Source organism: Antechinus flavipes, chromosome 3 (genome assembly GCF_016432865.1).
Source record: "Antechinus flavipes isolate AdamAnt ecotype Samford, QLD, Australia chromosome 3, AdamAnt_v2, whole genome shotgun sequence".
NCBI classification, from domain to species: domain Eukaryota; kingdom Metazoa; phylum Chordata; class Mammalia; order Dasyuromorphia; family Dasyuridae; genus Antechinus; species Antechinus flavipes.
Window position 1 is genome coordinate 43,826,710 of NC_067400.1, and position 60,948 is coordinate 43,887,657.

Sequence of the window (60,948 nt, forward strand, 5' to 3'; positions counted from 1 at the left end):
AGCCTCTTTCTTTATTACTAGAAGAAGCATAGAAATTGATAGGATCTTTTATCCATGGAGTATTTGAGGATAGCTTTTGTATTCCTCGCATGTAGCATGGTATTTGACATATAGTAAGCATTTAATGCCTACTGATTTACTGATTTTAACTTCAACTCTTCTAATATTTCATTGAATTACTTATAGACATAATTTCTTAAAATATAATAAAAGTTAATTCTGTTAAAAAATCTATAGCTGTTCATCCATTCTCCAACTGATGGACACTTAATTTGTTTCCAGTTTTACTATTATCAACAGTGTTACTAGGGATATTTTAAACTGATCTCTTCTCTTATCAATGATCTCCTTGGAATATAGGTCAAAATCGTGGGATCAGTAGTTAAAGAATATTGACATTATGGTAACTCATTGTTTATTTTTATATTGCTTTCCAAGGTTGGACTAATTCATAAGAACAGTGTAATAGCATATCTATTTTACCAGTCTCACCAGAATTTCATTTATCATTTTTTTATTATTTTTGTCAATTGTCCAAGGTCAGGTAGAAATTGAGAATTCTTGTAATTTTCATATTTTTAATTTTAGATATTCTGAACATTTTTTCATGTTTCTCTTCATAATTTGTTGTTGGGGTTTTTTTTTTTTTAATAGAGAAATACATACTCATGCCTTTTGATCACTTAGTAACTGGAGAATAATTATTGTATAAGTTGCTTCAGTTACTTATTAAAAAATCTTTAGATGCCATATTTTTAGAAGTAGTCAATGTGATGTTTCCTCTTATCAATTAGGCTTTTTCTTTATTACATTGTTTTTGTTGTATAAAATTTTTGTTTTTATATATACAAATTTATTTATTTTATCTCAGATAATTTCTTAGAAGTAACTTTTTAAGAATTTAAGCCTCTTCACAATTGTGAAAGATAAAATTTTCCCCCTCCTCTTTTTTATGATATTATTTTGACTCTTGAAATTTATCTATTAAGAAGTTATTATTATTATTATAGGGAATGGCCATCAAAGAAAAAGAAATATACTTCCAATATGATATTGAAAGACTACTGCTCATGTAGTGTCATTGAGTGGGCATTCTCACATTTAGGCTAATGATCTCTCAGATAGTCTTCAGTAGAAGAATTCCTGGGTGGTAATAATCATTTTCTGCTGATCTGTCTCTTGAAAAGATAGTGAACTTTGAATCAGTCAGGATTCAAGACCAGACATCACATAAAGCTGAAATCAGTTATGTGCCTAGTTTTTATCAGACTACAGGAAATAGCTCTGTCAGAGGCTGTGGAAAAATCCACTGTTTGGTATTCTAATGAGTTTCACTCAATTCATTTGTTGGTGTTCATTTTGTGTTTGAAGAATAATCTTATTATGAGTCAGTTGAGTGTACACCTAATGGTCATTGGCCAATAAATCAGGAACCAGAAATGGTAGAAATGCCAAAGTGTTATTTCCCCATAGACAAGTTAAATATTTGAAAATTCTTAAGTACCGCAGAATAAAATATATTGGGCAAACACTGAGTATGTTGCACACCCATAGTTTTATCTACTCAATATAATTGACTTTATGGTTTTATCAGTTTTTTCTTCATTCTCAATTTTCTTAATTTCTCTTTGACCTTAGCAATTTTTAAAATTTAATCTTGTTTAAGGTATGCAAATTTATTTTCTAATTCTTAGAACAGCATTCATTAAACTTGTCTTCTTGTATTTAATATGTATTTAAGGAAAAACATTGACCTCTAAGAATTGTTTTAATTGCAGCACACAAGATTTGGTGTTATTGTAATGCCGGAGAAACTGAGGCAGGAAAGAGATTAGAGAGTTTTAATATTTTTATTAATGGGAGAGTAAGATTGACTGGACAGGACTCTCGTCTCAGATTATCCAGTCAGACAGAGATAAGTATACTGGGACCAAGGAATCCATATTGGTCCCAGGGCTGGAGGACCCAAAGAATCCAGCGTCCAGCATCCAGCTGCCAGACGCCATTCTCCAGACATGAATGGAAGAACCCCAACTTCTTAAATACCTTTTTGGAGACAAAGAGAAAGGGAGGGAAAGTTTTTATCAGGGAGGGGAAGCCATAAAACCTTAAAAAATCCGGAGACAAAGAAGTAAAGATATCGTGGGTTATCTTGGAATATTTTAAGGGATATTGTAAATCCATAAAAGAGTCAGGACATCTACTCTTTTATCTTGCTAATTTATAACCCGAGAGAGAATAATCCTTAGTTTTACTGGGTCAGAGACAGAACAGTTAAGGAAACTGAGACAGGGAAACTGAGTCAGGACAGTTAAAGAGAACTGTGGCATAACATTATTTGTTGTAGTTTGGTTGTTTTCAGTCTTGTCCTACTCTTCATGACATCATTTAGAGTTTTCTTAGCAGAGATACAGGAATGCATTTCCTTCTTCAGCTAATTTTACAGATGAGGAGGCTGAAGCACAGGGTTAAATAACTTACCCAGGATCTCACAGCTAATAAGTGTCTGAAGCCATTTTTGAATTCAGGAAGATGAGTGCTCCTGACTCTGGGCCCACCATTTTATTCAACTGCACTACCTAATGGTCCAATGTGTTATATAATTATTGTAATTATCCTTGATATAATTTTCAATGTTTCCTTTAATTTAGACTTTGACTCATTTGACTTTCATTCATTCTAAATCAAATAATTTTTCATCTTCACTAGACCTACCTCTTTTTATCACATCTTTTTATCACACTTTTTATGGATGTTTATTATGCTCATTGATTACTATTTTAATTATGGAATAGTTTATAGAATTTAAATATCATTTAATCATTTAAATTTATAGAAATAAAATTTGTGAGGTTTGTATTTATTTACAGATTTTTTATATCTTGTGTTATGATCAATTAAAAATATTCCAGGAATATTTAAATAAAAAATAAATTATCAATTAAATTCATTCAGTTGTCTCCATATATATATCAGATCTAATTTTTCCAGCATTCTATTCAATTCTTTCTTTACATTTGTTATATATGTCACACATAGGTATGATATACATAAATATATCCTATGTAGAAGATGTATGTAAAACAAATATATCAACTCCTGCTCCATCATTTGATATACAATAATATAACAATCCATCAGAAAATTTACTCACATTTAATAACATTTGTTATGTCTCCATCCAATAATTCCACCATTCATATTCACTAAAACATTCTCAAGGCCTAACCTAATATGGTGCTACAATCTTTGTGTAACCTTTGCATAGACTTTTCTCCTATCATTTAATGATTCAGAGTTTTACCTGGTCAACCCTGTTGATTTGCATAACAAATTTCTGGAGTGGTTTCTCCTGTGAATCACCTGAAGATCTGTCACTCTGATGAATTACATATCAAAGACTCTAGATGCTTTTAATTTTACTAATTAAAAAAAAACAACAACACTTGAAAATGTTGTTAGGAATAATGTAAAGAGCTCAAGATTTGGAGTCAGAAGTCATAGATTTGATATATATGATCTATGACTCAGGGGTCCTCAAACTACGGCCGGGCCAGATGAGGCAGCTGAGGACATTTAACCCCCTCACCCAGGGCTATGAAGTTTCTTTATTTAAAGGCCCACAAAACAAAGTTTTTGTTTTTACTATAGTCCAGCCCTCCAACAGTTTGAGGGACAGTGAACTGGCCCCCTATTTAAAAAGTTTGAGGACCCCTGAAATCTGTGATATGGAGCGAGTCACATCAGCTTTGTAGACCTCCCTTTCCTCATCTATAAAATGAATGAACCAAACTAGATACCTTGTAAGATTCCTTCCAATGCTAAATCTAGTATCCTATCATCTTTATAGAACCTTTTAAGTGCTATGGTTACTGTAACCTACATATACTTCTCAAACCAATACTGATTTATTGGGGTCCATTCTCATTCCAGAATACCCATTCACTAATAATGAAGCAATTATTTGTGTCATTCATCTCCCATGTATCAAATGCCAGGGAACCAGAGTTTGGTACATGCCTTAGTGCCTGGCAAGGGTTCTACCCAGACTTGATTATGACAAATGTATATCTTTGTTTCAGGGAAATCCCAAATGAACCTACAAAATATAATTCTTGAGTCAAAGGTTACCATAACACAAATGACAATTTGTCAGCTCTAAGGTCCATAAACTCTAGCCAGGAAAAGATGGGACAAGTGTATCTGAGTCGATCTAGTGTGCTCATTGAGACCCCCTTTGAAAGCACAAGCATAATTTTTAAAAATTCAGCAAAGGAAAGTCTTACTGAAAGGTGAAAGAAAACAGAATATTGGAAAAGAAAGACAATCTTCAGTGTGCTGTTATCTCCCCAAAATCTTTGTCTTTAAATTTTAAGACACAGAACCCTAGAATCTTAATATTGGAAGGAATCTCAGAGATCATTTAGGCAAGCTCAACTCTGAAGGAGAAAATCCATTATGATCTGAATTCTTAAAATTGTAAAATTATATTTTGATAACTATTTCAAAATAATTGGTTTTCTTTTGCAATTCTTCATATTTTATGTTATGCATTTAAAATATTAAATAGAGGGGCTCAGTGGATAGAGCACCAGCACTGAAGTTGGAGGACCTGAGTTCAAATGTGATCTCAGACACTTAACCACTCCTTGGCTGTGTGACCCAGGGCAAGTCAGTTAGCCTCAATTGCTATATATATTCAATACATCCACTCCCCAACCAAAGAATTAACAAGTTTTTATTAAGTAAATGTGCCAGATACTTTTCTGGGTATTGTGGCCAAAAAAAAAAAAACCAACAACAAAAATTTGACAGTTCCGGTTCCTCCTGATTTCCTGCAGTATTCTACTGGACAATAAAAACCATGATATATTGAAATGGACAAATCTCTCCTTTCCGCCTCGGGCCAGCAGAAGAAAGTTTGCTTAGTTAGATTGGGGATCTCTTTTGTATTTCAAAAAGACCGGGTCAACGATGCCCTTAAGGTTATCTGTTCCAGGTGCTTGGTCTATTTATGCAACAGAATACCTACTCCCACCCTGTAGTAAAATGCTAATCACAGATTCCAATGTAATAATGCTCATCACAGATTCCAATGTAATAATAGCCGAACAAATATAAAAGCTATCCCTAGTGTTGTGAGGGCACGGAATTTTCACCATTCCATCCCCTGCTCGGTACTAAATAAATCCTAAATCTTCCTCATTGCGGCTGTCTTGAATTGTATTGCCTGGGCTATTTCAATATATATGATATATATCAGTGACCAGGAACTGAGTGAGTACAACCTTTTTTGGCTGAAATGGGACAGATCCTAGGTAAAGATTCTCCATCCTCCACCCCAACCCCACAAACCCCAGCCCCACCCAGGAGTGGTGCTATAGAAAGCCTGCTTAAGCTGATAGAAGATCAAGGTCAACTTGTAACTTGGGGACAGGCAGCTAGACTTCTGGCTACATTAAAACGCACCTCCCCTTGGTTCTTAGAGGAAAAGCAAATCTCTCTAAAAAACTGGGCATTGGTTGGTCAACAGATCTCCGCATATAACAATGAAAACGGTCCTCGTTCAGTTTCCATTGAAGTATTCTATTTATACAATACGATACAGATCGCCTTAAAATACCGTATTAGTTCTAGGAGAAAAGGAAAAAACTCTAGGAATAGCCAAAGGGGGAAGCCTGAGATAAAGGAGGAAGACAAAGAACAGATTAATGGCCATATCCCCGCAGGGCAGGGAGACTTAAGTGAAGCTCAAGGGTGGGGTGAATCTGAGGAAGCTTCAGCCCCACCTGAGGAGCAGATATATATCTGAGGCAATTGAGGCTAACTGACTTGCCCAGGGTCACACAGCCAGGGAGTGTTAAGTGTCTGAGATCACATTTGAATATATATATGAAATATATATGAAAAAGAGTCCTTAAGCTTTATCAGACCACAAAGAGATCCATGACACCAAAAAGAATAAGGATGTACAATATATCCCAAAGTGGTCTCTTATTTCACATTACTCTCATTTATGCTGGGCCATCAACAGTCATCTTGACTTTTGTCTTGTCACCCCACTCCAGTGACTATGGAGACCATCTTGCCTAGCTCCTCAATGAAAAATAATTCATCATCTTCATGATGTCCTTAGTTCTCTTTGAGAGCAAAGGAGAAGGATGAGCAACAACTCTCATTTATGTACCTTATGCTACCATAAAACTGTCCTGCTTCCTATTCCCTGAATTCACCATTCAAGTTCCTGTTTGGTCATGGATGAGAAGTCCTTCCTAGTCACTTGGTTCCTAAATGTTAAGGCTTATTCTTGCCTTACCATGTGTGTATGTATCTGCTCATGGTTTTTATTGTCCAGTAGAATACTGCAGGAAATCAGGAGGAGCCGGAACTGTCTAATTTTTGTTGTTGGGTTTTTTTTGGCCACAATACCCAGAAAAGTATCTGGCACATTTACTTAATAAAAACTTGTTAATTCTTTGGTTGGGGGGTGGGTGTATTGAAGTGAGGATGGTGATTTAATTCTAGCCTAAAAGAAGAGGATAATTAAGGTAGCATGACTGTGAAAGCTATAAGATAATATAGTTTTTTTCTGAGTAAATATTTATGACATCTGATTGGACCAGTTTTCTCCTAGGAAAAACTTGGAGAGTGTGGAAAGACAGAAAAGAGGAGGACTCAGTCCTTCAAAATAATTGGCAAAGTTGGCTGCATGCTGGGTCCTAGTGTAGATCTGAGAATTCCAACATTTAAGAAGCAATGAGAAGAGAATAGTTTAAATGTCAAAGGAGCTGTTGTCATGGTTTTGAGTTTCATGAAGTTTCTGCCCTAGAAAAGTGAACAGCGGGAACAATTTGGGAAAATGATACAAATACACCCAAAATTTGAAGAATCAGTACATCAATAAGCATTTTCAAATACTTCCGATGTGCCAAACATTACCTAAATCCTCGGGACGGGAAGAAGGATAAGATATGGTATTTTCTTTCTAAAAGCTTATATTCTAATGGGGAAGGGAGAACAGAAGAGAAGCCTGGATATAAATAACTATGTTTAGATAAGTTATATAAAAAGTAAATAGAGGGTAGTCTCAGAGGGAAGGCCCTAGGTGGGGAGAGAGTAAGGGAAGTCAATTATTATCTCTACAGAATTAATTTACAAATCTATGTATCCAGCACACAATCTCTCCTGAGTTCCAGTCTCACATCCCATTGGCATCTCAAACTCAAGTTATTCAAATTTTAATTTATAGTTTCTCCTCTAACTGATCCAAATTCCCTATTTCTGTTGAGGGTGCCATCATATTAGTTTTAGAGTTTTGAAATCTCTATAGTCTCCTTTCCCTTCTCTTATCTGCTGCCTAGTCTTGTTGCTTCTATTTCCATATCATCTCTTATCTGTCCTTTTTTCACTTAAATGCCACCTTCCTAGTTCATATTTGCAGTAGCTCTCACTGGTTTGTTGTATTAATATCCTAGTTGGTTTTCCCACTTCCAGTGTCTCTCCCTCTAATGTTTTGTATACAACTGCCAAATTTATACTGCTAAAATACACATCTGATTCTGTCACTAGATTTTCCAGATGCTTCAGCAACTTCTTGTTGATTCTAGGATAAAAAACAAATAACACTGTCTGACATTTAAAATCCTTAACACTATGGCTCCAGTCCATGCTTCCAGACTGATTATTCATTTCTTTCTTTCCTGAATTCTTTAGGCTGGCCAGAATAGCCTCCTTTATAACTCTTCATACCTACAATTCATTTCTCATCATGTACATCTACACAGGTTGTCCCCAATTCCTAGAATGTTCCTCACTTCCACCTTTTAGAATCTCTAACTCCCATTAAGGCTCAATTGATATTTCTTGTACAAGCCCTTTTCTCACCCCCTTCCTCCATGAGTTGTTAATGTTACCCCACCTAAATGACTTTATATTTAGTCTGTCTATATTTATAATGTGGTATCCCCTGATAGCATTTAAGCTAAACTCCTTGAGGCAAGGAACTTTCAGTTTTTGACCCCCACATCTACCAAATCCTGCTGAATTGAATTGCAAAAAGCAATTGATGAGGTTAGATTAGTCAGGGAAGCCTTTATGGAGTGAGATAGAGACCATCCAGGACAAAAGTAACTGAATAGGTTGGGGAATGGTATCAGGGGTTATAAGCTAAAGTGTGGCTATGGAAATGAACATGTTATATTCAAGTAAATATCTTTATAGGAGAAATTCTGTCTGAGATCCTATCTAAATTTATAAAATAAGCCAGAAAAATCACAAAAAAACCCTATTCTTTCTCTTAAATTCCTTAGTCTCCTAGGCTTAAAAGTTTGACATTATCAGAAATATAATAACAACATGAATACCTAATTAAATATTTCAACAATATCTCATAGTGAGAAAACATCAGCGTGTCACCTCTGACAATCATCTACAACTCCTCTCAACTCTGAGTTCCACCATAGTTCTCTTAGGATGGCAATCAAAATCTCTAGAAAAATCTCTTCAGTGTATCTTCTCTATGAGACCAGTTCTCTTGTCTCTTCAGGCTCTTTTTGACAATTAATTCATGTGGTCTTTCAGGAAAGACCTTCTCTTAATCCTTTCAGTTTTCAAATACTTTCAAGTCAGGATAATTGATTATCTATTGACAATTAAACTACATTTTCTCCAAGATTCTATTTGCTTTAAAAGGTCTAATAACTAATAAAATTGTATTGGGAAGAGGGGCTACTGAAGCTGAGTTTTATACTGAGTTTGTTAATGAATTTTTTTTAACCTCTTAATCTTCTCAAGATGTTGGGGTATATGATACAATTATTTTTATAGTGGTCTTTTTGTAAGATATCTTTCATGAAGACTACAATATGAGATGACCAAATAACTAATGAAATGATATTTCTTATTGTCATTAAATACACAATAAAATCACATAATTAATTCCTTTGTTCATCTCTTCAAGGAGAATCTATGAGTCATACTAACATTTGGCTGTAATTTTCTTCTGGTTTTGATTATAGTGAAATTATTGAAATTATTTGAGTTTTTATACTACAGAGTTTATTATCCTGCTGTCTAGTTCAGTCCCCAAGTGGTTTGTGGATAGATCTCAGGACATTCTATGAACTAAAATGGATTCCCCCATTAATATACATATTTCAATATAATTGCTTTCCTCCAAAATCCTATATTTTTCATTTTATGCATTTAAAATGTCATACTAAAAAGTGGTCTAAAGCTTCCATCAGACTACTCATGATATTCTCATTATATACTCAACTCATTGGTCATTGACCAAAGATCTCAGAGAATCATATCAAATTTAGAAACATCTACTTAGAAAAGTCCAAGAGGTTTAGGAAATCTGTTATCCAGATTAATAAAGTTGGGTGAAAATTCATAGAATGTATGTATAATTTAGACAGGCATTACAAATGGATAAAGGCCAAAATTAAACAGGAGGAAAAGGGGCTGAATTGACCTCAGGAAATTGAAAAGTTCTATAAATATGTAGAAATCTTACAGGACACCTGCCTCTGTAGATGTTACAGGGCCATCCCACCCTCCCAGTCTAATTCTCCAAGAAGCCACATCTCTTAAAGACCCAAAAAAGAAAGTTTTCACCACTAACACAAGGGGCACTATTTAACATCAGAAATGATATGGTTTTATGAATGGAAATAATACCAATGAAGATGCAAGAGACCATCTGCTATGCTGCTGTGCCCTAAATTCACTGGATTTTTCCATTTTGCCCACAGTTCAACTCTACAGGATATGTTGTCTCCCTCTATTTAATGTGTGCTTCTAGGGAATAAGGACTATATCACTTTTTTATCTATACATCCAGTGCTTTCTATTCATTCATTCAAAATGGCTAGCTTCTCCTGGAAACAAAGACTCTTTTAAAAATATATTCCCAATATTTATTGCATGACTATAAGATATGAAAAAATCCCCAAAGAAAATGAATCTAATACAGAGAACTACAGGAAGATGGATATGATTACATTAAAGAAAAACATTAAGAAGTGGAGTAAAAGATATGAGAGATATATTGTTGAAGAAGAATGGGCTAGTCATCTGATTAGCATAAGGGATAACAAACAGATTCTCTATCTAGAAAAAATGAGAAAGGTTTCTAGTAAATTTGGTGGTCCCTTTGACTTGAATAGATGAGAAAACACAGACAAGAAACTCATAGGATAGACAAGCATGAATAGGTTGTACTTTATATCATGGGAAGGGACAACCACATCCATAGGATCATAGAGCCCTTTGAGTCTTTGGGTACCAATTTTCTATTGGCCATTTTTGTTTTGTGTTTCATAGTTTTGAGGTGATTCTTCTTGTCAGCAAAAAGCAAAGCAAAATAAGAATAGAGTGGCTCTTTGTCATCCTCTTTCTATCCACCCTTCTCAGGGATTCTATACTTTCTATGATACTTGTCCTAAAAAAAGTAATGGTCACTTAAAACTTATTCAAGATCATAAAAGAAATAAGAAGGGTGGGGGGAAAGAACTCACATTTATTAAGCATTTGCTATATGCTGAGCACTTTACAAATATCATGTTTGCTTCTCACAAAAAGCTTGTGAGATAGGTATTGTTTTTATTCCCATTTAACTGGGACCTGCAGAAAAAAAAAAAAAAAAAAAAAAAAAAAACTAAGAAAAAACATAACAACATAGTCCCTTCTCCCAAGGAGTGAAAGCATAGAAATTGAAACGGTCTATACACGATAAACTGGAGATAATCTGTAAAGGGAGAGCACTGATCTCTAGAGAGATGGGAATATTTGACCTGTCATCCCTGCAGAACGTGGGATTTTTAGCTGAAGGCAAAGATGAAGAGGGAGAATATTGTACATGTGGGGGACAGCCAGGGATAATGCCCCAAATTGGGATATGGAGCATCTTATGTGTGGAACACCCAAAGAGGCCAATGACCCTGGATCATAAAGTCTATGCAGGAGAAGAAGGTGTAAAAAGACTTGAAAGGGAAGAATTTAATATTTGCTCCTCGAGCTGATAGTCCCTGGAGTTTATTGAGTAGAAGGTGTGACATGGTCAGAACAGATCAATCAGTTTGAAGGAAGATCAATTTGACAACTTGCAAATGGACTAGAGCAAGAAGAAACTTAAAGTAAATCAACCAAAAGGTTGTTCTAATAATCCTTTGTACTAGTCTATCTTGCCTTTTAAACCATACTTTCAGTAGGCAAAGGTCCATATTGTTTTATATTATAGGAAGGCATGTAGTAAGATCTTTCTTAAAATATCTAGATTCCTATTCATGTGACTAGAGACAGTAATTTTAGTCTCTGATCCCGTTTCCTCATCTATAAAATATGGGGACCACTTTTAGGGTTGTCACAAAGAAAATACTTTGTAAACTAATGCTAGAGAAAAAGCAGCTCTTACTATTTATAAAGTATAGAATGGTAATCCAGAAACACAGATATAAAATACTCACATTGATTGGTAATTATGTTCATTAGTAATTAATTTGTTAATTAGTGGTGATAAAATTATATAAAAAATCTTCATTTTTTCTTTGATTTTTCTGATTTCAGAAAAGAAAGATGGGCTCCAAGTTTCCCTTTAAGGTACATGGAAATAGATATGAAGGTCAAGCATAATGACAGTCAGCTCAGGTAAATATTACTATCTCCTGAAGCTAGATATCAAGGATATATATTCATAAGCAAATAATGTAGGGATGGACTGAAAACTCACTGAAGTCTTATCCTCCAGGAAGCAGGAAGCAAAGTTGCAATACCTTGCAACATCATTGAAAAGTGTTTAAAAAAATGATTTCCAAAAGAAACAGTTGATTTACCTAGACAGCAAGTGAGCTAAACAAAAATGTAGCCAATTGTCAGAAATGGTTTTAAAAAGCATTGAATTCTTTCAAATTTGAGGATTCAAAAGTATCTCACCATACCTGTTACTCTTTAAATGTACAAATGTCTGGCAGCTACAGAGTATTTTTCATTGGTCAAATATCCATCTTGGGCCATATGGCACTAGTAGGATCAAAAGTTCAGGATTTCAATCTAGAAGGGACATTAGAGGCCATCTTGTTTTAGAGATCAGGAAAATAAGACCCAGAAGCCTACACAGTCCCACTGATAATAAATAATAAAAACAAGATTTGAATTCTGGTCTTCTTGAAGTGTATGAGAGTCACAATTCATAGTCAGCTTGAAATAATTCAAGGAGAATTCTTATAGTCACAAAAGACTTTATTATACCAAAATGGTGGGGTAGCCTCTAAAGGAAATCTAGCAACTAGAGAAAATTTAGGAGGGTTTTATCACATGGAAGTTTCAACAAGGGCAGAATTAAGTTGTTTCCTGATAGAGGCTGCCCAAAAAGTCTTAATGCCATCATTACTGAAAACTGAATGAAGACTTCTGGGACAGCCAATGTTTTTCTTCCACCAGTTTTTCAATTTAATTCCTGTTAGGAGAGGCATCTTTAGTCAAATGAGCATTGGATTTGCAGGCAAAAGTCCAGAAATTAAATCCTGACTGTCTTTTTAATCTTTGGAAAGTAGCTTAAATTCTGTCTCAGTTCTGCATACATGCAAAGTATTTTTCTTAGCTTTAAAGTATCATTTTAAAGTCATTTTTTAGTATCCAAATGAGAGGTTTATAAAGAGATTTCCACTGAAATCTCTTTAGGACTCTGAAATTCTGTGATTATTAAACTTACCCTGGAGAAAGCTTTTGGCCTCCAATCTGAATACTGGCAAGTCGTTAAGTATTCTTATAACACTTATAAATGTTCTTATAACACTATATAAATCTTAAGACAATATATAACTTTTGACTATTATTATTATCAATTAGTATTTATTGAGCACTTATTATGTACTTAATCATATATAAATTATACATGTGCAATTATGTAAAACATTTCCACATTAGTCATTTGGTACAAGAAGACTTGAATAAAAAAAAAGAAAAAAGAAAGTGAAAAATAGAATGTTCAATCTATATTTTAATCAATGTAGGTTCTTTCTCTAGAGGTAGATAGTATGCTTCATTATTAATTTTTTGAGATTGTCTTGGATCATTGTATTGCTGAGAATAGCTGAGAATAGTTAAATAATTGACTTTCACTGAACATTGAACAATATTGCTGTTATTGTGTACAACAACACTTCATTATGCATCAGTTCATGTAAGTCTTTCCAGGTTTTTCTGAAATCATTCTGCTTATTTCTTTTAGCATAATAATATCCCATTTCAACCATATACCACAGCTTGTTTAGCCATTGACTAATTGGCAGACATTCCTTTGATGTCCAATTCTTAGTTACCACAAAAAAGCTAATCTTAATTTTTTTTTTTTGTACAAATAACTCTTTTTCTCTTTTTGGAGGATGTCTTTGGGATATAGATCTAACAGTGGCATTGCTGGATCAAAGTAAAGTCAAATCTAAACAATTTAGCCTGATATTTAAGGCCTTCTGCATTCTAACTCCTGTCTTCATTTTTAACAGATGAAAATACAATTAAGTATTTACAATGTGCCAAGCACTGTGCCATATTTTGGGCATAGTTCCAAACAGCTCTCCAGAATGGTTGGTTCGTGAATTGGCAATCTTGAGCGGATAATTGTGCAACATTCTAGTTGGATTATACAGCATTCATTTGGCCAATAAGTATTAAATAAATTTTAATGAGACCTGCATCTGTGTGAATGAAGAGGGGAGGTGATCTTACACAATTTGACTGTATGTAAATGGATCCCAGAAAAGCAAAGAAATTCTGACTTATAAAAGGAAGACAAGCAGGAGTACGTTAATTTTATTTCTTACGGCTCCAGTCTAGGAAATGATGGGACTTTTGCTGTGTACCTTTTTTCTGATTTTTGCCAATTTTCCAAGCTGGGCAAAAGAAAGACATTATCATATTGGCATTAAGGAAGGGACCTGGAACTATGCTCCCACTGGTAAAAACATAGTCAATGGAAAAAAAATTTCAGAAGACAAGTAAGTAGTGTTTAACTTTCCTTGAAAATGTTAGTGTCCATAGAATGGGCTGGTGGGTAATTATTATGGATAATATACTGATAATGACTTTGATTGGATTAACTCTTTAAGAAAAAATTCATTGTCAGGAATGGACATATATAAGTATATATATAGAATGTGTGCATACATATATACTTGTACTTATACATAACAAATTTAACATGCAAGAACATTTCTGCTTCCATTTCTTTAAGAATCTTAGTATAATGAAAAGAGCATTGATGCTGGAATAAAAGAATCTGGGTTCATATCATTCCTCTGACAACTTATGATTACCTCTGTGACTATGGACAAATCATTTTCCCTTACTGGACCTCAGTTTCTCCTTTAAACTAAAAGTTTTAAGTTTTAAAAACTTTTTTTAAAAAAAGTACTATGATTTCCTGGGATACCCCATATATCATTTTGAGAAGAAGTTTATCATCTTCATCAGACATCAAAAAGGTCCATGATACAGAAAAAGTTAAGAAACCCTGCTTTAGTATAATCTCAATTATATCTACTCAGGTGCTTAAGTTGTAAACCCTCTAAACAGACATTGTAATTCTGTGTTTTGATGAATATTGTCAGTGTGCAATTTTTAATCTCTTCCAACCTTGAATTTGTGATTCATAGTAATTAATCAAACGACTAAAGAATACTGAAAGTGCTATACAATTTCATGACATGGAAAGTTTAGGGGAAGGTTTTACAACTAAAATGCTGTATGAATTGATTACATGATACCTCATAGTAAAATAAACTAACTGCGACCCCATCTCCTATTTTTTTCTTTTCCCCCCAACTCATTTCATCTTATTCTTTTTAGGTTTGGCATTTTGCTAGTTAAGCTTCCTTTTCTCATTTAAGTCCCATTTAAGCTATAAATCTCCTGATTTCCAATTCCAACCAATATTTTCTTTCCAATTAATTGGTAGTCAATTTATCTAAATATTTGAGTAACAATGTTACAGAAATGTCTTTTTATTTCTCCAGAGAGCTTCGTTCTTTTATTTATCTACAAAGAAGTGCTCGCAGGATAGGATCAACTTATAAGAAAGCCATGTATATTCAGTATACGGATGGAAGTTATAAAAAAGAAGTGAAAAAACCCTCCTGGCTGGGATTTTTGGGTCCTATTTTGAAAGGAGAAGTTGGGGATGTATTTGTGATTCATATGAAAAATTTTGCCTCGAGACCCTTCAGTATGCATCCCCATGGAGCAACCTATACCAAGGAAAATGAAGGTACAATGCATTTCCTTCCAAGACTGAATATAATTAGAAAAAACTACAACTGTTTCAATATATTAAAAGCTGTAAAAATAGTTCACTTTCTAACCCCAATCTTATTTTAAAGAAAAGAATTGAAGTAGAGCATTTGTTTGGCCATTGAATGAAATATTCTACAATTCTATGATGTGATTTAGCAAAAAAAAATAAATGGAGTAGACATTTATAGACAGCACTAAACTTAATGCTGAGGAAAGGTGATTATAGATTATCCATAATGATAAATCAAGCTTTTCTTTGATGCTTACTCTCTAGATGGAGTCTCCTTTCAATTTCTTATCTTACATGAAAAGACAAATGTGACATTATTGACAAGGAAAACATCATTTTCTTCACTTGTAGAAAGGCACCATGGCCTAAAAGAGAAAGGAGTGATACTCCAAGATCTCAATCAAAAATATTTTAGCCCTATTATGGATAGATTGAGCTTTTCTTCTTTAAAAAAAATTTCCTAAGAGAGTTTATAGATGAATGTAGGAGAAAGCAACATTTTCTTGATTTATTGCTTCTCTAGACTTTTATGATTAGACTTGGTAGACTAGACTAGAATGAAAAAAGCAGAAATCAGAGCAAACAAATAAATTTTTATGGATTTTGGGAGGGAAGTTTAAAAGAAAAAAAGAAAGTAATAGGGAGCCATGGAAACTATTTGAGTAAGCAAGTGGCTGGAACAGATGTATACTGGAGGCATGTAATTTGAGCAACAATATAGAAAATGGGTTTGAGAGTGAATAGATTTGCTGTACTTGAGTTTTAAATAGAATTTTAACCAAAGTTCTCTGCCTTGAAATCCAGGACTTTTGAGTTTTGAAGTAAGATGTTATGATTGGTTTTCCTTATCTACCCTAAAAGACAAGGATAATATGAGAGGTAGTATGAAAAATTGGAATTCTGAGCTAAGAGTCAGGAGACTAAACTCTGTACTTTGTACACCAAAGTTGTGTGGCCTTGGATGCTGACCTTCCCTGAAGCTCAGTTTTCTCATCTGTAAGATGGTTATACTAATATTTGCACTATCCACTACATACGTTTTTGTGAGAATTGAATGAGAATACATAAAAAGAACCAAGCAAATCTTAGATATCAACTTTATTTTTTATTACTCATAATTATGCTAATAATATAAATGTCAGCTCTTATTATGGGGATGTAATTTTAGAAAACATCAGTCATGGGAACTCCCTTCAACAACCCTTGCAGATTAGACTAAGGGATTCTCCAAAAAGTTAAGTGGTCTATCCATAACTAGTAAGTGGTAGAGGTAGAACCACAGGGTAGGCAGCTACTTATATTTTTTTACACTTCCCTACAACTCCCAGATGCAACTACTCTGGCTTATTTGTAGTTCTTCAAACACGAGTCTTCATGTCCCACAAGCATGTCTTTGCACATGTTGTCCTTAATGCCTAGAACACTCTTTCCCCGCGCCTCTGCACTTTAGTTTCCCAACTTCCTTCAAAAATCAGTTCAAATGACATCTTCTGCAAGCTCTTCCTCAATCCCCTTCCCTCTTAATGCCTCCCTTTGTTCAGATTTTGTCCCATATGCTCTCTCTAGATCTTGTATATGCTTGTGTTTTTACAACTTCACATTTCTAATGTCTAGTGAGGTCATTGAAAGTAAGGACTTTTGTTTGTAGTTGTTGTTTTGCTTTCTTTGAATCACTATGAGTACTTCATAAATGATGAATGCTTAATAAATGCTTGCTGGCCAACTGACTTTTATTGACAGATTGAATGTATGTCCAGAATACATTCTAGGTATAAGAGAAAATCTGTAGAATGAGATGTAAATTGGAATGTTATGCATGAAAAAAATGTCCACTAGCTGGAACATAGACTGAATGAATGTGTTATAATTTAGAAAGGCAGGCTGGTGCCCAAGTGAGAAGCAGAGGAGTTTGTGTCTATCCTGGAGGTAAGAGGTAAGAGCTAAGAGGGAGCTTCTTATAGTTATATTTATATATTTCCATACACATAAATATATATCACATATATATATATATTTATGCTTATATTTATATATAAAATATAACAAACTAAAAATCACCTTGAGTAGGTGATTGGCGCAGGGAGAAGCTTAAGGCAGCAGTCCAGTACCAAGTGATGAGGTCCTGCACTAGGGCTTTGTTGCATGGGTGGAGATGGAGCCCAGATGACATGTGAAGGTTGAAACAAGAATTAGTAATGGATTGGGTAGTAAGGGAGAAGGAAGTACCTAGGCAACAGAACCTAGAGTGCTTTAGACAGTAATAGGGAAGTTTTGAATGGGAAAGGTTTGGGAGGAATGGCAGTGAGTTCTTTTTTGGACATGTTGAATGTGAATCGTCCATGGGGCATCCAGTTTGAGGAGTCCAAGGGGAAGTTGGAGATGCAAGCTTGGAGCTCAGGAAAGAGGCTGAGAATCATTTGCATGGTTTTTTGGTTTTTTGGTTTTTTTTTTTTTTGGTTGCTTAGTTCTGTTTGACTTTACATGATTTCATGGGGTTTTCTTGCCAAAGATACTACAATGGCTTGCCATTTCCTGCACCAACATGTCTCCCTTTACAAAGGAAAAACTGAGCAAATAGGATTCACACAGCTATCAAATGTCTGAAGGCAGATTTGAACTTAAATCTTCCTGACTCCAGGATCAATGCTCTACCCACCATCCAGTTGCCTCATTTGCATAGAGATGATAATTAAATATATAGAAGCTGATGAGATCACCAAATGAAATAGTATGGGGGGGGGAAGGGCATCCAGGAGAAAGACTCTGGGGATGCCCACAGTTAATAGTTCTCTATATGGAGAAAGAATCAGCCAGGGAAACTGAGAAGGGGCAGTTAGACTGATAGAAAGAGAACCAAGAGAAAGCAGGATGCAAAAAACTTAAAGCAGAAAGAGTATGCTGAAAAGAAAGATAGTCAACAGTATCAGATGCTACAGAGTGAACAAACAGGAACAGAACTGAGAAAAGGTCATTATAATTGGCAATTAAAATATTGTCGGTAATTTTGAAGATCATTTCAGTTGGATGATGAGGCTGGAAACTATACTGCAGAGGTGTGTGTGTGTGTGTGTGTGTGTGTGTGTGTGTGTGTGTGTGTGTCTGTGTGTGTGTGACAGAGACAGACAGAGACAAAGACAGAGAGAGTGAATTGGGAGGAGAGAGAGACAGAGAAATACAGAGAGAGAGAGAGAAGAGAGAGAGAGAGAGAGAGAAGAGAGAGAGAGAGAGAGAGAGAGAAAGAGAGAGAGAAGAGGAAGAGAAGAGAGAGAGAGAGAGAGAGAGAAAGAGAGAGACAGAGAAATACAGAGAGAGAGAGAGAAAGAGAGAGAGAGAAAGAGAGAGAGAAGAGGAAGAAGAGGAGAGAGACAGAGACAGAGTGAGGAGAAAGAGACAGAAAGACACATACACAGAGAAACAGAGAAAGAGAGAGACAGAGAGAGAGAGAAGAGGAAGAGGAGGAGAGACAGAGCCAGAAGGAGGAGAAAGAGACAGAAAGACACACAGAAAGAAACAGAAAAACAGAGAAAGAGAGAGACAGAGAGAGAGAAGAGGAAGAGAAGAGACAGAGCCAGAGGGATGAGAAAGAGACAAAAACAGAGAGAAAGAAAGAAAAAAAGAAAACGAGAGAGACAGAGAAAGAGAAGAGGAAGAGGAGAGACAGAGAGAGAAGAGAAAGAGGAGAGATAGAGCCAGAGGGAAGAGAAAGAGACAGAAGGACACACAGAGAGAAAGAAACAAGAGAAAGAGAGAGACAGAGAAAGAGAAGAGGAAGAGAAGAGAGAGAAAAAAGAGACAGATGAGGCAGACAGAAACAGAGAGATGTATGGAGCCAAATGAGAGCAGGGGCAATTTGCTGGAGAAGTAGAGAAGAATTTGGACCACGGATCCACATAAAGGGGTTTGCCTTGGCAAGGAGAAGTGTTACCATTTTATCTAAGACCAAATTGAAGGAGGAGAGAGTTCAGGGAAAAATCCTGAACCACATCCTCTTCTCTTCTTGGAATGTCTCCTCAGTTCAAGCACCACCTCCTGCAGGAGGTCATTCCTTTTCTCTAACATCCCATCTAATACCTACCCACAGGAAAATACTGTATTTTGTATTTACTTTGGGTATATTTTTGTGCTTGTATTTTGATTTTCCTCTAAGAGAATAAAGTTTTTTGAGAGTGAAGACTTAATTTTTTCCAGCACCTGACCACATGTTCTATGTAGTAGGAACTTCATAAATGCTTGTTCATCGATTATGTGACTTTTGCCACTTCTATGACATCACCTCTCTGAACTTCATTTTTCTCCTTTCTACAATAATAAAAAAAGCTGAACTAAATGCACTCTAAGGTGGCTTCCAGCTCAGAGCACTTCAGAGCAATCTTGAAAGCAAAATACACCATAAAAGTTATTTTTCCACAATAAATCTAAATTAGTCTCTGTCAAGGTTCAGTAGAGAAAGCTTGATTCTCCTTCAAATGTGAACTTTCAATGAATGCTATTCCTTGGGTGTTTTCCTAGGTGCTCTGTATCCTGACAACACCTCGGGATTACAGAAGAAAGATGATGGAGTGAAACCTGGCCAGAATTATACTTATTATTGGTCCATAACCCCAGAGCAAGGACCTGCAGATGGGGACCAAAATTGTGTGACCAGAATTTATCACTCACATTTTGACACTGTGAAGGATGTGGCTTCTGGGCTTGTGGGACCCCTGATAACTTGTAAGAAAGGTAAACCATTCTCTTAAAGTCTCAAGTGATAAAAATACAGTCTAGTGACATATAGATTGAGATAGGAGGGAAGCATGAGTTGAATACAGAACCACAGATTTTTTTTTGAAATGGAGAAAAGGAAAAATGGGCGAACTATTCTGAATAGTCGGGAATTTCTTGTTAATTACGAAGTGAAGTAATTTGCCTAAAGTGAGGAAGCATTGGTTCATATTTGGATCTCTGTGACTTTGTGCCTTTTGTTCTATTCCTTGATTTCTGTGGCCCAATCAGAGGTGTTTAAAATCAAATGATGGAGAATTTTCATCAGAGCAGATATGACAAATAAATAAAGAAGCAAGAGTTTCTCGAATGTTCATTAGAGCAGAATTTATGGGACTGAACATAAAGTTCAAATGAGGCAGGGTGTAAACTATAGTAAAAGCACGGATTGAGACATCCAAATGGGATAGCAATGATAAAGAGGAACAGCTTTAGTGGTTGTAAAAGAATGGAAATGTTCGTTTTATTCATAATATATATTTGTAGATATATGTGTGCATACACATTTATGTATACATATATACATATATTGACGTGTATAAATATGTGTATTGTATTGCATACATGCTCCTTTATGTCTAAAATACACATATATCCATATACACACACATGTATATTTATATACATAAACCACACATAAATATGTAAAACATATTTTTAATAGGAGAGGTGTCAAAGAGATTATGCTTGGAATGAAATAACAAAGCTTGAGATTTTAAAGGAACTAATAAGAGCTCCAAGTGGCAGTTGATCAAGAGAGGAAATAGACATGACTTTTATAAGTATAATATTTGAAAGAGTGATTTTCTTAAGTGGGATATACTTGAATAAAGACATGTAATTCCCAAGCTTCCTATTACCCTTTTCAGTTTGCCACAACTGCAGTTAAAAATGATTTTTAATTTAAAAAATAGGGAACTACATTATATTAATGCTAAACAGAAAATGAAATAATTTATTATCTTTTATTACAGGGTCCCTGAATGGGGATGTTGAAAAAGGTATCGATCGCTCGTTTGTTGTGATGTTTAGTGAAATAAATGAAAATGAGAGCTGGTACCTTGATGAAAATATCAATACCTACTGTTATGAACCTGACAAGGTTAATAAAACGGATCCAGAATTCATAGAGAGCAACAGAATGCATTGTAAGTGAAGGGCCATTGACATTGCCCATCTACTTTCTCAAATCTGAAAGCCAGAACCCAAGAGATTATATCTTTCTTTCTCCTGCTCTCTCCAACACCAATGTGAAGAGCCCATATCAAATGGGCTTTGAGGCTTGAGTTATATTAGAAAGAAGCAAAGTTTTCATATACCATAGATTTAGAGCTAGATTGTAAAGACCAGATAGTCTAATTCCATAATTTTTCAGATGAGGAAATCAAGTCCCTGAGAACTTGAGTGAATTAGAAAGGATCCCACAGATAGTGCATGAGAGAGGGAAGGATTTTCATTTTTGGTTGGTTTGGTAATGTCAATTACTAATTTCCCTTTGGCTATACATAGAATTAAAAAACATCCATCAAAAAAAGACACAAAGCAGTTGGTACATAAAAACGAGCACTCACTAATTAATGCCACAAGCATCCAATACATATTTTGTTACAGATAAAATGAGAAACACAAAATCCTCTTTATATGGAGTGTTTTTCCCTAGTGACTATAAAGCTATTTAAAAATCTAAGAAGTCAAGCAAAATCTCAGCCAGGGAATTCAAACTCCAGTCTCTTGTGTGACTTAAGACTAATTTTTTCAGCCTTCCCTGAGCTACTGTTCTTCTTCTATAAAATGAGAATTTAGATTAGTTGATCTCTGCAGCAGGAAAGTGCTGGAGCCAGCTTGTACTGGTTCTTGAACAAATTATAAAATTTTCATTGTGAGCATTTATATTTTAGAAATCAACAGATGCTACAAAATGGGACTTGATTTATTGCTTTATTGACTGTCTGGACTTAGAAGCACTCCTAGGTGGCGTCATAATACTTGGAGTACTGGGGCCGGGAGTCCAGAAGACTTCCTGAGTCAAATGTGGCTCCAGACACTTACGAGTCATATAATCCTGGACAAGTTACTTCACCTTGTTTGCCTCAGTTCCTCATTTGTACAGTGAGCTGGTGAAAGAAACCTAAAACACTCCAGTATCTTTGCCAAGAAAACCCCAAATAAGCTCACAAAGAATCAGATGTGACTGAAATGACTGAAAAACAAAGATTTAAGAAAATGGTAGAAAAATGTTAATAAGATTAAATTATGTTGTAGTTCCTTTTTTCCCCTCTGGAGAGTCAATAGTTAAAAATTCGCTAGCACATCCCTGCTCTAAGATCACTTCCAAGCTCAAACTCTATAATCCTGTGACTTCAAGTTACAAAGGAAATTCAAAAAGAAAATGCAGTATACTCTATTGTGACTGAAGTATTTCATCAAAATTAAGCCTCCCCCAAATATTTTATTGGAGAGTTTTCCTTTGAATTTCTTAATTGCCTCTTTCCTAGAAATCTTCCAATCCCCCCCTTTTCTATCTCTTCCTTTCCTTCTTAGCTTTCTTCTCTCCAACTCATCCCTTCATATTTTTTTTCTCCCACTCTCATTTTTTCTCTTCTTAATCCTCTTTATATTTTCCCCCTTCCTTTATTGACTCTTCCATCTTCTTGAGTTTTCTCCCCCTCAATGTGTGTGGGCCTTACTTTTTCTTGTACCCCTAATTTGGGAACAACAGAAACTAGAGCCCTAGGTCTATCCTGGGTTACATTGGTGAAAGTTAAGTGTGTTGCTCTGGGTAGTCCTAATTCCATTCCCTTCACATACCACCACCTGTCTGTCCCACCCATCCTCTCTCTCTCTCTCTCTCTCTCTCTCTCTCTCTCTTTCATGGCTTCTGGGTGATATTTACTATAATAATATGTGTGGATATTTTTATTTCCCCCCCTAGCAATGAATGGATTCATGTTTGGAAACATGCCAGGAATCACCATGTGCATGGAGGACAGAGTGAAATGGTATTTTTTTGGAATGGGGGATGTGATTGATAAACACTCCATCTTTCTTCATGGCCAGTCTTTGATCTATTTGGGTCACCGAATAGATACTCTGAGCCTTTTCTCTGCTTCAATGGTTGATGTCCTCATGGTGGCAAAATCTGTTGGAGAATGGATGCTTAGCTGTCAAATTAACAAACATGTGTATGGTAAGAAGTTACTACCTTATCAAAAATTATAAATATAGCATTTATCAACTAAAACAAACACTCAATGTTTCATACAAAAGCTTTAAAAAATTGTGCACAGGACCATAAATTTCTTTTATTGAAGATATGTATATATATACACATGTATATATAATAAATACAGAAACACATTGCATCTGTATGCATATAGATACACACACCGCTAGATTCTAATTATTGCTAATAATGAATTCTGTAAAGTGGTATTCTAATTTTTACAATTCGAAGTTATAAATTATGTAAAATAAGAGTGTTGGTTCCAACTAATGGAAAAATGGCTTAGGAATTTTAAAAATTGACCACCTCCTGGGATTTGTAATCTGTATTAATTGGGATCTAGCTGTATGATTTCAAAAAATACTCTGTCTGTTTCTGTGTCTTTGTCATTTTTTTCTTCTGGGTATTTCTCTAGATTTTGTTGTTTATGATTCCTATCATCTCATTGTGCTCATCTTTTTAAGGAATTTCAGATAGAAAATGTCCAAGAACAAGCTACCACTGGGTCATTCTTTTTTATAGTGAATGTTTTTAGATTATTGCTTTAATTTTTGTTCAGTCATGTCCAGCTTTTCATGATCCCATGGGCCAACTGTCCATGGGGTTTTCTTGGCAAAAATCCTGGGATGTTTTGCCATCTCTCCTTTTATTTTAGACAGGAATTAAGTGATTTGTCCCGGATCACACAGCTAGTAAATGTCTGAGATCAGTTCCTGTAGGCTCATAGAAAGCATCTTTAAGATTAACATGCAAAAGACACGATACATATGTTTTTGTTTCCATATATTTCTTGATCTAGATGCACATGCTTTCAAAGTTTTTCATATTTATTTGCAGAGTAGTAGTATTTTGTATGAAGACATCTATGTAGATAGATGTAGTCAGTATGCATATTGTTGTTCCAATTATATTTTCTTAACTCTATTTGTTGTTTGGTTATTAAGTCGTTTTTGGTTCTTTGTGACCCCATGGATGCCAAAGACCCTTTATTCTCCACTCTCTCCCAAAATCTATTCAAGCTCATTTTCAGGCTTCCATGATGCCATCTATCAATCTCATCCTCAGCCAACCCCTTTTCCTTTTGTCTTCAATCTTTTCCAACATTAGAGTTTTTTTCAGTGAGTTCTGTGTATTCATTATGTGGTTGAAGTATTTAAGCTTCAACTTCAATATTTGACTTTTTTTAATTAAAAAAAATTTAGTATTTGACTTTTTAAAGATAGTCTGAATTTTTTTTTAAGCATTGACTGATTTCATCTCCTTGTTGTAAAAGGGACTCTTTAAAGTCTTCTCTAGTATCACTATTGGAAATTGATGATTCTGTAGTGCTCAGCTTTCCTTAGAATCCAACTCTCCCAGCCATATGTTGTTACTGGAAAAACATAGCTTTGATTGTAGGAACCTTTGTCAGCAATATGATGTCTTTGCTTTTTAGTATGTTGTCCAGATTTGTCATAGCTTTCCTTCCAAGGAGCAAGCATCTTTTAATTTCATGGCTGCAGTTGCCATTTATAGTGAATTTTCAATCCAAGAATATACAATCTAACATTGCTTCCATTTTTTCTCCTTCTATTTGTTAAGAAATAATGGGACTGGTGTCATGATATTTGTATGTGTGTGTGTGTGAATATGTGTATATATGCATGTTAATTCAAGCCAGCTTTTATATTTTCCTTTTTCACCCTTATCAGGAGGCTTTTTAATTTTTCTTCACTTTCTGGCATCAGTTATTTCAAATGCACATCTGAGATTGTTCATATTTCTCCTAGAAACCTTAATTTTAACTTTTGATTTATCCATGATGGCATTTTGCATGATGTACTCTACATGTAAGTTAACTTTGAACCAATCACACTGAGTTGTAACAGTTGCTTCTTTATTTGCATACAGGTTTCTTAGGAGACTTATAAGATGGTCTGGTACTCCTATCACTTTGAAAACTTTTTATCCTCTAACTCCTTTGCTTTCTCCACAATCCAGAAAATGTTGACAATTTGGTCTCTGGTTTTTCTGCCTTTCTTAAAAACTAACCTGTATTTCTGATAATCCTCAGTTCATATTTTGCTGAAACCTAGCTAGCAGATTCTTTAAGCATAATTTTGTAGACATGTTAGATGAGAACAATTGCTTGCTAGTTTGAATGTTTTTTGGAACTGTCCTTTAGAATTGGGGCATAAACTGCTCTTTTTCAATGCAATGGCCACTGTTGAATTTTCCAAATTTTCTGGCATATTGAAGGCAATATTATAGCAGCAGCTATAATATAATATCTCCATATTTCCATAAAATGTTCCCTTGATATCTCTGACTTTCTTGAAGAAATCTCTCATCTTTCCTATTCTATTATTTTCTTCTATTTCTCTGTATTGCTCATTTAAGAAAATTGTCTAATGTTTCCTTGTTATTATCCTGAATGTTGCATTGATTTGAATATATCTTTCCCTTTCTCCTTTCTCTTTTGCTTTCCTTCTTTCCTCAGTTATTTGTAAAGTCCCATCAAACAGCCATTTTGCTTTCTCATTCTTTTTCTCTGTAATGTTTTTGTTGCTGTCTCATGTACAATGTTACAAATCTCTGTCCATCATTCTTCGGGCACTCTACCAAATCCCTTAAATCTATCCATGATTTACCTTCATATTCATAAGAAATGTTATTTAAGTAATATATGTGGTGTTATGGCTTTCCCTAATTTCTTCAATTTGAGCTCAAATTTTGCAATAAGAAGCTCATGATCACAGTCAGGTCCAAGTCTTGTTTTTACTGATTATGGAACATCTCCACCTTTGGCTGCAAAGTATATAATTAAACTGATTTGGATATTGCCCCTCTGGTGAAGTCTGTGTTTAACCTTTTAAATTGTCGAAAAAAGAGTGATCGCTATGGCCAGTGAATTATCTTGACAAAACTCTACTAGGCTCTTCTCTGCTTCTTTTTGTACTCCAAGGTCAAACTTGCCTGTTTTTTGATTTCCTACTTTAGCATTCTGATCCCTCATGATGAAGATAACATCATTCCCCTCCCTTTGGTGTTACTTCTAGAAATGTTGTAGATCTTCATAGAACCAATCAACTTTGGCCTCTTAGCCTCAGGGGTTGGAATATATTCATCACAATAATATGAATTATTGATTTAATATGAAATATTGAATATTCATATTATTGTGATGTTGAATGGTATGCCTTGGATTCAAACAAATATCATTTGGTCCTTTTTGAGATCAAACCCCAATACTGCCTTTCTCATCCTTTTATTGACCTATGTGAGATATTCCATTTCTTCTGAAGGATTTTTGGCCAGAGGGGTATATCTAATGATCAACTGAATTAAATTCACCTGTTTTTATCCATTTATGTTCACTGACACCCAAGATGTCAATGTTCAATCTTTTCATCTCCTGTTTGACTGCATCCAATTTACCTTGATTTATAGATCCTACATTCTAAATCCTTATGCAATATTGATCTTTATAGCCTCATTTTGTCACCAGATATATTCACAACTGAATTTTATTTTGGCTTTCACCCAGCTATTTCATGCTTTCTGGAACTACTTGTAAATAAATGTCCTGTGCATTTCCCCAGTATCATATTGGACATCATCTGATCTCAATGGCACATCTCTTTTATCATTTTAATACTATCCATAAGATATCCTTGAGAAAAGATACTGGAGTAATTTGCCATTTTTTCCCTCCAGTATATCACCTCTCCATTGTAACCTGTCTTGAGTAACCCTGCATGGCCTACCTCACAGCTTCACTGAGCTACGCGATCCTCCCTACCACAACAAGACAGTGATCTAAGTTTTTAACTCTATCCTTTCCTATAAATATATTTTCATATTGTTCCTATTTGACATTTCTTATTAAGCAATAATATTTTATTCCATAAATTTGCCACAATTTTTTTCAGCCATTCTCTCAGCCATTGCTGGAAATGTAGATTTTATCCATTTTAAAAAATAGTATAAATGATGCTGTGCTGTTATCTTATAGTGCAATTTCTTTTTTTCCTCTGTTAATGTCAGCCATATGGGATATTGGTAGTGGGATCATCAGGGAATATTGTAAAATAGTTTTGTAGCTCATTATATGACGCAATGTTTGCCTTTCAAAAGATTATCCCCACTTGCATCTTCATTGTCAATGTACATAATGGCTTCTTTTTCTGCAGTCCTAAAGATAGTAATTTTATTATTTTAACCATCATGATAATTTGATAGGTAAAAGGTATTATCTGAAGAATTGTTTTATTTGAGATTATCTAATTAAAAAGCTTGAACATTTTGCAGATGGTTATTGTTTAGGCCCTTCTTTAGTGAATCATCTGTTCATATCTTTTCATCACTTACCTACTGAAAAATGATTCTTCTTTTTATAAATATGAATCCATCTTATAAAATACATATATATGCATTTGTGTAAACATATGTATATATATGCATATATGTGTGAATACACACATATACACACTCTATTAAAATATATTTTTATCAGAAGCATTTATGGAAAAATTTTCTCCCTCATTTGTTTCTTTAATTTTTTTATTCTATATGTATTATTTTAATATATTGTATATGTATGTGGGGGGAGGAATCTCTTTGTTTTCATATTCAAATGATTTTCTTTTATCTACATAATTTTTGTTTTTGGATGCATATAAATTTTTGCAATAGAAATAGCATTCCTTTTTTTCAACATTTTAATGGAAGTTTTGTACTTAGATTACTGGTTCTTTTTAAATTTATTGTAGTGTGGGTGAGATATGTATCTTCTTCCATTTGTTGCTATACACATTCTTAATAATTTGTATTGAGTGAGAAATCTTTTCTCTAAGCTTTTTTGATCTTGTAATTATCAAAAAAATATTTTATTTGATAACTTTGTTTCTAATTCTCTATAGTTGAAATCGATCCCACTGGTCTAGTTTTATTTTTGTAAAAGCAGTTTATAAAGGAATTCCTTTATCAATTTGATGAGTTTGCCAGGAAGTCCACACCTCTCCACATAAAAGGTAGCCATTTTGTACTAAACTACTCAAATTGATCCTAGGAACTATTCTAATTAATACCTTCTATCTTTTGTGCCTTATCTGGTAGCAGATAATTTTATAATTACCACTTTAATTTAATTTTAATGTTTAATTTTTAAATTTAATTCCATTTTGTACTTGATGCATTTTGGTTGGTATTAAAAAACTCCACTCTTGGGAAAAGTTTCTTTTTTTTTTCCTCCTGCATATTTGCCCCAGTTTCTTTTAACTCATCTTATTTTTTCATTATCTTTATTGTGTAACCATTAATGACCATGCATAGGAATTTCTGTCTCCCAACAGAGATATTTCAAATCTCAAATGGAATCTCAAATCACACTTTAAAAGTTGGGAGTTCCTAACATAGGGCATACATTTTTATTTTTCACTTGGAAACTCTTATGTTTGCTCATTTCTTTGGGTTTTTTTTAATTCTTAGTTTTAGGATTTTCAATAGCTTTTCTTGCTTTTTGATATTTCTATTTTTGATTTTGATAGGGAGATTGAGAAAAATAAGTTATGTCATGATCTCTCACTTCAATATATTTTCAGGACTTTAAGAAATTCTTTTTATATACAGTAAAATCACAGAACTTTAGAATATTCCATATTAAGACTGATTTAAGAAAATGCAAAATGTTTTACAGAAGAGACAATAAAGGACCCCAGAGATGACTTAGTCTTTTGTAGATGAGGAAACTAAAGCTCAACAATGTTAAGGGATCTGCTCAAAGTCATAACAATAGGTGTAGAATCAATCCTAAAACTTTGGCCTTTCATCCCCCACTCCAACTCTCTTTCTTTCTTTTCTTTCTTTTCTTTCTTTCTTTCTTTCTTTCTTTCTTTCTTTCTTTCTTTCTTTCTTTCTTTCTTTCTTTCTTTCTTTCTTTCTTTCTTTCTTTCTTTCTTTCTTTCTTTCTTTCTTTCTTTCTTTCTTTCTTTCTTTCTTTCTTTCTTTCTTTCTTTCTTTCTTTCTTTCTTTCTTTCTTTCTTATAACTTTTTATGGACAGAACCCATGCCAGGGTAATTTTTTACAGCATTATCCCTTGCACTCACTTCTGTTCCGATTTTTCCCTTCCCTCCCTTTACCTCCTCCCCCAGATGGCAAGCAGTCCTTTACATGTTAAATAGGTACAGGATATCCTAGATACAATATATGTGTGCAGAACCAAACGGTTTTCTTGTTGCACAGGGAGAATTGGATTCAGAAAGTATAAATAACCCGGGAAGAAAAACAAAAATGCAAGCAGTTTATATTCATTTCCCAGTGTTCATTCTTTGGGTGTAGCTGCTTCTGTCCATCCTTGATCAATTGAAACTGAATTAGCTCCCTTTATCGAAGCGATCCACTTCCATCAGAATACATCCTCAAACAATATCATCCAACTCCTTTCTAATTATAATATCGTGAATCTCTTTTTAATTATTTAACTAAAAATTGCAACTTGGGTCAAGTTGATTAACTAAAGAAATCAATCTAATTTTCAAGTCTTTGCTACCACAAAAAGTGTTGCTGTGAATATTTTCCTATATATGAAAGTTTTGTTTCTGTCATTGATCTTTTTGGAGGATACAGATGCTCAGTAGTAAAATCACTGAGGCAAAAAAGTTGGGAGGAAAAAAAGTTTAACATCAGTTGTTTTAGACATATTTCCACGTGTAGCCCCCCAAAACACTGGTCCCCCAAATTTCTCAGAAGCAAAGAGGAGCAGACATGAGAAAAAAGGTTGCTTTAATGAAATGAATCATCAGAACTTTCTCTTTTCCAGCTGGGATGCAGGCCTATTTCAAGATAAATGATTGCAAAAAGCCCTCAAATGATCATGTTAATGGAAAAAAAGTTAGACACTACTACATTGCTGCTGAGGAAGTGCTTTGGAATTATGCCCCATCTGGTATTAACTATTTTACAGGGAAAAGTTTAACAGCTCCTGGGAGGTAAGGACTCGTTGTTCAAAAAACTTAGGGTAAAATCTCAAACATGAATGAAGTTCATTAAATGATGACATTTAATAATCCTAAAATATATCCATTTTCTAAACATAAATTGGCAGAGAAAAAATAAATTGTGGTTTGTGTGGGTCAAAACTGGGGCTTTTAGAAGATTATAAACTCAATATGAGCCTAACATAACAGTCCAAAAGAAATTAATCCTGTCCTAGATAGCCCAAAGAATGGTCATATCCATGATTTTTTTTTTCTGTTATATTCTGTCCTTCTAATGTCTGTAATATTTTGCTGAGTTGGGATGCCATATTTGAGAAAGGTCATGAATGAACCACATTATGGATACGCATGGATGATCAGAATGGTCAGGGGGTCAGAGACTATGCCATATAAGGTTGAATTTAAGGAAATGGGAATATTTAACAAAAGAGGCAGCAACAAAACTTTATTAAGCTTTTACTATATGCCAGACAGTGTGGTAAATACTGAGGATACCAGTACAAGTGAAAAAAATAGTCCCTGTTTATATCTATCCAGAAGTTTACATTTTAAGGGAGAAGACAAGACATAAAAAAAGATTTTAAAAAGCAGTGGGAAAGAGAAAAGGTACCCACACAGAAACATGGTAGCAAAGTCCAGAAAACACAGTGGGGTAGAAATTAATATGGCTGGCCTGGATCCATGTCCAAAGTGGACACCCATAATAAAAGAATTCACTAATAGGGCCAACTTGGCAGAGATATGTTTCAGGGTAACAAGACCCCAAGAGCTAAGAGAAGTTCTGGAGTAAAAAAGCAGTAAATTTATTTATATTTATGTATCTGAAGGGTAGTCATATGGAACAGGAATCTGTTTTGTCATTTTTGGCCTGAAAATTCAGAATTTTTTTTTACTTTTTTATGTATTTATTTATAACATATACAAAAAGGAAAAAAATTAAGAAAATGGAAAAAGAAAGCAAGACAGAAAAAAAAACCATGTGCATAGCAGAACATAAGAGCAGATTCAAAATATGTAACAATAAGTTTCTATTTCAGGAAAACACATGTAATAATAGAAGACATTGTATTCATAACTGTCCATCTTTTATTTGTTTGCTTGTAGATTTTCATTTGTTCTGACATGCACTTTATTCTTTCTTTCCCTTTCCTCCCCTCCAGCTTCCCCAAGCAAGCTACAGTTAAGCACAGAGATACTTATGTATACATACATATATATGTATATATGCACACATATACATATATAGACTTACTTATATACACACAAATATATACCCATACACATACATCTGAGAAAGCTGATCTGTAATGTAGATTTCTCTCTTGATTGAATTTAACTTTGACTTTGAGACCAATGATTACTACCCCTACTGTTTAAAAAATAAATTCCACTCCTGATCATTGTTATTATGTTTATGTATTGCTCTTATTTCCCATCCTTGCTAATTCTTTTACTTTATTTCTATCCCTCAAGAATCCTTCCCTTATTCTCTTCCCTGAATCCTTTTTTTCCCTCTTTATCCCCATTCCCATTAATCTATACATTTTATTTTACTCCTATTGATCTACATACCCTTCTATACCCCATCTTATTCTATTTCTTCCATCTCTTTTTTCTTTATAAATTTTGGAGGGCATTATAACCTTCTGGATAAATAAGTATTGTTCCCTCTTTATTCCACTCCTACTCACATGTGAATAGGATTTCAGAAACACCATCTCTCCTTTTCCATCTAATTCTTGTGTCAATCCTTGCTCTCACACTTCTCCTATAACATAATTGCCATTTTTTCTTTTTCTTATACAGTTTTATTTTTTAGAATCACATCATACTTAGCTTTATCCCATACTTTCTTTTGAACTACCCCAAAATTAATGACATTCTTAGACATATGGTTTATGTTTCCAAGTATAAAATATAAACAGCTTGAACGTATGTAGTCATTTGAAATTAGTCTTTGATGTTGGCTCTTATATGTCAAACTTTCTTTTGAGTTCAGATCTGTGTTTGCCAAAAAATCTTGAAAATCTGGCAATTCATTGAATACCCATTTTGGGGGTTCAATATTATGTTTAATTTTGATGATATCAACACAATATTTTCAACCTCAATCCAACAGTCCAACACCTATAGTCATTTATTGTAAGTATTGATAGATCTTGTGTGTTAGTGACTCCAGCAAATTTGAATTGTTTTGTTTTTGTTTGTTTTTTAGTAGAAGAAGACAAGACATTTAAAAAAAGATTTTAAAAGCTTGTAAATTTTTGTCTTTGATTTGGAGATTTAGAAATTTAGCACTGATATTCCTGTAGGTTCTCTTGTAGGATCTCTTTCAGGTGGTGATTGGCAGGTTTTTTCTGTTTTTACTTTCCCCTCTTATTCTATAACCACAGGACAACTTTTGTATTATTGTATCTAGAGTCTTTTTTTTTTTTGATTATAGTTTTCAATTATGTTCATTTGTTCTTATATTTTCTCTTCTTGATCTGTTCTCCAGATCTTTTGTTTTTATGAGATGTCTCACTCTTCTATTTTTTTCATCCTTAATATTTTGTTTTATTATTTCTTGGTCTCTTATAACTTCACTGACTTCCTCTTGTCCAGTTCTCATTTTCAGAGTCATTTTCTTCCTACAGACTGTGGATCTCTTTTTCTAATTGGTTGAGTTTTTTTTCATAATCTTTTTGTTTTTCTCATATTGTTCTTTTTGTTTATTTCAGCTTTTCCTCTCATTTGACTTTTACAAGTCTTTTTTGAGTTCTATCAATTCTTTTTTGGGCAAGTAAATATTTAACACTATTCTTTGGAGTAGAAGAGGATTTGTTTTCTCCAATATTCTTTTCTGAAAATGATCTCTTTTTGGTCTTCTTTATTGCCCGAGTAATTTTCTATGGTTGGATTCTTTCTTCTTTTCTGGCTTTTTTTTTAAAATAAGGATTTGTTAGTGTGATCACCCCTTGTGCTAGGATGGGGGGAGTGGAGAAGGGATGGTGCTGCCTCTAGTCCTTCTTCATTTCTCTGTTCTAATCTGGAACCCCAAACCAAGAACTCCACCTTCCTGTAGAAGTTCATAGCCAGCAGCTTCCCTGCCCTACTGCTTCTGCATTCACGGGGCATGTGCTGATTTCTTCTTACCCAGAGCGAAGTTTCAGTTTACTCTGGTGGTCTTTTTTCAGCACAGTGCTTCAATCTTCCCCAGCTCAGACACTGACCTCTCCATACTTTGGGAAGAGGAAACTCCTGTGGCTAACTTAATCCCTGCTGTCTCAACCCATCTAACCCTTAGCACGCAATGTGTTATTTCAGCAGAACTAGCCTGGAGGTGTTTACCTTTTGTGTGACCAAACTTCCAGCCTGTTATCTTTCTTTGGATCTTCTATTTGTCCCTGGAAGATTATTCTTCTCCAACTCCTATTTGTTTTTAACTGCTCTATGGTCACCCTGAGGCAAGTTTTATTGTTTGTGGGGAACATCTGGAGAGCTTGGAATTTTCTGACAATCCCACCATCTTCCCAGAATACACTCAAGGTCCGCAATGAGTCTTACATAGAAATGGTAGAGAGGAAGATTTTAGTTCAATCTAAGGAAAAGCATCCAACAGTTTAAAACAAGAGGTGTATTTTCTTCCTAAAGATCTTGAAGCAAGATTTCTGCATGACCAATTGTGGGAATTTTGTAGAAATCATTCCTAAACAAGTAAGGGTTAGCCTAAATGGCCTTTGAACTTCTTTTATATTTTGAGATTTTATATCATCACTGTCATCATCTAAAATTTATAAAAAAAATTTGTGATCTGTAAAACATTTTACAAATATTTAATTTAATCTTCATAAGAATCTTGGGAAGCAAGTGCTTTTCTTATTGCCATTTTATAGATAAAGAAACTGAGTCTGAAGAAAGTGGAATGGCTTGTTCTTGGTCACACAGGTAGTGAGTGCCTAAAGATAAATTAGTTTCTGCTCCCAACCTAAAGTAAAATGATATTTAAATTTCTGAGAGTTCAAGTTGGCTTTATAAGGACTCATTAATTTCAAGATGAGAGCAACTCACATTCTGTCCACCTCCTCAGCAGCATTCTTAGGAAAAGTCAACATTCTCATGTATCATGTCCTCTGACCTACCTTCCCAGCTTGCACTTACACTCTCAGGGAGGGAGGTCCTACAGTTATAGGCTCTAAAGGATGAGCCCCCATCAGTGTTTCCTACTAACAATCAGCCAATAGTTAAAATGAGTTCTTATCAAAAGCATTTACAAAGGCAGCATAGCGAAAATATTGTTGTTGTTGTGTTTTTTTTAGGTAAGTTGTTACTATATTTCACACCAATGGTAGGGGTGGTAGAGGCATAGAAAAAGACAGAGACAGAGAGACAGAGAGAAGAGGAGGGAGGGAGGGAGAAATTGCCTCTTCTCAGAACCTCCTTGTAGAAGTCACATCATGCTAATTCCTGACTTAGAACTCCCTCGGATTCTTCACTACTTAACTACATAAAGCCCAGATGGGCACGACCAATTTTATGCTCATTAATCACTGTTATTTTCCCTGGCACAATCAGAAAGGTGTTTGTAACTCATAAAAATTAATGATTCATTATCTCATCATATATGGCTATATCCTGTGACTTTGTCAACTGAACTGGAAGGATGGAATCGAATTCTCCTTTATACTAAAAATACATGAGTGTTTAGTAATGAGTATTAAATCTAGAAATTATTTCAATCATGTCCATGAAATTTCAATATACCAATTAAATCTATCAATTATTTCTTGTTCTTAGGCTCAAAACTCAAGAGCTAGGCATATTAAAATATAAACAATTGGTTGAATTCAGTTAACATTATTTAGCACCTACTTCATATAAAGCCATATTATGCAAGAGGATTGGGAGATTAAAAAGATAAATTAGCCTCAAATTTGGCACAGATCCTGCTTTTAGATGTGAGCTCACAATGTGAGACTCAGCAAGAGGTTTCAGTTTAGTAGAGGGGAAAATATAGTCACATATAATTGTAAAATATGAGCAAGTATGATAAGTACAAATGAGAGGTCCAACTAGCTTTCCCTTTTCCCTCTTGTATTATTATTATAAAATACACATTACTGGAATTATATACCTTGTTGGTGGATTTTTCTTATAATTCTTATTAGTTAAGATATTCTTACTTCTGAATTTAAAATTTCACAGGATAGGTATTATTTTATTCTATATTTCTTGTGTTGCCCTTCCCAGGATCCTAAGACCCTATCATGATGTCAACCCAGAGGCATTCTAGTTGTTAAAACCCATTCCTCATACAGCTGTGGGTTTTGATGATTTTTGGATGACCTTCCAGAAGTGGCAGTATTCTCCTGACATCCCCTTACCATATCCCAAGCCCTGGACATCCTGGAACCTAGTTGGGTAACTCAATTACCCACAGAGCTGGGGTGAGATGGGATTTGTTCTGATGAGACAGAGGAGTACCAAACCATCCATCATGTCTCTATGACCTCCAAATCCCAGACTCCATCATGTTATTTATTAATATAACCAGCCACCCTGTTATGGCACCCTTAAGACATCCAAGCTTTTCTATCTATCATGTAGTGAACTTTTTTATTTCTCTTAATTAGAATATGAATTCTCTGAGGTAGGGGTAGGAGAGGGATGTATCCACTTTTTCTATTTATATTCCCAGTCCTTAGCACAATATCTGACACGTGGATTTTCATTTATTCATCATAAATTCACTCATTTTCAAATCATGGAAGTCCACTGTAGTATAAAATCAAATAATGGTACAGCATTTAGGTACCTTAGAGACAATTTAATACAACTCCCTTGGATGAGGAGACTGAAAAACCTTTTAAAAACATATACACTAACATCTCTGCATGCAGTGAATTAAAATTAAAATTTGGTTAACTATTGAGGAAAAACAGGTTTGACATCTTTTTACAATCTGATACAGTTTGCAAGCAAGGGCTAAATTTGCAAATAAATAAATTAATTGAATGAATGAACAAATAATTATATAAATAAATGAATAAATAGAGAGATAAAAGGAATTAATCAAGATTTGCATCATTTTTTGAATCTTCTTCTGATTCTGCAGTTTGAAATTGTCATTTTCTACTATTTCTGCACAGTGAGTCAGCTCCCTTTTTTGTTCGAGGACCCACCAGAATTGGAGGAACCTATGTAAAGTTGCATTATCAAGCTTACACAGATGATTCCTTCCTGAAAAAGAAAACGAGAGGCCCCGAAGAAAGACATCTTGGACTTTTGGGTAAAATTAGGGATCTTTGATGGTTTGGGAGAGAGTGGAACAAACCTGTAATATCATTGATATCAGGAAATTCTATTGAAAAAACTCTCTCTGTCAAAACATATTGATTACTGTTTAGCAGCTTCCAATTTTACAAAGTTACCTAGGATACCAAGAGGTCAAAGGTCTACAGGATCATATAGCCGGAATGTTATCGGATGCAAGTCTTGAGCTGACATATTCTTGACCAGCTCTCTATCTGCAAGGCTGTATCGCTTCTTAAAATTGGAAAAAAAAAATTAGTGATTGCACACAGAATCAGTTATCATCAGGCACCACAATCTTTCCATGCACATTTTAAAAGAATTATAGATTAAGAACTTATTTTCTGCTTGTTTCTAGGCCCTGTCATTAAGGCAGAAGTGGGGGATACCATTCGGGTTGCTTTCCTCAACAGAGCCCGTCATCCTCTCAGTATTCAGCCACACTGCGTCCGGCTCACCAAGAGCAACGAAGGATCACACTACATGACTCTCAGTGGAGGTGAGCAGCCACAGCAATGGGAGCAGCTAGTTGACAAAGATCTGTTGAATTGAGTTGAGCACCCCAATAACTCAGTCAGAGTAGTAAAGTGGGAAAAGTCCTGGATCAGGAGAGAGAGAGAGAAAAGACCTCAATTTGACTCCTGGCTCTGTCCCTTAATCTCTCTGTAATTTTTGGCATGTCACCCTTTCTGGACCTTGTTTTCCTAGTTTGTAAAATGATTGATTTAAACTGAATGGCCTCTGAAGTCTCTTTCAGTTCTGATCACTTTATAATTAGAGAAAGAAAATAAACTTAAAATGTTAGATTCTATTCTTCAAGAATCCTGGCTCCTAGAGATATAGCTCCTGGCCCCCTCTTAAGTCATCTATTTCTTTTCAGGTACACCTCCACCTTCTTCAAGTATAAAACCTGGGGAAAATTTTACCTATGAATGGACTGTTCCTGAAACCGTGGGTCCCACCTCTGCTGATCCAACTTGCTTGACATGCATCTACTACTCTGCCCTGGACCTGGTCAAAGAAGTCACCAGTGGGATGTCAGGGCCTCTTGTTGTATGTAGGAAAGGAAGTCTTAGTGCAAATGGCAGACAGGTAAGATCTAGGTCAGAACAGAAAGACTTGCACACTCACCCTCACCATCTGATGTAGGCTCAAATTCTCATTTCACATGGCACATTCGATATTTCAAGATGAAATTATTTTGTTTAAAGTATTGAGATGTAAAATATTTTATTTTTTATTAAAGCTTTTTATTTTCAAAACATATGCATGGATAATTTTCAACATTGATCTTTGCATAGCCTTGTGCTCCAAATTTTCCCCTCCTTCCCCTCCCCCCCCTTCCCTAGATGGCAAGTAATCCAATATATGTTATACATGTTAAAATATATGTTAAATCCAGTATATGAAAACATATTTGTACAATTATCTTGTTGCACAAGAAAGACCAGATCAAAAAGGAAAAAAAAAAACGAATAAGAAAACAAAATGCAAACAAAAAACAACAATAAGAGTGAGAATGTTATGTTAGGATCCACAGTCAAGATGTAAAATATTTTAAAGGATCAGTATTCAAGAAAGGAGAATAGTGTGCTAAAATGTATGGAGAGATGGTCTGAGAATCAGGAAGAATTGAGTTTTCATACAAAATATTAGTGTAACCTTGAATAAATAAATCTGTCTCTATCTGTTTGTTCACCTTTCCATCCATCCATCTATTCATTTATCCATCTATGTATGTATGTATGTATCTCTCTCTCTCTCTACCTGTGTACTTGTCTGTCCATCTATCCATCCATCCATCTATTTATCTATTCACCTTCTACTTGTCTGCCTATCTACCCACCCATTTATCTATTCATCTATCCATCCATCCACCTATGTATCTATGTATCTCTCTGTTCATCCATCCATCTATCCATCCATCCATTTATGTATTTTTCTTTTAATTTCTCTTCCTTCATTCATTTCTTCTTTTGTTTCTTTTTACCTATCTATTGATCCATCTACCTATTTTCCACCTGTTTTTCTTTCTTCTTTCCTTCCTTACTTTCTCTCTCCTCTCCCTTCTTTTCCTTCCTTCCTTTGTTCCTTCCTTCCTCCTTTTCTTTTGCTTTTCTTTCTTCCTTTCTTTCTACCTGTCTATCTATCTTATTGTCTATTTACTCATTTATCTGTCTAGCTTTCTGACTAGCCATCTATCTATCCAGAGATTCAGGACTGGAGCAAGAGATAAGTGAGCACAAATAGTCTGAACAGTTTTAAAAAAGAATAACAACCATTTATTTAATGCCTACCTTGTGCCAGTCATTGTGCTAAACACTTTGAAAATATTATCTCATTTAATCCTCACAATAATCCTGAAAGGTAGGTCTTATCATTCCCATTTTAAGTTAAGGAAGAGGCAAGAAAAAGCTAAGTGACTTGGGCAAGATCACACAGCTGGTGAGTATAAGAAGCAGGATTTGATTCCAGGTATTTCCCGTATTCCTGACTCTAAAGTCATAGCTCTATCCATTATGTTACATTACTTCTTAATCAAAAGCATCTTTCACAAAAGAACCATAATTATTATTACCAAAAACTTATATTTTGGGTCCACTTTGTGTATGGTGCTATGAGAGGTATTGTGGGAAGCCAATTGAGTAGATGGAGTGCCATCATTCTGAGAAATCGATGGGGTTTTTGTTATTTTCTAGACCTCTTGCATTTCAGATTAGTGAAACTCAAGGAATTCCCTACGTTTGAGATCCATTTGTGCTCCATTTCCAGCAGTGGTCAGAACAAGAAGAAATATATTCCCAAAAAAAGTCTATGAATTAAAATAGAAGTAGAACCTCCATGGGGGTCATTCATGGTGATTAAATACAGAAAAATGCCTCCAGGGAGCCAGTAGAATCTCTGCCTTTAGAAATCAAGAATCATTTCATTTCACTTCAAGGACATTCCCATCTGACCCTAATTCTATATAAATCCTTTTTAACATTTTAACATAAGACCTTCTCTGTTCATTTTTTTAAATTTTAAGGCCTATAATAGTGAAAATTCAGTCAGATTTATAATGAATCCCTTTTTCAATCACTCTGCCATTTGTTTTGCCACATGAAAATTCAGAGGATGCATGAGAAAATGTTCTCCTTGTCTCACATTTGATTTTCTTCTTTTATCAACAGAAAGGCATAGATAAGGAATTCTATCTTCAACCTACAGTATATGATGAAAACGAAAGCCTATACTTGGATGAAAACATTAGAAAATTCACAGGAAGTCCCAGTCAAGTGAATAAGAGTGATCCAAGCTTCCAAAAATATAACAAAATGTACTGTAAGGGAAATTTTTATTTCATAGGATAATAGATTGAATAGTGAATAAATATCATTCTCTTTGCAGTCTACATTTCAAGGTCTTTAGAGATTGGGTTAGAGACACTTTAACCACTCAATTAAACTCAGTGACCATTTATGAGTATCTATGAGGGAATAAGTTAAGTTAGAATTAGGGATAAACCTGGAATTCCAATGGCATGGAAAAATTCAAAGTAAAGACACTCTCTCCTCCAAGGAAAATCAGCATTTTCTCTATATAGTGTTAGAGAGTTGTCTGAAGCTTTGGAAAGCTGAGTCCTTGCCTAGAAAAATACAGTCAGTAAGTACTTGGGGTGGTACTTAATGACTTTCAAGATAGAGCTGTCCCATCTCCTGGGAGTACCCAAAGATGTAACAGTTACCGTTCAAAAGAAATATATGTGTGTGTGTATATATATATATATATATATATATATATATATATATATATATACACACACACACACACACACACACACACATTTATGTGTGTGTGTACATGATAATTACAGGAAGATGGAGAGAGCATCCATAACTAAAGGGGTTGGGAAAAGACTTGCCTTGACAGATAGGACATAATCTGAGCCTTGAAGAAAATTGGGAATTCTGTAAAATTCTTTTTTATATCCTAAATCTATAAAGTCAAATTTGCTCACCCATAATGCATACAAGAACCCCAAGATGATAGAACAAAATTTTCAGCTATACTGACTATCCTAAAATTATTACTGAGTTGTAGAGTAGATATGACATGTGATGATGGAGAGAGGACCTATCCAAAGGAAATAATAGCATTTTTACTATTTTGAAGTATTAGTGAAAAAATAATAATTAACACACTTTCCTTTTCCACAACTTTTCCAGCCATCAATGGATACATGTTTGGAAATCTACCAGGACTTGATATGTGCTTAGGTGACAAGATCTCATGGCATGTCCTCAGTATAGGATCAGAAGAGGATATCCATGGGATATATTTTTCAGGACACACATTTGTCTCTTTGGGATGGAGGAGAGACACTATCAATGTGTTTCCACAAACCTCTCAGACTCTCTATATGACAGCAGATTCCCCAGGTGAATATCTAATCTTTTCCTCTGAAATTCTTCTCACGTATTCAGTAGGAGCTACTTTTTGTACAGGACCAGGAATTCTTACAGCCAGAAGTTTATGAAGACAAAGAAGTGAATTGTAATTTGGAGGGTATGGTCTTTGCAGTAGGACAAAGAAGAAGCAATGGAGGGAAGACATGGATATCAGAGACACACAATTATTTTCAGGAGACTTCTCTCCCTCCCCAAAAAGAAAAGAAAGAACAATGAAGAATGCAAAACCCTGAAAGGGAACAGTGACTTGCTCAAAATCATATAGGCAGTGAACAAGAAGGAATGTTTTGTAGTGAATAATATCAAAAGAACACAAGTGGTAGTTTAAAACATTATTCTGTTCATTTGATAATATCTGGATGAATTTGTGTAATATTTTGCATAAACATGCACAATTTTCTGGAGCTCTTCCCCTCTGCTTCTTTGGGGTCTCCATGTCCATATACTCCAGCATACAAAAGAGCATTCTCTATAAAATTAAAACTTTTCTTTGAATTAAGACTACACTTAAAGAATAGACTAAAAAGTGGTGTCGATGCATAATGTATACTAACTCATGATGCCTAAAAACCCCTTCATCTAAGCAGAAAAAAGAAACTAAAATAAAAGAACAAAGATCTCTTGTCTTTTAGTGGGGCTTACTGTTGTATGGAATAGTAAGGATTTGATTTATTTATTTGTTTTAAATATAGGAATTGTTACCTCATTATATTTTTGTTTTTATATATTCAATTCTGTGAGCACCTAGTGAGTGCCTTTTATAAATAAGGCATAAGACCAAGTGCAAGAGAGATGAAGGCAAAAACCAAAGAGATTTGTCTTCAAAATTCCACATTTTGCTTACTAGCCTTTACATTCTGTTTATTCTTTTTGAATAGATTCACATAGGAAGAGGAGTCCAATAAACTCATCAATCGTAAAACCTTAAAAATGATGTCTTTCTTCTTCACCTTCTTAGGGCAATTTGAAGTTACTTGTCTCACAACGGACCACTTTACAGGTGGTATGAAGCATAAATACCGAGTGAAACCATGCAACAAGCCTTTTAATGACTACACCATCTATAAGGAGGGGAAGGTTTACTACATTGCAGCAGTGGAAATTGAATGGGATTATTCTCCCAGCAGAAAGTGGGAAAAGGAATTGCAACATTCACAAGGAAAAAAGTAAGAGTCGGGAGGTTGGTGAGTCCTGTAAGCAAACTGTAAGCGAATGCATGTATATATGTGCCCCCATTCAATCCAACAAGTACTTATGAAACACTGTGCCCGGGGACTGGGGGGTGGAGTGGGGGGTACAAAGATTACATCAAAACAGTCCTTTTCCTCAAGAACTTTACATTCTATGGGAAGCTACATTCATTTTGAATCCATCTGAACTGCCTTCTTTGATTTAAAATCTCTACAAGCTTTGATTATGGAGATATTTCTCTCTCTCTCTCTCTTTCTCTCTCTCTCTTTCTCTCTGTCTCTCTCTTTCCATCTCTTTGCCCTTTTTTCTTTTTCTCTATCTCTGTTTCTGTCTATATATCTCTCTATTTACTTTCTCTCCTCTTACTTTTTATTACTGTTTAATGAATATATAAACTATGATCCTTCTAAGTATAAGGACTTTCACTTTTTCCTCACTTTTATTTTTATCTGAATTTTCATTCATTTTAATGAATTCTTACTAATCTTCTTCCTCATGTCATTTGATTTCTTTCACTCACTTTCTTGTTAGAAACTCTTTTTTTCAGTTCTGTGCTATAACTACCTACTAAATCCCTATGATGCGCTGAGTGTGGTCCCAAGAATACAAAGACAAACATAGGCTAGTTCCTACCTTCAAATAGCTTACATTTATTCCACAGAGAGAACATCCTGTTTGCAGATAAGGAAATTACAAAGTATGTACAAAGCAAAGTACATCATTTCAAGAAGAAAAAAATACTAATATCCAAGAAAGAGCACCTATAGGAAGGAAGTGGCTCAAGGGCTGTGCTTTGAATGAAGCTGAGTATTCTAAAATAACCAGGTCTTGCAAAGACCTGGAGGGTAGTGGAAGATGGAGCTCGTGTACAGAGAAAGCTGTTGCATCAGTTTGATTATCCATGAAAATACATTTCAGAATAAAAACTATGAAAGTACAATATTCTTTTTCCAAATTAAGCTTAGGACTAGATGGGTAGAAATAACCACTTTTTTTTTTTTTTTTTTAGCATAGTGTCTTTATTCTCTATATAAATGAATGAATAATGTTATTTTCATGAATGTTTTCATTTAAACACTTTGCTCATTTTAAATGTTTAAATGAACCAGGTTTTAAGTTTGTATGTATCTGTTTCAGTGTTTCAGGTTCAAGTTTATTTTTGGAGAAAACTTATGGTTGGTTTCTTGGTTCAAAATACAAGAAAGTTGTTTTCTCTGAGTACAGAGACGGCTCCTTTAAGACTCCAAAGCCAAGAACAAAAGAAAACAAACATCTGGATTTGCTAGGTACTGAATTGTGTGGTTTAGTTGATTGCTCTACATGACCTAGTTAGATTTTTTTTCTTTGACCCCAGAAATGGTTCCATTATAGAAGAGCCCTGAATCCATTTAGGGATCTAGATAAAAATGAGCATCATCCAGCAAATTGGAGTCTTGCAATAGATGTTGCCACAAAACAGCAAGCCATGGAACGGACCCCTAAGATAGCTTTATAATTCAGTCCCAATGTGGTTAACTAGCTCAAGCTTCTAAACTACTGCCTGGAACTATGTAGTTTTGTTTTCTATGTGATTTTAAACCCTTCCTTGCCCTCTTTACATCAAGCTGCAAAGATTTGATCTCAAAATATTAAAATCCTAGGAACTACAGAATCTAGAATTTGAAAGGGTCTTCAGAACCACTAGTCCAATTCCTTAACTTTATAGATCAAGAAATTGTAACTTAGAGAGGGAGGAAAGATTTGTCTATAAGCAGTATCACCCTATTGTTCATTAAAATATAACTCACCTGGGGCAGGTAGGTGGTGCAGTACTAAAGTCAGAAGGACCTGAATTTAAATTTAGCCTCAGACACTTACTATCTGTGTGATCCTAGGCAGATCATTTAACTCAATTTGCCTCAAAAAAATAACAAAGCAGCATGGCTTTGAAAATAATATGCTATTATATACCTCAACAATGATACTGTTTGAGGATGTATTCTGATGGAAGTGGATCTCTTCGATAAAGAGAGCCTTAATTGATCAAAGATGGACAGAAGCAGCTACACCCAGAGAAAGAACACTGGGAAATGAATATAAACTGCTTGCATTTTTGTTTTTCTTCCTGGGTTATTTATACCTTCTGAATCCAATTCTCCCTGTGCAACAAGAGAACTGTTCGGTTCTGCAAACATATATTGTATCTAAGATATACTGCAACCCATTCAACATGTAAAGGACTGCTTGCCATCTGGGGGAAGGGGTGGAGGGAGGAAGGGGAAAAATCGGAACAGAAGTGAATGCAAGGGATAATGCTGTAAAAAATTACCCTGGCATGGGTTCTATCAATAAAAAGTTATTTAAAAAAAATAAAGAAAATAATATGCTAAATTTATCATATACTATTTTTAGGGCAGGTTGGATTACTATAAGTATTTCTAGTTTCATATACGAATATAGATATATGTGAGGCTGAAACTTTATGTTTGCAAACACTTCTATCCACCTAAAGTAGATAACACATAAGTAAGATGGTAATAATAGAATTACAGGCATTTAAAGTAGATGGAGATGGATAGAACATTTAATTCAAAACTTTCAGTTCATAGAAAGAGAAAAAATTTAGAAATTAAGTCAACATATATTTTTAAGTACCCATTTTGTTCCAGGCACTGTGCTAAGTGCTGGATATACAAAGAAAGGTCAACAACAGCAACAACTAGTCTCTAGTCTCCAGGACCTCACAATATAATGGAGGAATCATGATGGCACAGGAAGCTGAATTTGAAAGTCAGAAGGAGATTCAGATTGGTCCAACTTATACACAGTGGGTATCTCCTGTGTAATATTCTAGAAAAGGGGACATTTTATCTGGGTTTGAAAACCAATGTGAGGGAACCCACTGCTTCCTAGGTAGCTCATTCCACTTAAGGACACCTCTAGTTGTTATGAAATTTGTTCTTTTATATATAACACACATGTGTGTTTTTGTTAGTGTTGTGCTTTTTTTCTAAATGTTTTTTCCTAATACTTTTTTTTCCTAACAATCTGAATTTACCTCGTTGCAACTTCTGCTCAATATTTCTTCTGATTTTTAAGACTGGAAGAAGCCTTAGAAATGCTTCTTAAGTATATATAAATATATTTTTTAAATCAAGCCTAGAGGGCAGTAGCACAATTTTTTTTATCCAAGAATGTCCTTCTCCCTACTGCATCCTGGATTCCCCAGGCATGAAACTTAGAAGCAGCTTCATTTGTACATATAAATCACATTTAAATCTTTACAAGTTTTCTAAGTATGTGGATCCCATTTTAAGAGTAGGAATACTCAGTTGAGATTAGATGATATACACTGACATACATTTTTTTCCTCTCTTTTTTTAAAGAGGATGTTACTCCTTTGGCTTCCTCATCTACCCTTTCAGTTCTCCTTGTCATTCTCGCTATCAGCAGAGAAGTTTTCCGGAGAGGGGGGAGATCCTCAAACCTCATATAAAGAAGGGAGCTCAGAGAATTAACTAATGTTTAAGGGCTATCCATGAGATTCTTCACACTCTCCTCAGCATCCTATATTTCCAGATTTTACAGTTCTTTGAGATTGTTACATTACTTTATGCCTCAAAGATAAGGGGGTACCTAGGATGGGTAGCAGAATAGATAGAAACGAATAGAGAAAATGTCAAGGAAATTTTATTGTGTTGAATTTTAAATTTTAAATTTTAAAGTACTAATCAATTAATGAGTCAGTCAGCAAGTATTTGTTAAGGAAACTGGGGACCTAGATACAAAGAGTGAAATAATCCTCATTCACAGAGTTTGCATTCTAATGAGCGTGACAAATATATGCATAATAAATACTAAGTAAATAAATGCTAATATATGCCCATAGTTAAATTGTATGATGCTTTAGGGGAAAAAAAAGGAACCAACAGTTGGGAAAAATCAGAAAAAAATAATAGCATTTTTATAGCATTTTGATGTTGCAAAATACTTTTATATGTTATCTCATTTGATCCCTGCAAAAACATCATCCCCAGTGTACAGGTAAGGAAACTAAGGTGGACAAAGATTAAGTAACCTGTGCTTGAGGCAAGACCAGCATTTTATGTCTTGTGTCAAGAAGTCTAAGACTTACTTAGGGACCTCACACAGCTCCTGGTTTTAGAGCTTAAATTTTGTGCTATTGTAGGGAAAGGTCTTATTTACTGTCCAGTCTGCAAAGAAACAATTTTATCTCAGGGTTTCTAACCAGATGTACCAAATCTAGCCCAGTATTACTCAGAACCATATTTTCTGGCAAGCTTGAGCTCCTGTCAATCAAGAGGGAGAAAATAATCATTTGATAATAATTGCTCTCTATAGTGCAATAAAGTTTGCAATTATCTTACATATCAGGGCCAAGACTTAGAACTAGACTCCCTGATTTCAGATCCGTCTATTTGTCCTGCTAAACTCTCTTGTTTCTTCAATTATGCGACAGAAATTCTGTTCATCAGCATTTGTTGTAGCTTATCACATTTTTGATAGAAGGGAAAGGCCAAAAAACATATTCCTCTTTCCTCCTATCCCTTGGTCCCTTGCCATGAGATTTTTGTTTGGTTCATTAGGAAAGAAAAGAGAAAAGAGCTGGTTCAGTTTTAAAACTCCCAGGAAGGCTGTAATCTGATGTATCAAATGGTTCTTACAGAGGCAATTGTTCTAAAGATGGTGTTGTGGAATCTAGGTCACCAGAGTCTTGAAAGCAGCTGAAAGCCATGATTTATAAACCAACAATGAGCTCCTTATTCGCTGCATTCATTTTGGTAGGCTTACAGTTCCCACCCAGACTCCCCAATCCTCTCACCCCAAATCTCCCTACTTTGCAGAAAACTTTTAAAAAATATATTATGTGAGAGGGCAGCTAGGTGACACAGTGGATAGAGCATCAGCTCTGAAGTCAGAAGGACCTGAGTTCAAATCTGATCTCAGACACTTAACACTTCCTACCTATGTGACTCTGGGTAAATCACTTAATCCCATTTGTCTCAGCAATATATATATATATATATATATATATATATATATATATATATATATATATATATATATATATATATATATATATATATATATATATATATATATATATATATATATATATATATATATATATATATATATGTGAGGCATCTAAAGCCAAGGACAATACCTCTCCCTGCCCTACCCCATCCCAAATTCATGGAGTAGGTACTTTTGATAAGACTATGCTGTTTTCAAGAAACTCCATGGTTTTGTACTGGTACAAAAATTTAATGAAATGCATATCAAGAAAAGTAGTGATAAGACGTTTGCTTATAGTCTTACACTAGCCTTTTTTGGGGGGAACTCATTTTGTAAAAGGAAGGAAAATGCTTATGGTACCTGAAGGTGCTAAAATTCAATAAAAAAGATAATTGATGAAAATCACTATGCTTAAGTTTGGAGGGGTTGGTACTGAACCTTTATATTTTATTTTATTTTTATTTTGAAATGAGTCTATGACCTTTTTTTTAAACAATAGCTTTTTATTTTCAAAATACATGCAAAAATAATTTTCAACATTCACCCTTAAAAAACCTTGTGTTCCAAATTTTTCTCCCTCCTCCCCTATTCCCTCCCTTAAAGAGCAAGTAATCCAATATCTTAAGTGAAATAACACCAATGTCTCTCTCTTGTTTATTCCCACTAGGTCCAATAATTAAGGCAAATGTTGGAGATAAAATTACAATTGTCTTTAAAAACCTGGCCAGCAGGCCTTATTCTATTGATGCTCATGGAGTGAAAAGAGATTATTCTACTGTTCCTCCAACAAAACCAGGTAATTGCTTGGGGAGAGAAATCATCTGGACAAGAAGTCTTTCTTAAATCCTTAAGATTTCATCTGCATAAGGACTCTTTTCTAGCAAAAAGAAATCATAAAGCTACTCTGATTTCTTAAGTGGTCCCTGAGAATGCTTATGGGTCTTTGATTCCTCTGTTAATGAAACGATCTCTCCTATAACTAGTGTGACCCAAGAACGGGTCCATTCTTGAATCTTTCCACTTTGTGAGGATCTTAAAGAGTTTGTATTTTCCTCTGAATTCTTGGGGAACCAAGAGTCAGCTTCATACTGTGAAGTGAAATAGAATCTTAGTTGAGGTAAGACACAACATGATTTATGATGAGTATTATACCCAACAAAATCTTATAAGGTGAAGGCCAGATAAACATTAATAATAATTGCCAGCATATATGAAACATCTTAAGATGTGCAAAGTACTTTGTAAATATTGTCTCACTTCATCTTCTTAAGAATCCTGGGAATGCAATGCTATTTGAATCCTATTTAATAGAAGAGAAAACTGAGGCAGACAGGATTAAGTGACTTGCCCAGGATCACACAAAGTACCTGAGGAAAGACTAGAATTCAAGAGTCCCCAACCCTAAGTTGGGCAGTCAAAAAGAAAAAGAAAAGCAATCCACAAATCTATATGTCTGTTAATATAAAACATTCTTGAGTAAGATACTTCATTCATAGAATGTGGAGGGAGGGAATAAAGATTAGAAATTACATTTGGATGATGATTTTTTTCCAAATGCTTTGCAAATATGCATCTACCTATAATTAGATTTGCAAAGAGAATATACATATTAGTATAAACCAGCTTGCAAGATGTTGAGAAGTAAGTGGCAGGTTAAAATAAAGTCATTAGTTACAAGATAGTTTGGGAGGAAGAGGTAGCAGTGGTAGGGATTAAGAAAGGATTCATGTAAAAGGTAATGATTGAGCTGTGGTTTGAAGGACAAGAAGAATTATATGATATGGAGGGGAGAAAGTTAATCAGTTAACTATTATTAACAGGTAATCATTAATATAATTAATTAAATATATCATAGGTATTTAATAAATAGTTGTTGAATTGAAACAAATTTGCCTCAACAGGAGAAATAAGAGTATATAAGTGGAAAATTCCTGAAAGATCTGGGCCTACCCAAAATGATTCTGTTTGCATACCCTGGGTTTACTTTTCAGCTGTAGATAAAGTTAAGGTAAGTTGTCCATGATTTAAAAAATATATAGATAGATAGATAGATAGATGGATGGATGGATGGATAGATAGATAGATGGATGGATAGATGGGTGGATGGATAGATAGATAGATGGATGGATGGATAAATGGGTGGATGGATAGATAGATAAATAGATAGATAGATGGATGGATAGATAGATGGATGGATGGATAGATGGGTGGATGAATAGATAGATAGATAGATAGATAGATAGATAGATAGATAGATGGATAGATAGATAGATGGATGGATGGATGGATGGATAGATGGGTGGATGGATAGATAGATAGGCACATAATATAAATAAAGTGTGGTGGGTCATAAAAAAATCTAGTCAAAGCTAGATGTGGTGGCCCATGTCTGCAATCCCAGGTGTTGAGAAGGCTGGGGCTGGTGGATCACTTGAATTCAGGAGTTCTGAGATGCAGTCAGGCCCATCAGGTGTGCACGCTACATACAGTACTAGCTCCCTCAGAATTGAGAACATTCAAGAAGAAGGGCAGACCAGCCCAGCTGGACAAGGAGCAGTTTCCCTACTGATCAACAGTGGGACCAGGTCCATGAATCACCACTGAGCATCTAGCCTGATTAGTTCAGGGAGAGCTAGGGTCAAAAGAGAATAAAACAAGAGCAGTTCTAATCTCTGTAGATTTCCTACTGAAACAAACTACTCTCACCTCCTCTTTTGAATAGCACTAAAAAGGCTTGCATTTTTCAAAGATAGAAAGCATCCAGGACAATCTCAATTCACTTTGGATAAAAAATGCCATCTGCATCCAGAAAAAGAGCTAAGGAAACTGAATGTAAATCAACACATGCTATGTTCACTTCTTTTTTTCTGCTTTTTTTCCTCTAATCTCTCCTGTGGTTTTTCCCTTTTGCTCTGAATTTTCTCTCTCCCAACATAATTCATGAAGCAATGCGCATTAAAAATAAATAAATTTACTAGAAAAAATAAAGATAGAAAGCAATGATCATACAATGATTACCAAGAAACCATAAAATGTAAACACCCTGAGAACAGGAACTGTGTCATCTTTTTTTTTTTTTATCCCAAACACCTGATTATAGGAGGCTTTATGTGTGTGTGTGTGTGTGTGTGGGTGGGTAGACTTATGTACATATATACATATACTTGTTGATTGATTGAGGAATGAATAAACTCAAAATCTCAGACTTAAAGGTGATTCCATTAAAGAATAAGCCTTATATGAAAGATTTAATTCTCTTTTCAATTGCATAATCTAAGATGTCTTCACATTTCATTACTCTCCATCAGCTAAAAAACTGCAGATGTTAAATACATAGACATTATTGCTCAGTTAGATCTAGTTGGAGTTCTTTTGATGTCATTGGAATAAAGGTAACAAATATTTATTAGATGCTTACCACATACCAAGCATTGTGCCACATGCTTTACAAACATTAATTTGTATAATTTGTATATCCTGTAAGGAAAGTGCTACTGATATTCCCACTTTACAAAAATGAGGGAGAAGGGGGTTTGAATTTAGGTTTTCCTAACTGGAGGCCCTGAACTATCCCAGCTAGTTGCTATTATAGCTTATAACTTAGTTTGTTTTTCTGATTTGTGTTTTCAGGATCTCTACAGTGGATTAGTTGGACCTTTGATAGTCTGTAAACGAAATGTCAACATGGACCACGGAGTTAGCCATGTTGTTAATCTTTTTCTTCTTTTTATGATTGTTGATGAGAACCTATCCTGGTACTTTGATGAAAACATCAAAAAATATTCTCCACATCCAGAGAAAGTAAAAAAAGCTGACCCAGACTTTATTTTGAGCAACCAAATGCATGGTAATACTGTTTCACAGATGATGTAGTCGATAATAGCCAATTTTCTTTATAAAGGGAGAGTGAGGATCCAGAAACCAAAAAAGCAGATCTTTCTATAGAAATAAAACTGCAAACACAGAACCTCTTTTCCTCATTCATATAATCATCCATCTTAATAGGTCCCCCAAATTCTTTCAGAAACAAAAATGGTGGGCTCCCTGGATAGAATAATCCAAATAGAAATGAGGAAATATTACCTACCACTTTGAGTTTCCATTTTGAAAGTTAAAATTATAAAATTAAAATTGAATTAAACTCATATTCAGTTTCATTTTAGTTGGAATTGCTTTCTTTCTTTTTTTTTAATTTTATTTTATTTAATAATAACTTTATATTGACAGAATCCATGCCAGGGTAATTTTTTACAACATTATCCCTTGCACTCGCTTAGGTTTCGATTTTGCCCCTCCCTCCCTCCACCCCCTCCCCAAGATGGCAAGCAGTCCTATATATGTTAGATATGTTGCAGTATATCCTAGATACAATATATGTTTTCAGAACCTAACAGTTCTCCTGTTGCACAGGAAGAATTGGATTCAGAAGGTAAAAATAACTCGGGAAGAAAATCAAAAATGCAAATAGTTCATATTCGTTTCCCAGTCTTCTTTCTTTGTGTGTAGCTGTTTCTGTCCATCATTTATCCATTGAAACTGAGTTAGGTCTCTTTGTCAAAGAAATCCACTTCCATCAGAATACATCCTCATACAATATCGTTGTCGAAGTGTATAATAATCTCCTGGTTCTGCTCATTTCACTTAGCATCAGCTCGTGTAGGTTTCTCCAAGCCTCTCTGTATTCATCCTGCTGGTCATTCCTTACAGAGCAATAATATGGAATTGCTTTCTAATCCTATTTTTAAATTGCTAAAATATTTTACATTTTTATATACTTGTATATGTACAGATATATAAAGATGTATGAAAAATCAAATGTACATATATATGCACATACAGAGAAATTTAGTCACATATGCAAATACTTTGTGTTAGAAATATAGAGCAAAAATCTGTCAGTTTTATATAGCAGAAACTGAGCATTACATGAAAATGAATGCTGATATTACAGGTCAACAATATAAATGGAAATTGAAGTTTCTCCTTGGTTCCTGATTACTTGTTGAATATGTCAATATATGTGTACACGTAAGTGTTTAAATGCAAATAGACTGGGTTTTTAATCAGCATAGAGAACTCAGTGATACAATTTGAGAACTCTTATAGAATTTATCAGATAAATCTTACATATCCTTATTTTAGCACCCCTTCTAATGAATAGAGAATATAAGTAAAGATTTTTTTTCAAAAGATCAAAATCAGCCTTAGTTTTGCTTTCCTCAGCAAAGAAAATTCTAGTAATATAGGCTTTAAAAAAAAAGAATGAATGAATGGAATGACTTTTTTTAAGGATTAGTTTTCCAGCTTTAGAATCTTTACTACCTCTGATCTATTTGCTGTATTTAGAAAATGATCTATTATTTCATATCCTTATTTTTAAAAGATATCTGATAATGTTTTTGTCTCTCAGCAATTAATGGAAGACTTAATGGAAACACACAGGGTCTGACAATGCATATTGGAGATACAGTGAACTGGTATTTGATTGGCTTGGGAAGTAATATAGATGTCCACACTGTTCACTTCCATGGTCACAGCTTCAAATATAAGGTACACATCCGACCTGCCACAGATTCTTGTTATTTTTCTGATGCTTTCTGTATTAGCTGATGGACTTGTATGAAACTGTGAAATAATACACAGTATCGGAGATCTCAAAGGTTATCTAGTCTAATTTCTTTCATTTTTATTCATTCATTCATTCATTTAATTATTCTCAATCAATTAATTAATTGGAGGCAGAGTTCTCCTATCTATCCCAGAGTAGAAGAGCAGCAACCATTCATGGGACCCTGAACTATGGTTATCATGGAAGCTTTGGTCCATTCCTAGCTGTACTGATGCACCCCTCCTTACTCAGTCTAGTGTCTTCTAGCTCCGGGGAATTCACCATGTTGGTACTAGTCTTGCTGCATACACCCAGTTGGGTTCAAATCTATTGCAACTCAGAGCTCAAGAGCCTATACAATCCATTAGTTTTTCTCAACTTCTCCATTAGTAAAGATTGTAGGCATATGCCAATTTGCCCTTGTTTTATAGATGAGAAAACTGAGTCTCAACGAGCTTCATTGATTTTCCTTTAGTCATTTGGATAGTAATTTTCAAATGTAGGATCTGAATCAGAGTCCTCTTTAATCACTTAATCAACAATTAAGTATTTATCAAATGATATTTAAAATACAATCAATCAAAAGCAAAATTAGAGAGAAGACAACCTAGAGTAATTCAAAGACATGGGATGTTCAAGATGTTAGTAATCCAGTTGAAGAAACAAGAATCATTATGAATGAGACAACTACCAGATAATACTAAATGGGACAAAATTAAGTTCTTATTTGTGCAGTAAACTTAATATCTATGACAGGAGTTCCAAGGAGAGACATCTTGATGAGGGTTGGTTTTGTTATCTGTAAGGGAAGAAAATGAACTAAGCACTGAAAAATGGATAGAATTTGAATGAGGGTAAGAAGACAGTGACAAGGAAATTCTAATACAATGAGCAAAGAGATGAAAGAGGGAACCACTGCATATACCTGGTACCAAGGAAGTCTGATGGAATTAGCATTTGTGTTGAGAAGTAGGAGGAGTCATAAAATAGGATCAAATTCATCAGGACCTTGAAAATTAAGCACAGGATAATACACAAAGAGAAAGAGACATGCTATTGTCAATCTGAACTTTTCAAGGTTTTATTTCCTTACAAAATCCGATATTCTTTAAAAATTCATCTTCTAAAGTGACTACAAAATCTTGGAGCCATGAGAACCTTAATTAAACTTTGTGTTTGAGAGGCTCTGATAAGGTTAAAAGAATATAAATTATGCTATTACCTGAATTACCTTGAATCAATTCACTGATATAATTTCATTTTTCCCATTCAGGGTGCTGGATTTTATCGCTCAGATGTTTATGACCTTGTTCCTGGAAGATTCAAAATTGTTCAAATGTACCCAAAAGATGCTGGGATTTGGTTATTCCACTGTCATGTTACTAAACACCTTAGTAGTGGGATGGAAAGCACTTATACTGTTTTAGAAAGAAAAGGTAAAGGTAGTTAAGGTACTTAAATACTATTGTGATCACAACAGTTTAATGTCTGTCCCAAGAAAATTATAATAATGTAAAGATCTTGAGGTATAAATACACACATCGTTTGTGGTTAACATTTTAAAATACTTGAGTAAGTTTCACTGTTCCATTCCTTCTTACGCCACTGTCCTTAAAGAATCAGTGAGACTCCTCCCAGAGATTAATTTTGAATATGAGGGGGAATCTCTTCTGTCAGTCAATAAACATTTTTTCACCTCTCTACATCTAGGATCTTCTGAATACAGCTTAAAAGTATCCAAGATAGATATATAGAACTTTCTGAGAACCAGTCACTGTGTAATAATGAATTAAGGATCCACTTCAAAATTTGGAAGAATAGGATCAAATTCCATGTTTGCTCCCTGCCAGCTGTTTGACCTTTGGCAAATCACTTAAACTCTCTATCAGTTATGAAGGATTTATTCATTTACATAGATGAAAGGATTTTCCACACTGGATGCCCCTTAGAATGATAAAATTGCAGGTTTTAACAACCACCACCATCATCATAAAATATGATTATAGAACAAGTGCCAAGATTTACAATATAACAAACATTTATTCAACACATTCTGCTGTGCCTGCTGTGTCTTTTTATCTCTTCTGGGGACAGAGAAGTATCTACATAAACTTTCAATGGTGCATGTTTATTTGTTTTGATTGGACATGCTAACTCTAGAAGCATCTATTTGGAAAATTACAAAAAGAAGACAGAATAAGAACAAAGAAAACTCTTATTCATCTCAAATTCAAAAACAGACTTTTTGAAAGCCTCTGATATATTTCTTCTCTTTTATATGTCAAAGAAGCCAGTTTTCCTCTTTTTGAGTTGTAAGGTCTCTTTTAGTACTATGTGGTTCTGTGATCCATGGAGATTCACATTGCAAGGGCATTCAAAATGGAAAACTATCTCCATTACTCTATGAATTCTCTTTTTAGTAAATATATACAAATTGTATATGTTATATATAGTATGTACATATATATAATGTATATTTGCAGACATTTAAAGTAGTATTTAATCATCAAAAGTTATTACTCTTATTGGCTTTAAATGTGGTAATGGAGTGAATAATGTCACAGTAGATGAAGGGTTGGGTTTGGAGTCAGGAAGCTTTAAGTCCAGTTATCATCTCTGACATTTAATCAATGGGGCCAGTGACTTAAGGTCTCAGTATTTCCTTCAGTCAGTTCAGGGTTAGGAGGTCATCACAGCAGAGGTAAATATAACTCCTTTTCATACTCATGTATTAATTAGAATGAGTGTCTCTTCAGTTCCAGGGGAGAATGGTTTTCATCCTTATAGCAACCTTTCAGAAGGGTAAATGATTAGGGATGCTTTATAAACTCCTGTGTGATCTTGGGGCCAAGAGGATTGAAGAAACTTTCTCAGGTGGTTCAACTCCAAGTCTTCACTATCCACTGAGAATCTCCCTTGGCAAACCACAAAGAGCTTCCTTCAGTAGCAGGGCTAAGAAATTAAATTCTAATATTCAAGAAGCCTAGATTTTAGAATTAAAATTAAATATGTCGCAGTGTATCCTAGATACAATATATGTGTGCAGAACCAAACAGTTCTCTTGTTGCACAGGAAGAACAGTTTACACTCATTTCCCTGTGTTCTTTCTTTGGATGTAGCTGCTTCTGTCCATCACTGATCAATTGAAACTGAGTTAGATCCTCTCTTTGTCAAAGAAATCCACTTCCATCAGAATACATCCTCAAACAGTATTGTTGTTGAAGTGTATAATGATCTCCTGGTTCTGCTTATTTCACTTAGCATTAGTTCATGTAAGTCTCTCCAGTCCTTTCTGTATTCATCCCGCTGTTCATTCCTTACGAACAATAATATTCCATAACATTCATATACCACAATGTACCCAATCATTCTCCAATTGATGGGCAATTGAACAACATTTTAAACAAAACAAAAAAATGACTACAGAAGTTAGACCATATAATCTTTCTTTTCAAATATGCATAACTATTCCATAATTCCATACCCTAGGAAGTAAACTAGGTTTCTGGGTACTTTTTTTTTTTTTTTTTTAATATGGAGCTTCTTTAAATCTCTTTGCCCTGCAGAACAAAAAACTTCATGAAGAGATTTTAATGAACCCACATCAATGGTACTAGAGTTGAAGAAAATTGAAAACTCGAGCCTGCAAAAGAAAATAGGAGTTAAATAAAATTATGAATGTAATCATTTGTAATGAAGTGGCTTAAAAATAAATAAAATTAAAATTTTCTTGCTAATCTTTGAGTATAAACTCCTGGAGATTTCAGTGGGATCACATCATAGGAATGTGATAGCGTTAGTGATTGTTCTTAAATTGTTTCAGCCACATCTGACTCTTTGATTTGACATTTCTTTCTCCAATGAGAAAACTGAAGCAAATAGGATTAAATGACTTGCCTAGGTCATACATGGAATGTGTCTATGGACAGTTTTAAACTCAGTTCTTCCTGATTCTAGACCCTGCACGCTATCCACTGCTCTATCCTATCCACTGCTCCACCCTTGCTGTTAAGGATAATGAGTGACAAAAATGATAGGAAAAGCTTGCACAGCAGGCAAACACAGTTATGTTTATCTGAAGATGATAAAAATTCTAGTATAATAATTTAAAATTATATGGTCATTATCCATCTCTTCAGAACAGTCTCAATATTGGATGGAGTCTTGCCTCCTTTCTTCATCCCATCAAACTACCAAAATTTTTTCAGAGTGATTTTCATTTCCTAACACTTTTAAAGCTATGCCTTCTATTACAACATACTTTGAATATTTCCAATTAAAGTAGCATTGATTAAGCACTTCATTGTAAGCTGAGCACTCTACTAAGTCCTTGGGGAAGAGAGATATTTCAGTGATCTCAAATCCCATCTATCAGGGAACTCCCTGAAGTGGTAGCCTTCCCAACTCCCCATCTTTTTCCTCTTTGTCTTGTTCAAGTCCCCCCTTGAATTCTCCATTGATGGAAAAATCAGAAAGAGAGATATATATTCTGGAACTACTGAAATGTTTTTATGGCATAATATACATATGTGTGTCTATATACACACACATGTATATGCATTGTGTATATATATATGTATATTATATACATATGTATAAGTATATGCATGCCTTTATATATTATATGTATACAAACATATACACACACAAATATATATCTTTCATGTAGCTGCCAAATATTTTTAAAGCTCAAATCTGGCCATTTCATTCTCCTATTGAAAAAAAAGCTTCTAAAGACAAGTAAAATATATGTATATATATAAATTCTTTCACCTAAAATCTTTCATACTCTGGCTTCAACCTATCTTTTCTGGACTTATTCTGTATGTATTCTATATATTCTACATTCCCGCAAAAAAAGTTCACAATGTTTTGTCTCCCTCCACAAGGAATCCTTCCTGTGCCTGAAATGTTCTCCTTTTTAACCTTCACTTGTTGGAATTCCCAGCCTCCCCAAAATTCAGTTTAAATGTCTGATCCTTCCTATAAAAGATCCTTTCTGATCTCCAGAGTGTTAGTGCTTCCTCCCAACCAAAAAATTTATAATCTGTACTTAATTCTCTGAGTACATGTTATTTCTACCAAATAGAACATAAACTTCTTAAAGGCAGGAATGATTTTCCTTTTACACAGTATACAGTGTGTAGTAGCTACATAATACTTGTTGAATGAATGAAAAGAATGGCATGAATAATTTCAATCTTCATATAATTTTAAACAGTCAATTTTAGCTAATGGGTTAAAACTTCCACCACATCAAATCTTTTGTAAATGGGTAGAGAAATAGTCTAAATTTATTTTTGATCCCTTCTTTTCCTTACCTGTGGAATTGTTACATTCCAGAAGCTTAATTTAGTGGAATGCTCAAGGATTGCTTATTAAGATTATGAATTTTGATCTTCAAGGGACCTCAGAGATCATCCCAGGCCAATCTCTTCATTTTTCATAAATGAAGAAATTGAGACACAAGGAAGTGAAATGGTCTGTCTAGGGTCATACAATATGTAGTCACATAGAGTAGTCACAGGAACTAGACAATTCACAAACTCAGTCACCTCCAGTCACTGAATAATTAAAAACTTGTTTGACTAGAACAAAGGAAAAAAGGAGGAAAAATAGTCATGTCAGTACTGCACTCAGCCACATTAAAATGCCTTTTAGATCCCCAAAAGGCTATTCCTAAATAGGTCACCACCAATCACTGAATAATCAAAAACTGGTTTGACTAGAATCAAGAAAAAAGGAAGAAAAATAGTCATGTCAGTACTGTACCCAGCCACATTAAAATGTCTTCTAGGTCCCCAAAAGATTATTGGCAAATAAGCTTTCACCTTACCTTTGAGTTATCAAAGTTCTGTGTGTGACAGAACATTTGGACAAAATTCTGGAGTTACATAACTCCTTACACAATTTCCTGTAAAAAGAAAACAATTTGGAGCATCTAGCTGTTGGCAGCTATCACAGTTAGCAGTTTTACATTGAAATTCTGCTATCACTATAGTTAGAAGGACATCTTTTTCAGTTTCTTATTGAAGAATTCTACCTGCAACAAGTCAGTTTTGACCCCATTGTAGGAATTCATGGAATGGATGAACTAAAGCTATTCTGTCTGCCTAATATGAATTTTTAATTAGTCAAATTTTTGATTAGTCAAATACTCTCAGTTGTTCCCATTTGAAACGATTTATTTAGAACTAAATAAAAGACACATAAAGTGAAATGTGTATCTTTCCAATAAACTGTTTCATAAATCTCCTCTCAGAATCATACTTCCATTCCCATCCCATATGCTGGTCTTTATTATTCATAACAATTATTACTCATAATAGTTCATATTATTCATAACCAATAAGATTGCTGCATCCTTTTTTAGCATTTTGGCAAATGTGCAAGTATTGTCTTTAAGCGCGTGAAAGAATATGCTTTGTGCTATTTAAACAAAAGCTTAATTCATAAACATTAATTCATTCAATCAACAAGATGGGCAAGAATTGATCCATATGCTACAGAAAAAGTGGACAATCACAAGTAACAGTATGGTCTTGAGTGCCTCTAATCAATCACCCTGACTTGTGTCCTGATTTCTTCTATATATCCCTTTCTAGGGTGAACTACAAAGAAGCTGCTATTTTTGCTCTGCCCTACTTATATCCTTGATCAAAACTTTCTTAAACCTTTTATTTTTGTTTTTTGGTTTTTGGTTTTTTTTTTTTTTTAATGTGAGCCTTTGCTTTCATCAGGGTTGAAATTCCTTCCATGGATGCAGATGCTATTTATTCTTGTACTTGATTGAAAGGCAATGAAAAGGTCCATATCCTGAAGAAATCCATCACCTTTTGGTGATATAACTTACAATGTTACAGAATTCCTTCAGATCCTGAGATTGAATAATTTATGTGGGGTCACACATTTAATATTATTCATAGGCAAAACTTGAAACCTGTTTCAAAAATGGTCTAAGCTCTGTGTTTGGGATTATAATGGAAAGTACTGAGCTAGTTGTAAAAGTGAAATGGAGAACGTGAGGCCTTAAAAATTATTTCATAATTTCAGTTATTGAGATAATGCACTACTGATTTAGGCAGAATTTAAATTCAGATCTTCCTGACTGCAAAACCCAGCACTCCATGCAGTGTACTGCCAAACTTGCCTAAGAGATTTAAGAGCTGACACATTTTAGAAGCTGTATTTAAGATTCTGAACATAGTGGATGCTCAACCATATGTGATCACTATTTATTTCCCTTCCCCAAAACTGGTTTCTAGGAGTTTTTAACCAGGGATTCATGATTTTTTTTCTATTTTGATCATTGTGCTTCAACAAAATTTGTTTCCTTTGTAATTTTATGAATTTTATTTTATGTGTTTAAAAAGATTATTCCAAGAGGAGATCCACATATTTCACCAGACTAAGTACCCAAAAGTCTAAGATACTAAATAAGGTAAGGATCCTGGCTCTAGTCCCTCTAGACTAGGCATATTGGCCTATTGGCAATTTCAAAGGCATATTGGAAATTATAGCTTGAAAAAGGGAAAAGGGAGTGACTGGAATCACAAAATGACTATCAGATCCAATATCAACCTAGAAGGTCAAAAAGTCTATAATATTGTTTGGTTATTTTTGACTCTTTGTGACCCCATTTGGTCATTGTGACCAAGCATTTGATCATGATTACTATCCCTGCTTTTTTACATAATAAACTCTTGCCTTTTATTTTATCTGTGTGTGTATCTCTCATTTTTATAATGTTTCCTGAAAGCAACATATTGTTGAATTCAAATTTTTAATTTCCTTATCCATTTCCATTTTATGGGTAAATTCATCCCATTCACATTCTAAGCTATAGTTACTTATGTATTTTCTTCCTTCCTAGTTTTCCTCATTATCATTCTCAACTTATTTACCCTATGTACCCTCACTCCTCTGCTTTTACTTCTACCCACTCCCTTGCCCTCCTATTCTTCAACCTACTCACCTATGTAAAATTCCTTTATCCTCTCCCCTCACCCTCTCTTCTTGTCCTTTTATTTCTTAATATTGTAATGCCACAGTTCTCTTTAATTGTCCTGACTTAGTTTCCCTGCACTAGTTTCCCTTGTCTCAAGTTTCCTTAATTGTT

The 60,948-nt window shown here is 34.5% G+C and overlaps 1 protein-coding gene across 1 annotated transcript; it reads left to right on the forward strand.

Moving 5' to 3' along the window:
• Positions 1 to 13,842: 13,842 nt before the first annotated feature.
• LOC127557738 (ceruloplasmin-like) lies at positions 13,843 to 56,553 on the forward strand. Its single transcript, XM_051991041.1, has 19 exons — positions 13,843 to 14,000; positions 15,018 to 15,268; positions 19,814 to 20,026; positions 21,043 to 21,216; positions 23,001 to 23,255; positions 30,092 to 30,260; positions 36,398 to 36,537; positions 36,919 to 37,053; positions 37,441 to 37,652; positions 39,734 to 39,884; positions 40,769 to 40,981; positions 41,970 to 42,177; positions 43,340 to 43,488; positions 47,889 to 48,017; positions 49,123 to 49,229; positions 50,852 to 51,068; positions 52,632 to 52,771; positions 54,103 to 54,265; positions 56,396 to 56,553. The coding sequence occupies exons 1-19, from the start codon at positions 13,843 to 13,845 to the stop codon at positions 56,410 to 56,412; spliced, it is 3,201 nt and encodes a 1,066-aa protein (XP_051847001.1). The 3' UTR covers positions 56,413 to 56,553.
• Positions 56,554 to 60,948: the final 4,395 nt, after the last annotated feature.

What these genes read in the sequence shown, in the direction of transcription:
- LOC127557738 (XM_051991041.1), top strand. Translation starts at nt 13,843, where the DNA reads ATGATGGGACTTTTGCTGTGTACCTTTTTTCTGATTTTTGCCAATTTT. An exon ending in CAACATTCACAAGGAAAAAA is followed by an intron (nt 42,178 to 43,339) that starts GTAAGAGTCGGG and finishes TATCTGTTTCAG; the next exon opens with TGTTTCAGGTTCAAGTTTAT. An exon ending in GTCACAGCTTCAAATATAAG is followed by an intron (nt 52,772 to 54,102) that starts GTACACATCCGA and finishes TTTCCCATTCAG; the next exon opens with GGTGCTGGATTTTATCGCTC.